The sequence below is a fragment of the Leucoraja erinacea genome, chromosome 23, assembly GCF_028641065.1.
Source record: "Leucoraja erinacea ecotype New England chromosome 23, Leri_hhj_1, whole genome shotgun sequence".
NCBI classification, from domain to species: Eukaryota; Metazoa; Chordata; class Chondrichthyes; order Rajiformes; family Rajidae; genus Leucoraja; species Leucoraja erinaceus.
This window is the reverse complement of record NC_073399.1, coordinates 24795352-24867440: the sequence shown is the minus strand read 5'-3', so window position 1 is coordinate 24867440 and position 72089 is coordinate 24795352. Positions and strand designations below refer to the sequence as shown.

Below are 72089 nucleotides of genomic sequence, written 5' to 3'. Positions count from 1 at the left end.
TATTCTGATTGGAGGCCTGTAAGCAGGGATTGTTGCTGGGCTGTCTGCTGATAATAGTGAGTTAGCCGGACAGTGTAGTGAGGAAGGCATTTGGCACATTTACCTTCATTGGGAAGGATATTGAGTACAACATTTGGGACATCATTATAACATAGAATAGTAAGATTAAACGAGAACTTACCAGTTTGAAGTGTGATCTGTATTTTATGAGGAGTTACGATGAGGGATTACGTGAAGAACCCGCTCAGCACGCATGCGCGGCATACTTCAAAGCAGAGGTGTGGAATCACAGATAGACACAGTTATTGAAGTAAACATAGTAAAGAAAAGGAGACATCAGTTTATCAGTTTGACCCATATTATTGAGGGTGGGAGCGGAGGGCACGTAATCCCTCATCGTAACTCCTCATAAAATACAGATCAAACTTCAAACTGGTAAGTTCTCGTTTAATCTTACTATTTTACTTCGGAGTCACGTGAGTGATTCCGTGAAGACTTCAAAGCTCTGTGATTTCAACCCGTGTAACAGTTATTACTTCATGCACTGCCGAAGTCTTTAACCATATAACCATATAACCATATAACAATTACAGCACGGAAACAGGCCATCTCGGCCCTACAAGTCCGAGCCGAACAACTTTTTTCCCTTAGTCCCACCTGCCTGCACTCATACCATAACCCTCCATTCCCTTCTCATCCATATGCCTATCCAATTTATTTTTAAATGATATCAACGAACCTGCCGCCACCACTTCCACTGGAAGCTCATTCCACACCGCTACCACTCTCTGAGTAAAGAAGTCCCCCCTCATGTTACCCCTAAACTTCTGTCCCTTAATTCTGAAGTCATGTCCTCTTGTTTGAATCTTCCCTATTCTCAAAGGAAAAAGCTTGTCCACATCAACTCTGTCTATCCCTCTCATCATTTTAAAGACCTCTATCAAGTCCCCCCTTAACCTTCTGCGCTCCAGAGAATAAAGACCTAACTTATTCAACCTATCTCTGTAACTTAATTGTTGAAACCCAGGCAACATTCTAGTAAATCTCCTCTGTACTCTCTCTATTTTGTTGACATCCTTCCTATAATTGGGCGACCAAAATTGTACACCATACTCCAGATTTGGTCTCACCAATGCCTTGTACAATTTCAACATTACATCCCAGCTTCTATACTCAATGCTCTGATTTATAAAGGCTAGCATACCAAAAGCTTTCTTTACCACCCTATCTATATGAGATTCCACCTTCAAGGAACTATGCACGGTTATTCCCAGATCCCTCTGTTCAACTGTATTCTTCAATTCCCTACCATTTACCATGTATTTTGATTTGTCCTGCCAAGGTGTAACACCTCACATTTATCAGCATTAAACTCCATCTGCCATCTTTCAGCCCATTTTTCCAAATGTCCTAAATCACTCTGTAGACTTTGGAAATCCTCTTCATTATCTGCACACTTCTGCATACTTACTAATCCAATTTACCATCCCTTCATCCAGATCATTGATGTACATGACAAACAACAAAGGACCCAACACAGATCCCTGAGGCACCCCACTAGTCACCTGCCTCCAACCCGACAAACAGCCATCCACCATTACCCTCTGGCTTCTCCCATTCAGCCACTGTTGAATCCATCTTGCTATTCCTGCATTTATACCCAACCGTTTAACCTTCTTAACCAACCTTCCATGAGGAACCTTGTCAAAGGCCTTATTAAAGTCCATATAGACAACATCCACTGCTTTACCCTCATCAATTTCCCTAGTAACCTCTTCAAAAAATTCAAGAAGATTAGTCAAACATGACCTTCCAGGCACAAATCCATGTTGACTGCTCCTAGTCAGACCCTGTTTATCCAGATGCTTATATATATTATCTCTAAGTATCTTTTCCATTAATTTGCCCACCACTGAAGTCAAACTAACAGGTCTATAATTGCTAGGTTTACTCTTAGAACCCTTTTTAAACAATGGAACAACATGCGCAGTACGCCAATCCTCGGGGACTATTCCCGTTTCTAATGACATTTGAAATATTTCTGTCATAGCCCCGGCTATTTCTACACTAACTTCCCTAAATGTCCTAGGGAATATCCTGTCAGGACCTGGAGACTTATCCACTTTTATATTTTTCAAAAGTGTCAGTACTTCTTTTACTTTGAAACTCATAGTATCCATAGCTACTCTACTCGTTTCCCTTACCTCACATAATTCAATATCCTTCTCCTTGGTGAATACCGAAGAAAAATGCTGATAAGTGTGAGGTGCTACATCTTGGCAGGACAAATCAAAATAGGACGTACATGATAAATGGTAGGGAATTGAAGAATGTAGGAGAACAGAGGGATCTGGGAATAACTGTGCACAGTTCCCTGAAAGTGGAATCTCATGTAGATAGGGTGGTAAAGAAAGCTTTTGGTGTGCTGGCCTTTATAAATCAGAGCATTGAGTATAGAAGTTGGGATGTAATGTTAAAATTGTACAAGGCATTGGTGAGGCCAATTCTGGAGTATGGGGTACAATTTTGGTCGCATAATTATAGAAAGGATGTCAACAAAATAGAGAGAGTACAGAGGAGATTTACTAGAATGTTGCCTGGGTTTCAACAACTAAGTTACAGAGAAAGATTGAACAAGTTATGGCTTTATTCTTTGTAACACAGAAGGTTAAGGGGGGACTTGATAGAGGTCTTTAAAATGATGAGAGGGATAGACAGAGTTGACGTGGATAAGATTTTCCCACTGAGAGGAGGGAAGATGCAAACAAGGGGACATGACTTGAGAATTAAGGGACAGAAGTTTAGGGGTAACATGAGGGGGAACTTCTTTTACTCTGAGTGTGGTGGCTGTGTGGAATGAGCTTCCAGTGAAGGTGGTGGAGGCAGGTTCGTTTTTATCATTTAAAAATAAATTGGATAGTTATATGGACGGGAAAGGAATGGAGGGTTATGGTCTGAGCGCAGGTATATGGGACTAGGGGAGAATACGTGTTCGGCACGGACTAGAAGGGTCGAGATGGCCTGTTTCCGTGCTGTAATTGTTATATGGTTATTATATGGTTAAAATAAATTGTTCAATATCTCCCCCATCTCTTTTGGCTCTGCAGATAGCTGCCCACTCTGTCTCTCCAATGGACCAATTTTATCCCTCGTTATCCTTTTGCTATTAATATAGCTGTAGAAACCCTTTGGATTTACTTTCACCTTACTTGCCAAAGCAACCTCATATCTTCTTTTAGCTTTTCTAATTTATTTCTTAAGATTCTTTTTACATTCCTTATACTCCACAAGCACCTCATTTACTTCATGCTGCCTATAATTATTGTAGATCTCCCTCTTTTTCCGAACAAGATGTCCAATTTCCCTTGAAAACCAGGGCTCTTTCCAATTTTTACTGTTTCCTTTCAACCGAACAGGAACATAAAGATTCTGTACTCTTAAAATTTCCCCTTTAAATGTCCTCCATTTCTCTTCTACATCTTTCCCATAAAACAAAATGTCCCAGTTCACTCCTTTTAAATCATTTCGCATCTCATCAAAGTTAGCCTTTCTCCAATCAAAAATCTCAACCCTAGGTCCAGTTCTGACCTTCTCCATAATTATATTGAAACTAATGGTATTGTGATCACTGGACCCGAAGTGCTCCCCAACGCATACCTCCGCCACCTGCCCCGTCTCATTTCCTAACAGGAGGTCACGCACTGCCCCTCCTCTAGTAGGTACCTCTATGTATTGCTGCAAAAAACTATCCTGCACACATTTTACAAACTCCAAACCATCCAGCCCATTTACAGAATGTGTTTCCCAGTCTATGTGTGGAAAGTTGAAATCTCCCACAATCACTACCTTGTGCCTACTACTAATATCTGCTATATCCTTACATATTTGCTCTTCCAATTCTCGTTCCCCATTTGGCGGTCTATAATAAACCCCTATAAGTGTTGCTACCCCTTTCCCACTTCTCAGTTCCACCCAAATAGCCTCCCTAGATGAGCCCTCCAATCTTCCCTGACTAACAATGCAACACCTCCACCTCTTGCCCCTCCAATTCTATCACACCTGAAGCAACGAAATCCTGGAAAATTTAGTTTCCAATCACAGCCCTCCTGCCACCATGTTTCACTGATCGCCACAACATCATACTTCCAGGTGTCTATCCAGACTCTAAGCTCATCCACCTTTCTTACAATGCTCCTAGCATTAAAATATGCACATTTAGGAAACCCCCCGTCTCTTCTTCTCTGTTTATTTCCTTTTTTTTCTTTCTCCTCTTGTGTCCGAGTGCTTCCCTTTTCTGCTTCCTGCCTCCCATTCTGTCTACTAGCTTTCTCTATTTGAGTCCCTCGCCCCAACCATTCTATTTTAAAGTCTCCCCAGTGGCCTTTGCAAATTTCCCCGCCAGGATATTGGTCCCCCTCGGGTTCAAGTGCAACCCATTCTTTCTGTACAGGTCCCACCTTCCCCAAAAGAAGTCCCAATGATCCAGAAACTTGAATCCCTGCCCTGCACCATTCCTACTCTCACTGTCGCGTGGTACAGGCAGTAATCCTGTGATTGTTACCTTTTTGGTCCTTTTCCTTAACTCTCCTCCCAATTCCCTAAATCCTCCCTTCAGGACCTCTTCCTTTTTTTTACCTATGTCATTTGTACCTATATGTACTACGACCTCAGGCTCCTCTCCATCTGATTTCAGGATATCTTGGATGCGTTGAGACACGTCCGAGACCTTGGCACCAGGGAGGCAGACCACCATCCTGTTCTCCCGACTGCGTCCACAGAAACGCCTATCCGACCCCCTAACAATAGAGTCCCCAATTACTATTGCCCTCTTCTTTTTTTCCCTACCTTTCGGAGCAACAGGGCCGGTCTCTGTGCTGGAGGCCCGTCCGCTGTCGCTACCCCCGGGTAGGCTGTCACCCCCATCCGTACTCAAACAGGAGTACTTATTTGCAAGGTGTACCGACATTGGAGTACTCCCTCGTTCCTGCCTCTGCCCCTTGCCCTTCCTTAGCGTGACACACATGTCTCTCTCCCGCGGTTTTGAAGTGACCACCTCCTTATAACTCCCCTCTATGACCTCCTCACTCTCCCTGACCAGACAGAGGTCATCGAGCTGCTGCTCCAGGATGCTAATACGGTCCCTTAGGAGCCCCATCTCTCTGCACCTGGTGCAGATGTGGACGTCTGGAGGTCCATCCGACACCATGACCTCCCACATCTGACATCCAGAACAGTACACTGCTCTGACTGTCTTTCTCTCGCATTACCCTGGATCCGACACCAGTATAATACAATAGAAACTGCTGGGAGAAATCAGCAGGTATCTGACTCACAAACAGCTGCTCCCTCTTGCCCTTTAAACTGCACCTTTATTATATAAACAAAAAGCACTGTACCTTTAGCCCACTGCACCCTTAGCTCACTGTACCTTTACTAAAGCACTGTACCTTTAACCAGAAAGCAGAAATGCTAACCTGAGGTTGCACCCAATCAGCTGCTTCCTCTAGTCTGCTTCCGCCAATCAGCAGCTTCCACCAGAACCCTCCCTATGGAGTGTGGAACGTTACGGAGTTTGGTAAGCCCTGACCCTCCTCCACTCGCTCCAATGGTCCCGGGCCTCTGTGAAAACAAGCCCCGCGCCCGATTTAAGTACTCACCGCCCTGACCCTCCTCCACTCTCCAACGGTCCTGGGCCTCTGTGAAAACAAGCCCCGCGTCCGATTTAAGTACTCACCGCCCTGACCCTCCTCCACTCGCTCCAACGGTCCCGGGCCTTTGAGGGAGGAAGTGTGTTATCGTAATCAACCAATGAATCTGTTTGTAGAAAAACACAATGGTATTTTTTATCAATAACAACAAATAAATTAAATTGCTCCCTTGGGCTTAAATTAAATATTTGCAGTCCGTAAAATCTTTCCTGCAAATAAAACAGGTTTTGCCAACGGCTTATTATAAAATTTCTGAACGGTCTTTCCCCCGACCATCCTGCTGTAGCCAGGATGTGGTCTATAGGCACGTCCATTCTTTTAGCCGTCGACGTGGATGCTGCCCTGGTGGAATAAAATTTGTACATGTTAGTGTTTATCACAGCAGTTTATAGCACCTGCTTGAGCCATCTCGCAATGGTTTGGCTCGTCACCCGACCATAAGGTGTTTTATGACTGACCCACAAGGCTTTTCATCTCCCTCGAATATTTTGGTTGTGTCTATGTAGGATAGTAGGTGGGTCATGGCACATAACCGTGGTTCTGGCGGGTAAGCCCGGATTTCCACGACTGGATTAGGTGTTCCTGGTCTGCTCTGTTTGATCAGTCCCTGGATAACGACAGAGATCTGGTCTGGAGCTGTGAGCATGCTGTCAAGTCGCAATAGGTGTAGTGACTGGACCCTCTGTGCAGATACAAGTGCCATCAACATGAGTGTTTTGAGCATATATTGTTCCAGGTTGAGGGATCTGGCTGGTGGCCATCCACTGAGGTATATCAGGACCACACTGACATCCCATGTATGGGTGTACCTTGGTCTAGGGGGTTAGAGTTGTAAATACCCTTCATTAGTTTGACCACCAGCGGGTGGGACCCCATGGCCTGTTGTCCTGGAGCTGGTTTTAAATAGACAGGCAGGGCACTTCTAGCTGTGTTGATGGCTTTGTAGCTGAGTCCTTCATCGTGGTGAAGGTTCGCCAGGAATTCCAGTACGTTGGTAACTGTAGCGGTTGAGTAGGTGGTCCCTGTATCCAAGCAGTACTTCTCCCATTTCTTGATGCTGGACAAGTGCTGTTTTTTAGTGGATGTTCGGAGGGATGCTGACATGGTGTTGACGGTTTGTTCTGCTAATCCCAGTCCCAGAAGTGGTTTGTGCAGAATCTGCAACCCAGGAGTTTGATTTTTTTCCATGGCACGGGTGGCTTGTGCCCGACACTGGGTGTTAATAACTCTGGGTCACTGGGGAATACCATCGGAGTTTCAACAACCATGTCATGGAGTTTTGGGAACCATGGCTGCGTAGGCCAGTCGGGTACTATCAAATACATGAAGCAGAGTCCATTTGTATTGTGCGTAGTCCCCAACTGATGAGGCAGAAGGGACGAAATGCATAGAAATTTTTTTCCAATCCAGCGCGGACGCATCTACCGCTGCTGCCTCAGGGTCTGGTTCCCAAGCGACATACATAGGTACCTGGTGATTTAGCCTTGATGCAAATAAATCGATATCTGTCGTGCCATATTGCTTGATAACTTTTGCAAATTTCTTGGTGTTTAACATCCATTTGATGTTGTCATTAAATTTACGTGGCTTGGTGTCTGCCACTATATTTAGCTTACCTGGCAGGTAAGTTACTGATAGCCCAATATGTCTTTCGACACATCATTGCCAAATTGTGTTGACCAACTTGTCGCATACCGATTTTATGCCGCCCATATGGTTAATGTAGGCCACCACCGTAGTATTATCTATTTGTAACCGTACATGCAAGTGATGCATATTTGTGCATATGCTTTTAAACCATAAAAGTCACCCAACATCTGTAGATAATTAATGCCCAGTGTAAGTGGTAACGATGACTCTGGGTTAGTCCATCTACTACATGTTAGTGATGATAGTAGGTTGAAATTATGCCAAACGTTTTTTGCCTACCACTGTAGTTATGATATTGCTTCAGTGGGTAACTTCATGACACGATCATAATGACCTGTATGTCGTTTTGGTGCCTGTACCTTTGCTCTTTGTAGGTTTTGACAGTGCAAAGGTCCGAATTGTGTAGCCGGAAATGCTGCCACCATTTTCCCAATTACTCTGTTACTTGTCTAATAGTTGGGAGTACGTAAACCATTAAATTGTTGCATGATTGTGCCAATTCAACTGTTTTGTCTCTTGGCAATGTTACAGTCACGTAGACTGAATTAATTGTGAAGCCCAAGTAGTCCATGATTGTGGATGGCTTCAACTTAGATTTATCTGGATGTAAGACAATCCCAGGGTTTCGAATAACTGTTTGGTAGCTGATACAGCTAACATAGTCAATTCCATGGTCTTGCCTATTTTTTTAAAATATCATCAAGATATGCCATGACAATATGTTTTTGTCTTGTGAATATTGCCAGAGGTGGTTTTAGTATCGTGGTGAATAATCTTGGGCTGATGTGACCCATTGGGTAACGCTTTAAATTGCCATTGCTGCCCCATCCAGGTAAATTTCAGGTATCTGCGATGATCCTTGTGAATGGTACTAAATAGTAAACATCTTTAAGATCAATGCTTGCCATGAAGTATCCTTTGGAAATTAGTTGTTTGGCAGTAACAACCGTTTCCATTTTGAAATGTATATACTTAACAAACATATTTAGTGAAGTTAAGTCAATGATGATGCGACATCCACCATCTTTTTGGGTTTAGTGACGAATATTTGATACGAATTCCAAGGGTTCATGTTTCCCATGATACCCTTTGTAATTAGTCTCACCAATTCAGCTTGTCCCTCTCGTTTCTTTAACGGAGAGGGAAAATACCCTCTGGGGTAAATGTTGAACTGGTGGCAATTTTTCTAGTATGAATTGTATTTTGTATCCACTAAAGCCATTGAGTATATACTGATCACTCGTGATAAACTCCCGTGCTTCTTAAAACAGGTGTAATTTACCCCCCTGTTAGTATTAAGCCCCTATTTTCTATACGTTGGTAGGAACCAGACCCACCTACCTCCATGGTTATGGGTATTGTTCTGTTTCCTGCCGGTCCAACGAGTCTTGCACGTTGTCTGACGTGGCGGTGATGTTGGGGGTTGGGCCCGCATTTTCCATGGGGCCTGCTCTGGGCCCTGGCCTGCATTTTCCATGGGGCCTGCTCTGGAGGTAGATCCTCCTGGTGGACGCATTAGAGGTACTGCTGCCTGGTTTATGTGTGGTGCTCATTCCAGACTCTGCCCTCTTGCGCCGATATTTTGGACACTTCGTCCAGTTTTTTAGGCTTGGTTTGGTAACTTAGCCAGACAGCAGGATCTGTGGTTGTGAGGTCGGCGTTTTTACAGTCCTGTAAATTTTTTGAGTTGAGGGCAGGTTGTATAACTTCCTGAGAAGTTGCGGAGCACTGCGAACAGTAGGGTCAGGTGTTTTGCCATGCTACCCTGACCCTCTGGAAAGAGCATGTGAAAATGATAACCGACGTCAGGGATATCAAATTCATTTTAAGATATTTGGGTTTTTAAAAGCGATGCTCAATGTACCCCCCAATAACGGTGGGCACTTTGAGTAAATGCAATTTAGGGGAGGCGTGATGAAATCCAACACCTCATGACTACCTGTCTTGGAGAGGTTTTTTGAAAAGAACAGGTAGTAAGCTGGCCGTCAGTTGAGACTGAAAAGCCATCTCGCTAGTGGTGGAGCCACATAGCGGCCACACCCAGCAGCTCTTCCTGATCCTGTACCTCAAGCATACTCCCAATGTTGTTCAGCCAGTGACCCCTCTTCTTGACCAGCCCAGCTCTGGTTCCCATCAATCCCTCGACAAGGGAGATGGCCAGTGCTGTTAGGCACTGGAGTGGGAGTGTTAGCTCCCTTCGCGGACTTGCCCCTGCTCCTGAGGCAAGTCTTGCTGGAGTTTTTAGCTCCATGACCTTCCTCTGGCTTGGAGAAACAGACACTCTTGTTTCTTGTTTGAAGTGCTGATCCCATCTTCCGTGTCTGTCTCCAGCCTGAGGTTGGTCCTGACCTTGCTGTTAGAGGGCGGCATTTCAGCGGTTCTCGGGCGGCGAGTCTCCTTGTCGGGAGTCTGCAGGGGTGCGGGCCAGTTTTTAAATTTCCCTCCAGTCCGCTGCTGTTGGTCAGACAGCTGTTTAGCGGACTGGGCATCAGCGCAGCACCCGTGTCTGTGGACCGCAGCGTGTGCGGTCCCGTTGCCGCCTCTCCCCCTTCCACTGTCGGCTCCTCCCTGGAGTCGAACGGGGGCCGCTTCCCTCTGCTGCTTTGCTCCCCCTGGAGCAAAAACAAACGCAAAGCCCGACTTTACTCTGAAGGTAAGTTCCTTTCCTTCAGGCTCGTAGCGGGAGCGCCTGACTCCCGCCTGCCGCTGTTGCACTGCTGGCGTTAATGCCGCGCATGCATGCTGAGCAGGTTCTTCACGGAATCACTCACGTGACTCCCAAGTAAAATGTAGCACAGTACAGCACAGGAACAGACCCTTTGGCCTGCAATGTTTGCACCAAACATGATGCCAAGTTTAGTTTAGTTTAGTTTAGAGATACAGCACGGAAACAGGCCCTCATGCCCTCCGAGTCCGCATGGACCAGTGAACCCTGCTCACTAGTATTATCCTACACACACTAGGGCCAATTTTACAATTTTTATTGAAGCCAATTAACCGACAAACCAGTATGTCTTTGGAGTGTGGGAGGAAACCAGAGATCCCAGAGAAAACCCATGCATGTCATGGGGAGTATGTACAGACAGCACCCATAGTCAGGATTGAACCTGGGTCTCTGGTGCCATAAGGAAGCAGCTCTACCGCTGCACCGCTGTGTCACTCCTCAGTTTCTGATTTACCATTCCAGTCACCTCAGAGCTGTTTGCTCTTCTAGATTATCCAGATTGTTTTTTTAAAGAGCAGTTAGTTAAACAGAGCGCATCAGCTGGTACATGATCCATATCCTTCTATTCCTTGCATTCCCATGTGCCTATCTATAAGCCTCTTAAAGATCAGTTGATAAGGCTGTTGCAGCTGTATATCAATGGCGAGACCACATTTGGCGTACTGTGTTCAGTTTTAGTCATCCAGCTTTAAGAAAAGATGTGATTACAGATTAGGTTGGAAAAGGTACAAAACATTCACAGAATGTTACCTGGGCTTGCATGCATGAGATATATTTTGTTGGGACAGGGGAGACTAAAAATTGGAACAGTAAACATCTGTGGGAAGTAATCCCAATGGATTATATTGCCCTCCTGCTGGAGTTCAGACTTGAGACCCTTGTGTACTTTTTCATTGAAAGTTCCTGTAATAAGTTCCTCACTAAACTGCCCTCAGTTATTAGATGACATGTGTGATAATTAAAATGTTAGTAAAAATCAATGAGAATCAATATGTTAACAACCTGGACTGGACCGATGTGTCTGCCTAACCCTCGTGACCCGTGCAAAGCATTTAATTCAAAAATAAAAGCACATTTCCTTCAATAAATAACACCTGACATAAATCAGAGGAAAACAGAACGCCTCGCAGTTGCTGGAGAAATGCATTCTGCATACAATTCAAGATACTTTCACAGAGAGATGAACCTGATCGAGGATCTAGGCTGACTCTATTGATTTATTTGGTCGCGGTTGGAATAAAAGTGAATTATAAATCATACCAAGTCTTAATTCCATTTCATTATGTGTGATTGATAACCATTACAAATGACTTTGTACACCTCTCACTGAGCTGCCATACCCCTGTAATATGTGTCCTGAAGATTAACCTTAATGTCCATTCGCATTGCTTTCGGAGAGATGATAGGATGAATGGATAACCTCACATCTGGCAGAGCAACAGGCCATAGATGTAAACCAAAGGCATGAAAGGCATAGGTAGAGTGGATGTGGAAAGGATGTTTGCAATGGTGGGAGAGTCTCGGACCAGAGGTCATAGCCTCAGAATTCAAGGGCGCTCTTCTAGAAAGGTGAGGAGGAATTTCTTTAGTCAGAGGGTAGTTAATCTGTGGGACTCATTGCCACAGAGGGCTGTGGAGGCCAAGTCAGTGGATTTTTTTAAAGCAGATATAGACAAATTCTTGATTAGAATGTGTGTCAGGGGTTATGGGGAGAAGGTAGGAAAATGGGATTAGGAGGCGGAGATCAGCCATGATTGAATGTCGGAGTAGTGCAGGTACAAGGGGATGGAATAAATGGAGCAAGGTGTGTAGAGGGAATGGGGCGGTGCCAGAATCAACATGGGAGGGAAAGAGCTGAAGATGAAAGGAAGGAGTTCGAGGTGGGGAAATGATGGGGAGGATATATTGAAGGGTGTGTGTGAAGGGTAAGGAATGGAGATGACAAGTGGGGACGGGGTTGGAGGTGACAGGGAGGAGTTTGGGGAGGAGTTGACAGGTAGGATGTTTGGAGCTGACAAGGACTGGCTAAGATGGAGGTGATCGGCAGGAGGAAGGGCAAGAGGTGTTAGGGAGGGAAGAGATGGTGGTGATGGGGAGGTAATGTGCCAGGTCTTCATTTTCAAAAGCCCTTTTCTTCATTCAACCAAAAGATGTGCTGGTGCAGAAAAGGTGAAGTCGAGACGGCAGGTTGGTTTCCAAAGAACCTTATTATGAAAGTAAGGTGAAAACAACGATGATCTTGAGACAGTTAAATACAGCGCTACTACCACAACGGTGGTTAACAGAATGAATGGGCTTGCCCAGAAAAGCGTGCAAAACAAAGCCCCTCCCCACAGTCACGTGTCCAAGTTGGCCAACCGCGGGTTCGACTACCCACAGGCACCAGCAGGTGCTGCTACAGGACCCCTCTCCAGAACCCGAGGTACGGAATCGAGCAACGACCCTGACGCAATGACCAGAACGCGTGGTCAGCGAAGGCGGGGCGGGCGTAACATGGGGGACCGGCGAAACAAGGCCAGGATAAGGCAACGGGGCGGAAATAACAGGGTCGGGGGAAACAGGCATACTCAGTGTGGGTGGAACGGCCAGTGGACGACCTCTACGTCGTGGCGATGCAACAACCACCTCCCACGTCCACAGTGAACGTGGCGACACTGGATCGCAGCACCCGGAATGGCCCCTCGTAAACTTGCTGCAATGGTGAGCGGGGAGCGTCCCTGTGAATAAAAACATAAGCACATTTTTGCAACTCCGCCGGCACATGCACCGCAGACAAACCGTGCCGGGAAGTGGGAACAGGGCCTCACCCGCTCCCGGAGGCTAGCCAACAACACCGGGGCTGATGCCACCTGGCCACGGGCGATCCCCGGGCACCCGCAGGGCCGAACCATACACTAGCTCGGCAGAGGAAGCAGCCAAATCTTACTCAGGGTTGGTGCGGATGCCGAGGTGGACCCAAGGCAGCTGGTCCACCCAGTCGGGGCCCGTGAGCCGAGCCTTCAGCGCCGATTTGAGGTGCTGGTGGAACCGTTCGACCAGCCCGTTGGTTTGCGAGTGGTAGGCGGTCGTATGATGCAAACGGGCGCCGCAGAGCTGGGCCAGGGTAGACCACAAGGAAGAGTTGAACTGGGCCCCCTGGTCAGTGGAAATGTCGGACAGCACCCCGAACCGGGCAATCCAGTGGGTCGCCAGAGCCCGAGCGCAAGCCACGGCGGAGGTATCTGCGAGCGTGATCGCGTCCGGCCACCACGTGAAATGGTCCACTATGGTGAGTAGGAGCGTAGCGCCGCGGGACTGCTGCAACGGGCCCACCAGGTCGACATGCACATGCAGGAACCGGCTCGCGGGAACCTTGAACTTCTGCACTGGGGGACGCACGTGCCGCTGGGCCTTGGAGGTTTGGCAAGGGACACAGGTGCGAGCCCAGGCAGCCACCGGTTTACGGAGTCCATGCCAAACGAACTTGGCCACCACCAGCGCGGACGTCGCCCGTATGGACGGGTGAGCCAGGCCGTGGTCAGCGTCAAAAACCTGGCGTAGCCAACTGACAGGGACAATGGGACGGGCTCAACCCGTAGAGACGTCACACAGAACCATGGTGCCCACCGCTCCACAGGTCACTTCAGCCAGCTGAAGGCTAGAAACAGCGGTGCGGTAGACCTCCACGCCTGCGTCCGCACGCTGCTCCGCTGCCAGCTCGTCGTAGTCGACGCCGTGGTCGAGGGTCGAAACGGACGGAATGGCGGGGCGGGTCAAGGCGTTAGCAACGATGTTCAGTTTACCCGCGATGTGACGGATGTGAATTCCGAAATATAGGCAAGGTGCCGCTACTGACGGGCAGACCTTGCACAGGGCAAAAGTGAGGGGCTTGTGGTCTGTGAAAGTGGCAAACGCCCGGCCCTCGAGAAAATATCGGAAATGATTGTCCCTGTCAGTTGGCTACGCCAGGTTTTCGACGCTGACCACGGCCTGGCTCACCCGTCCATACGGGCGACGTCCGCGCTGGTGGTGGCCAAGTTCGTTTATTGAATTATGTGAGGTAATATTGAATTATGTGAGGTAAGGGAAACTAGTAGAGTAGCTATGGATACTATGAGGTTCAAAGTAAAAGAAGTACTGACACTTTTGAAAAATATAAAAGTGGATAAGTCTCCAGGTCCTGACAGGATATTCCCTAGGACATTGAGGGAAGTTAGTGTAGAAATAGCCAGGGCTATGACAGAAATATTTCAAATTTCATTAGAAACGGGAATAGTCCCCGAGGATTGGCGTACTGCGCATGTTGTTCCATTGTTTAAAAAGGGTTCTAAGAGTGAACCTAGCAATTATAGACCTGTTAGTTTGACTTCAGTGGTGGGAAAATTCATGGAAAAGATACTTAGAGATAATATATATAAGCATCTGGATAAACAGGGTCTGATTAGGAACAGTCAACATGGATTTGTGCCTGGAAGGTCACGTTTGACTAATCTTCTTGAATTTTTTGAAGAGGTTACTAGGGAAATTGACGAGGGTAAAGCAGTGGATGTTGTCTATATAGACTTTAGTAAGGCCTTTGACAAGGTTCCTCATGGAAGGTTGGTTAAGAAGGTTCAACTGTTGGGTATAAATGCAGGAATAGTAAGATGGATTCAACAGTGGCTGAATGGGAGAAGCCAGAGGGTAATGGTGGATGGCTGTTTATCGGGTTGGAGGCAGGTGACTAGTGGGGTGCCTCAGGGATCTGTGTTGGGTCCTTTGTTGTTTGTCATGTACATCAATGATCTGGATGAAGGTGTGGTAAATTGGATTAGTAAGTATGCAGATGATACCAAGATAGGGGGTGTTGTGGATAATGAAAATGATTTCCAACGTCTACAGAGTGATTTAGGCCATTTGGAAAAATGGGCTGAAAGATGGCAGATGGAGTTTAATGCTGATAAATGTGAGGTGCTACACCTTGGCAGGACAAATCAAAATAGGACGTACATGGTAAATGGTAGGGCATTGAAGAATTCAGTTGAACAGAGGGATCTGGGTATAACCATGCATAGTTCCTTGAAGGCGGAATCTCATATAGATAGGGTGGTAAAGAAAGCGTTTGGTATGCTAGCCTTTATAAATCAGAGCATTGAGTATAGAAGCTGGGATGTAATGTTAAAATTGTACAAGGCATTGGTGAGACCAAATCTGGAGTATGGTGTATAATTTTGGTCGCCCTATTATAGGAAGGATGTCAACAAAATAGAGAGAGTACAGAGGAGATTTACTAGAATGTTGCCTGGGTTTCAACAACTAAGTTACAGAGATAGGTTGAATAAGTTAGGTCTTTATTCTCTGGAGCGCAGAAGGTTAAGGGGGGACTTGATAGAGGTCTTTAAAATGATGAGAGGGATAGACAGAGTTGATGTGGACAAGCTTTTCCCTTTGAGAATAGAGAAGATTCAAACAAGAGGACACAACTTCAGAATTAAGGGACAGAAGTTTAGGGGTAACATGAGGGGGAACTTCTTTACTCAGAGAGTGGTAGCGGTGTGGAATGAGCTTCCAGTGGAAGTGGTGGAGGCAGGTTCATTGGTATCATTTAAAAATAAATTGGATAGGTATATGGATGAGAAGGGAATGGAGGGTTATGGTATGAGTGCAGGCAGGTGGGACTAAGGGAAAAAAGTTTTCGGCACGGACTTGTAGGGCCGAGATGGCCTGTTTCCGTGCTGTAATTGTTATATGGTTATATAGTTATATGGTATGAAGATTGAGTTGATCAGAAGAGATGCTCTTTGGGGTTATTCTTTGGTTGACCATTGAGAGGTTCCTGCAGTTCCTCCTTCAGCTCTGATGCAGTATTGGCACCTTAGAGTCAGGCTCAAAATCACAAGATGTCAGGTTAATAAGGGGCTACCCAGAAGTAACCTTGAATCAGAGAAGATAGACATAAAAAGCTGGATTAACTCAGCGGGACAGGCAGCATTTCTGGAGAGAAGGAATTTCCCTCTTACACTACTCGAATCAGAGTAGGTTCCAGTCTGAACCTGGGCCACATGCTCTTCAACGTCTGAGATTCCGAGTCTTGCGACACTGAATTCAGATTTTACATGTCAGATAAATTGGGAGAGCAATCACCCTGTTTCTGAAGGAGGTCTGAAGAAGTGTCCCGACCCGAAACGTCACCTATTCATTTTCTCAGAAATGATGCCCGACTTGCTGAATTACTTTTGTGTTTGTCTTTGGTATAAACCAGCATCTGCAGTTCTTTTTTATAACCGCTGCTTCCGTGGGAAAGGAGATGCTGGCTAATTAAAGGGCCTGTCCCACTTTCACGACCTAATTCACAACCTTTTTTACTCGTGGACAATTTTCGTCGGGCTAGAAAAACGCCCTGACCTACTTGATGCCACGAGTACCCACGACTAGCATCACGGTCCACCATAAGACCTCCCACGACCTCGTGACGACCATGCTGCGAGTATGAGTCAAGGGCAAACTCGGCAGAGGTCGTGAATTAGGTTTGCAAAGGAGAACTGCCCCCCCCCCCCCCCCCCCCCCCCCCCGTTTACTGAAGCGGTCCCAGAGAGCCAGGGAGATCTCTTTTCCTTCCATCTAATGGTACCACACGGCAATCCAATGCCAAGGCAGAGAGCACGTTCCTTGGACTCTTCCAACGATCTCGTTTGGAAGAGTCTTTAAAATGATGAGAGGGATAGACAGAGTTGATGTGGACAAGCTTTTCCCTTTGAGAATAGGGAAGATTCAAACAAGAGGACATGACTTCAGAATTAAGGGACAGAAGTTTAGGGGTAATATGAGGGGGAACTTCTTTACGCAGAGAGTGGTGGCGGTGTGGAATGAGCTCCCAGTGGAAGTGGTGGAGGCAGGTTCATTGGTATCATTTAAAAATAAATTGGATAGGCATATGGATGAGAAGGGAATGGAGGGTTATGGTACGAGTGCAGGCAGGTGGGACTAAGGGGAAAAAAATTTGTTCGGCATGGACTTGTAGGGCCGAGATGGCCTGTTTCCGTGCTGTAATTGTTATATGGTTATATGGTTATATGGTTATACTTCCGCCCAGTTGCACTTACCCCCATCATCACCAAGTGCTTCGAGAGGCTGGTCCTGGCACACCTCAAAAGCTGCCTACCCCCCACACTGGATCCCTATCAGTTTGCCTACCGCAAGAACAGGAGTACGGAGGATGCCATCTCAACGGCACTTCACTCCGCCCTCTCCCACCTTGACAACAGAGACACTTATGTAAGAATGCTGTTCATCGATTACAGCTCAGCATTCAACACCATTATTCCATCAAAACTGATCACCAAACTCGGTAACCTGGGCATCGACCCCTCCCTCTGCAACTGGATACTGGACTTTCTAACCAACAGACCCCAGTCTGTGAGGTTAGACAAGCACACCTCTTCAACCCTCACCCTGAACACCGGCGTTCCTCAGGGCTGTGTGCTGAGCCCCCTCCTCTACTCCCTCTTCACCTATGACTGCACACCTGTACATGGTACTAACACCATCATCAAGTATGCAGATGATACAACGGTGATTGGCCTCATCAGCAACAACGATGAGCTGGCCTACAGGGAGGAGGTCCAGCACTTAGCAGCATGGTGCGCTGACAACAACCTGGCCCTTAACTCCAAGAAGACCAAGGAGCTCATTGTAGACTTCAGGAAGTCCAGAGGCGGCACGCACACCCCCATCCACATTAACGGGACGGAGGTGGAACGTGTTTCTAGCTTCAGGTTCCTGGGAGTCAACATCTCCGATGACCTCTCTTGGACCCACAATACCTCTACTCTGATCAAGAAGGCTCATCAGCGTCTCTTCTTCCTGAGGAGACTGAAGAAGGTCCATCTGTCTCCTCAGATCCTGGTGAACTTCTACCGCTGCACCATCGAGAGCATCCTTACCAACTGCATCACAGTATGGTATGGCAACTGCTCTGTCTCCGACCGGAAGGCATTGCAGAGGGTGGTGAAAATTGCCCAACGCATCACCGGTTCCACGCTCCCCTCCATTGAGTCTGTCCAAAGCAAGCGCTGTCTGCGGAGGGCGCTCAGCATCGCCAAGGACTGCTCTCACCCCAACCATGGACTGTTTACCCTCCTACCATCCGGGAGGCGCTACAGGTCTCTCCGTTGCCGAACCAGCAGGTCGAGGAACAGCTTCTTTCCGGCCGCTGTCACTCTACTAAACAACGTACCTCGGTGACTGCCAATCACCCCCCCCCCCCCCCCCCCCCCCCCCGGACACTTATTATTATTATTTTTTTTTAATTCAAATCGTTGCTATGTCGCTCTTCAAGGGAGATGCTAAATGCATTTCGTTGTCTCTGTACTGTACACTGACAATGACAATTAAAATTGAATCTGAATCTGAATCTGAATCTGAAATGTCTTATGGCGAGATGCGATGCCAGAAGCTCGCGATTGAAAGCGCTGTAGTCGCATTCGGGAGCGCGCAGCTGGCGACTGAAAAAGGCCAGCGACCATCTACGAGCTGCTCTAGAATGCCACCCACAGCAGCATCCGAGGCGTTTACGGTGAGTGCAGTGGGAACGGAAGCGCGCGGGAATGCAGGGGTGGAGATGGAGGCAGATAGGATAGTGCCATTTGGAGGCTTTTAAATAGACTCATGGAAACACAGTGGATAGAGGGACATGGATCATGTACAGGCAGATGAGATCAGTTTAACTAGACATCACGTGTGGCACAAACATTGTGGGCCGAAGGGCCTCTTCCTGTGCTGTACTGTATTGCACTGTTCTATGATGATAATGACAAGGAGATCTAGGTCTATGTGGGGCACATTCCCTTGGGCAAGTGAGGAGGTGGGGCCATCACAGGCTTACCCCAGTGGCTCAGTCTTGGCCTTGAAAAGGGAGCATTGGCAATCTTGGGCTTGGCCTCGAAGAAGAGACACTGGAGTTTCAGGTTTTGTCCCAGCGGCTCAGTCATGCCCTTGCTTGAGTTGCTAGGACAAGCTAAAGACCACCAGCACCTTCTCTTGAGGTTAGAATGAGCTGCTGGGATAAGCCCAAAATCGGCAAGCGTAAGACCATCAGCACCCCCCCACTGGCTTGAGTGCCAAGACATGTTCGAGACCACCAACGCCACCTCACCTCCCCACAGACGATGAGCGACTGTGTCCCCACGTGGACTTAGAACTGTCCCTAATCATCCCTTCATTTTTATCTGTAGATAAATCTCTTCACATGAGTGTATCCTACTACTAGTGTGTCGGTGTAGACATTAGCAGCTAATCGGCATTTACTGGAAACTAGTATCAAACAACTGCAGGTCTCTCAAGGTTGTTGAACAGTCAACTCTTGTGTGACAACATACAGGCCACTCAAACATCTACCAACAACTTTGTTTGAGTAATGGCTCCACTGCTGCTTTGTGCCAGTGCAGGCATACGGCCCAGGGACGTGGATGGGTGCGTAGGCATGGCCCAGGGGCTTCTCTCTAAGCTTATGAAGCAGCATGACATGGAAGTATATTTAAATACATTCAAATTAGCCGATGAGAGACGAGGGACTAGAAGGGTCGAGATGTCCTGTTTCCGTGCTGTAATTGTTATATGGTTATATGGTTATATGGTGGGAGCGGCAGAATTGGATGCACATCTTAGCTCCGTATCTTAGTGAGGAAGCCCTGCTGGCTTATTTTTTGCTACCCCATGTGGTGGCTGCTGACTACGACACCATCAAGACAGAAGTATTGCACCATCTCAGCCTCTCCCCAATGTTTGCGACACAGCTCATAAGTGGACATCCCACCTTAACAAACCACCCGAGCTGTGCTGGCCCAACTAAGGAGATTCACCACTCGCTGGATCCAGCCCCTCCGACATACACTGAAGGAAGTAGTGGACCATGTAGAGATGGAGGTTATCCATGGAGCCTGCCGGCTCAGGGTCAGTGTGCAGTGGCACAACAAGCTCCCTGGACATATGTTGACTGCACCGAGCAAGCCCAAGCCATATGAGCCATGGCTCGGTGTCCCTGCATGTCCAAACGCCCTACTCTACCCTGGAGGTGGGACCCCAACCCAGATAATAATAAAGCTTTATTGCAGACACAGGTCCATATAACACATCATACAGTATAAGGAGATACAAAAAATACGTTAAAAATTGCATATTAGCCTATAAGATATACAAACTATTGCACCAATGCCATCTTAGCCTAGTCTATAGCAGCTTTTCAGAGGGCTGACTAGGGCTTCAATTATGTGGTTCTCTGACTTGTCCAGGCGACACATAAAACTAAACATCAGCTGTCTTAAGAGTGCCTCACAGGTTGGCACTCTAGTGGACACAAATAATTGACTGGCACTATGCCACCTAGGGACACGCAGCAGCAACCTCATTGCATCATTGTATGCTACCTTGAGCCTCTGCATACTCTTTTTCTTATAGTTAGACCACAATTGAGCAGTATATAACGGCATAATATAGGTTCTGAACAAGGAACACTTCACAGAGTCAGAGCACATAGAAAACTTCCTTATAAGTATGTTAGCTTGAAAATAAATTTTACAGCGCTGTCGGTAGAGGTCTTTGTCATCCGTCCAGTCATCGGATATGACATGACCTAGGTATTTAATTTCTTCACACATAGTTAGAGGACTGTCTGACAAATATAAAGATAGACGGTAAACAGAAGGAAGAGCATAAACACTCGCTATAGCCAGGGTTCAGGGACTACACCGGGGTTGAGCTCATGCCCACAAACCTAGGGGTCCCTTCAACACTCGAGGGGCAAGACTGCTGGGACAAGCCTGAGATTGCTAGTATCTAATCTTCAAGGCCACGATTGAACTGCTGGGACAGGCTGGGATGTCCAGTGCCTCCTCTTTGGGGCTAAGACTGAGTTGCCAGGACAAGCCTATGACTGCCAATCCGTCTGCTTTTAGGCCAAGAGTGAGCTGCTGGGGCAAGCCTGAGACCGCCAGCGCCACCCCACCTGCCCACAGAAAATGGGGGCCTGTGCTCCCACATGGACTCTGAATTGTTCGTCTAGCATCTCCACATTCACCCTTCTCCTCTTCTCTCTCATGTATCCCTCATTGCAAATGAGTGGCCTCCAAATTCAAAGCAGATGTAATTTAAACTGTGCCTGAGGTCAAATACTCAAAGTAAATTATGCAAATGTGTATATAAGGATTAATCCATGCTTCTCCCAGAGTGGTTGCAAACAAAGTTTTAAGTGCACCTTGAAGAAGTTTAAAAAAAAAGTTGAAATGCAAGGAAATACTCTGTTTAGTAGTTTTTGGCCCACTGTACTGAACAATCGTTTGCAAGACAAGGCATATGAAGGTTGGCTGTTGGTAACAGGGCAGGTTATCAGCCTATGATCCAGGTGAGCCCAAAAAAACCCTGGCATGGAAGATATTTGCATCTCCAGCCTTCTCTCTAAACCTGTTGCCACTTGGGCAGCCCTGCGGGCTGGGCTGTTCATTCCTGTGCACAGATCCTGAGCATCTATATTCACTTAGTCTTGACTGCAAAAAACATATACATTGCCGACAAGTTGATGAATTGCTGCTTGGACAGGCAACCATCTGTTGCCATAGCAATAGGACCATGTGATATCATTTGACATGCTTCATAGACTTAATGACCAGAGGAAAACAAGGTAAAGCACATGCCTTTTTTTTTTAAAACAATGATAAAAGAAGCAGGCCATTGTTAGCAGTGAGCTGGGTGAAGATGAGTTACAGACAAGTCAACAAGATGACTTTGAAACTGGTAGAATGATTTGGATGGGGAGGGATGGAGAGAGACGGGATGCAAGGTTTCTTGAAAAGAGAGATATCAATATTCATACTGCTGGGTTGTAGACTGCCCACAAATCTTGATTAATTCACAAAAGGACACAAAGTACTGGAGTACCTCAGCAGATCAGGCAGCATCTCTGGGGAAGATGGATAGCTGACATTTCTGGTCGTGATGCTTCAGATTGTTGCATCACAGAGAAAAGTTCAGCCTAACGTGTTGCATCTTTCTGTGAAGGAGCATATCGATTGGTGGCACGTCCTTGCTCTTTCCCTCAGTGCTGTTAATCTTTCTGTGCTGGCAGCAGGAGTGTCAAGGGAACAAGGGAAGAGCACTCCTCCTCTGCTCAAGCGTCATTGGAGACTGAGACGATGGCATCTCACGTAACCTGTGACGGGCTCCAGAATGGGGAAGGGAAGACCAAGACCATACTCGTTCAGCCCCACCTAATTTCCAAAATTAAAAATAAAGGACGCTCCCCCTTTTCTGGATTATCATATCAGTCACCTCCCTAATCCTCTTTGGAATGACTCTATGGCTGGAGTCAATGATTCTGACTTGGATGGGATGAGACACCACAGGCAAATTCATGGCTGAAATCCACCGTGGTGACGACCATGCCAAAACTGAGCCAATGGAGACATTGATCTTCAGAGTGGATGGGAAAGGAGTGTGGATCCGTCAGGAGTCTCCAGCCATAAGCTCCATGAGTGTGGTAACCTCTGATTACTTTCAGAGACTGGACAATCATGGAGTCATATAGCATGGAAACAGTACCACCGGCCCAACTTGTCCATGCTGACCAAAATGCCCTATCTAAGCTAGACCCATATGGAGTCATACAGCTTCTAAGTCCGCTTTTTTCTGGAACAAAGGTGGTTCAGAGTAGACACGATTGAGGTGCGTCAATTAATGAGCAGCTCGGGTAGACTGCAGGAAACATTTCCTCATATCAGAGTTAGATAAAACTAGAGGATATAGATTTAGGCTAAACAGTAAGAGACTTGAGAGGAGCGCTGAGGGGGACCTTTTTCACTCAGGGAATTACCTGAGAGTGGTGGAAGATGCAGACTTACTGACAGCAATTGTCTAGATTAGTACTTGAATTTCCTAGGCATAAAAGGCTACGTCGGGTGGTGGAAGCTAGAATGAATACAGATGGGTACCCTCTGTTCAGTGTCAATGTGGAGGTCCTAATGACCTGTTTCAACACTGTATGGTTCTGTGCCTCCTTCTTCATGGTCACCTGGTCTAAAACTCTTACCCAAAGTACTATTAGCTGGAGATGCACGGTGGCACTGGTTGAGGGTGATTCCCTAGTGGTGATATAGGAGTGGCGTTGTACTCCTAGATCACCTGTAGGAAAGGCACTAAAGTGCTATAGCGCAGGCATTGCCAAAAACCTCAGAGCATCCAAATGTAGAAAATGCCCCATTTCTGCGTTGCATTCCACACTGGAAGTAATCAATCCTCATATATGTAGCTCTGAATAAAGTAACATTATGCAATTGAATTCGTTGACACTGCCAGACCTGTAGTATTTCAATCACTTTCTGTTTTTATTCTTCCGAGGACAGTAAAGGTTCAAAGTTTTCCTGGATTTCCTGGATTCTTCATTGCTGTCAGTGAATCTACGTCTTCCACCACTCTCGGGTAATTATTCTCTGAGTAATAAAGGTCCCCCTCAGAGCTCGTCTCAAGATGACTATTGGACATTTGATCAAGAAGAGAATAATTGAGAAATAATTTTCAAATGTCATTAGAAACGGGAATAGTGCCGGAGGCAAAACGGTTATAATGGGTGACTTCAATCTACATATAGATTGGGTGAATCAAATTGGCAGGGGTGCTGAGGAAGAGGATTTCTTGGAATGTATGCGGGATAGTTATCTAAATCAACATGTAGAGGAACCAACGAGAGAGCAGGCTATTTTAGACTGGGTATTGAGTAATGAGGAAGGGTTAGTTAGCAATCTTGTTGTACGTGCCCCCTTGGACAAGAGTGACCATAATATGGTTGAGTTCTTCATTAGGATGGAGAGTGACATTGTTAATTCAGAAACAATGGTTCTGAACTTAAAGAAAGGTAACTTTGAGGGTATGAGACGTGCATTGGCCAAGATTGACTGGCAATTAATTCTAAAAGGGTTGACGGTGGATATGCAATGGAAGACATTTAAAGACTGCATGGATGAACTACAAAAATTGTTCATCCCAGTTTGGCAAAAGAATAAATCAGGGAAGGTAGTACATCCGTGGATAACAAGGGAAATCAGGAATAGTATCAAAGCGGATGATGCGTACAAATTAGCCAGAAAAAGCAGCATACTTGGACTGGGAGAAATTCAAAGACCAGCAGAGGAGGACAAAGGGCTTAATTAGGAAAGGAAAAATAGATTATGAAAGAAAACTGGCAGGGAACATAAAAACTGACTGCAAAAGTTTTTATAGATATGTGAAAAGAAAGAGGTTAGTTAAAACAAATGTAGGTCCCTTGCAGTCAGAAACAGGGGAGTTGATCATGGGGAACAAGGATATGGCGGACCAATTGAATAACTACTTTGGTTCCGTCTTCACTAAGGAAGACATAAATAATTTGCCGGAAATAGCAGGGGACCGCGGGTCAAAGGAGTTGGAGGAATTGAGTGAAATCCAGGTTAGCCGGGAAGTGGTGTTGGGTAAATTGAATGGATTAAAGGCCGATAAATCCCCAGGGCCAGATAGGCTGCATCCCAGAGTACTTAAGGAAGTAGCTCCAGAAATAGTGGATGCATTAGTAATAATCTTTCAAAACTCTTTAGATTCTGGAGTAGTTCCTGAAGATTGGCGGGTAGGAAACGTAACCCCACTTTTTAAGAAGGGAGGGAGAGAGAAAATGGGGAATTACAGACCAGTTAGTCTAACATCGGTAGTGGGGAAACTGCTAGAGTCAGTTATTAAAGATGGGATAGCAGCACATTTGGAAAGTGGTGAAATCATTGGACAAAGTCAGCATGGATTTACGAAAGGTAAATCATGTCTGACGAATCTTATAGAATTTTTCGGGGATGTAACTAGTAGCGTGGATAGGGGAGAACCAGTGGATGTGGTGTATCTGGACTTCCAGAAGGCTTTCGATAAGGTCCCACATAAGAAATTAGTATACAAACTTAAAGCACAAGGCATTGGGGGTTCAGTATTGATGTGGATAGAGAACTGGCTGGCAAACAGGAAGCAAAGAGTAGGAGTAAACGGATCCTTTTCACAATGGCAGGCAGTGACTAGTGGGGTACCCCAAGGCTCAGTACTGGGACCCCAGCTATTTACAATATATATTAATGATCTGGATGAGGGAATTGAAGGCAATATCTCCAAGTTTGCGGATGACACTAAGCTGGGGGGCAGTGTTAGCTGTGAGGAGGATGCTAGGAGACTGCAGGGTGACTTGGATAGGCTGGGTGAGTGGGCAAATGTTTGGCAGATGCAGTATAATGTGGATAAATGTGAGGTTATCCATTTTGGTGGCAAAAACAGGAAAGCAGACTATTATCTAAATGGTGGCCGATTGGGAAAGGGGGAGATGCAGCGAGACCTGGGTGTCATGGTACACCAGCCATTGAAGGTAGGCATGCAGGTGCAGCAGGCAGTAAAGAAAGCGAATGGTATGTTAGCTTTCATTGCAAAAGGATTTGAGTATAGGAGCAGAGAGGTTCTACTGCAGTTGTACAGGGTCTTGGTGAGACCACACCTGGAGTATTGCGTACAGTTTTGGTCTCCAAATCTGAGGAAGGACATTATTGCCATAGAGGGAGTGCAGAGACGGTTCACCAGACTGATTCCTGGGATGTCAGGACTGTCTTATGAAGAAAGACTGGATAGACTTGGTTTATACTCTCTAGAATTTAGAAGATTGAGAGGGGATCTTATAGAAACTTACAAAATTCTTAAGGGGTTGGACAGGCTAGATGCAGGAAGATTGTTCCCGATGTTAGGGAAGTCCAGGACAAGGGGTCACAGCTTAAGGATAAAGGGGAAATCCTTTAAAACCGAGATGAGAAGAACTTTTTTCACGCAGAGAGTGGTGAATCTCTGGAACTCTCTGCCACAGAGGGTAGTTGAGGCCACTTCATTGGCTATATTTAAGAGGGAGTTAGATGTGGCCCTTGTGGCTAAGGGGATCAGGGGGTATGGAGAGAAGGCAGGTACGGGATACTGAGTTGGATGATCAGCCATGATCATATTGAATGGCGGTGCAGGCTCGAAGGGCCGAATGGCCTACTCCTGCACCTAATTTCTATGTTTCTATGTTTCTATGTTTCTAGGATTGGCGTACTGCGCATGTTGTTCCATTGTTTAAAAAAGGGTCTAAGAGTAAACCTAGCAATTATAGACCTGTTAGTTTGACGTCAGTGGTGGGCAAATTAATGGAAAGAATACTTAGAGATAATATATATAAGCATCTGGATAAACAGGGTCTGATTAGGAACAGTCAACATGGATTTGTGCCTGGAAGGTCATGTTTAACTAACCTTCTTGAATTTTTTGAAGATGTTACTCGGGAAATTGATGAGGGTAAAGCAGTGGATGTTGTGTATATGGACTTCAGTAAGGCCTTTGACAAGGTTCCTCATGGAAGGTTGGTTAAGAAGGTTCAATGGTTGGGTATTAATGGTGGAGTAGCAAGATGGATTCAACAGTGGCTGAATGGGAGATGCCAGAGAGTAATGGTGGATGGTTGTTTGTCAGGTTGGAGGCCAGTGACGAGTGGGGTGCCACAGGGATCTGTGTTGGGTCCACTGTTGTTTGTCATGTACATCAATGATCTGGATGATGGTGTGGTAAATTGGATTAGTAAGTATGCAGATGATACTAATATAGGTGGGGTTGCGGGTAATGAAGTAGAGTTTCAAAGTCTACAGAGAGATTTATGCCAGTTGGAAGAGTGGGCTGAAAGATGGCAGATGGAGTTTAATGCTGATAAGTGTGAGGTGCTACATCTTGGCAGGACAAATCAAAATAGGACGTACATGGTAAATGGTAGGGAATTGAAGAATGTAGGTGAACAGAGGGATCTGGGAATAACTGTGCACAGTTCCCTGAAAGTGGAATCTCATGTAGATAGGGTGGTAAAGAAAGCTTTTGGTGTGCTGGCCTTTATAAATCAGAGCATTGAGTATAGAAGTTGGGATGTAATGTTAAAATTGTACAAGGCATTGGTGAGGCCAATTCTGGAGTATGGTGTACAATTTTGGTCGCATAATTATAGGAAGGATGTCAACAAAATAGAGAGAGTACAGAGGAGATTTACTAGAATGTTGCCTGGGTTTCAGCAACTAAGTTACAGAGAAAGGTTGAACAAGTTAGGGCTTTATTCTTTGGAGCGCAGAAGGTTAAGGGGGGACTTGATAGAGGTTTTTAAAATGATGAGAGGGATAGACAGATTTGACGTGGAAAAGCTTTTCCCACTGAGAGTAGGGAAGATTCAAACAAGGGGACATGACTTGAGAATTAAGGGACTGATGTTTAGGGGTAACATGAGGGGTACTTCTTTACTCAGAGAGTGGTAGCTGTGTGGAATGAGCTTCCAGTGAAGGTGGTGGAGGCAGGTTCGTTTTTATCATTTAAAAATAAATTGGATAGTTATATGGATGGGAAGGGAATGGAGGGTTATGGTCTGAGTGCAGATATATATGGGACTAGGGGAAATTATGTGTTGGACACGGACTAGAAGGGTCGAAATGGCCTGTTTCCGTGCTGTAATTGTTATATGGTTATATGGTTATAATTCTCTTCAGTATATATCATCGGTCTGAGAAAGGATCATGAACTGAAACGTTACTGATCCACATCCTCCAGAGATGCTGCCTGACCCGCTGAGTTTCTCCAGCACTTTGTATTTTACTTAAGATTCCAATATCTGCAATTCCTTGTGTCTCTAATTTTGTTATTTATTGTCATTCTAACAATAGGCATTTGGTATCCCTGTACAAAATCTCCTTTCTCCCTTGGGATTAAGTCCCTTGTAAAATTATTATGCGTAGGGCCTTCTCAAATGCTTTCAGGCGTGCAGCTGTGCAGAATTTATTTCTGTTTTTTTTTCCACTAATGTGCATTGCTTCAGATCATTTCAATGAACATCAGACCCCTTCTGGAATCCTGTACCATCTTTAATGCAGCAGCAAACTCCTCTTCAGGAGATAAACGTTGCCTGGAAATTGAATTTCACCGGTTTATGGTGTGTTGAAACATTTTGGTGTTCATCAAATCATATAATAAATCACAAAATTGGCCGATGTTCAGTGTGACACGCAGGAAGAAGTGGTAAACCAGGGCTTATGTGATTCCTGGTGGCACCTCTTCTGTATTAGTGCAATTAAAAAAGATTTGGCAGCTCAGTAGTTTGAGGCATAGCCCTTGGCAGCCACAGCAGCTGCACTCTGCTTGTGGAGAAAATGCATGCAACAAGGGGGGACCAGTTCTTCCCCCTGGTCAATGAGGCACATGGCGGGAGGGTGGAGATGATAGAAGCCTGGAAATCTGGATGCTGGATGCTCCAGTGATACATTTGATAAACGTTCCTCTGAGATGCAACAATCTGAAGAAGCACAGATACGCTCGCACAGTTCGAGGGGGGCAGCACAATGGTGCAGCGGTAGAGTAGCTGCCTTACAGCGCCAGAGACCCGGGTTCGATTCTGACTATGGGTACTGTCTGTATGGAGTTTGTACGTTCTCCCTGTGACTGGATCGTTTTTCCCCAGATGCTCTGGTTTCCTCCCCCATTCCAAAGAGGTGCAGGTTTGTAGGTTATTGGTTTCTGTAAATTGTTGCTGGTGTTTTTCCGGGTAGGGAAATCAAGAACTAGAGGGCCAAACACAGGCAAATGGGACTAGCTTAAAATAACATCTTAGACAGCATAGACAAGTTGGGCCAAAGGGCCTCTTTCCATGCTGTACAACTAACTCTATGACTCTACCTTTGGAAAAGGGCTGTGACCATCTACCCTGTCCAACCACAAAAAATGTTTATAAACCCATCCATGTCATGTCCTCCAGTGATAGCAATCACAGCAGATCCAGTGCTACCACATCCCTTCAATTGTGTCCTGATCAGATCATGAAATTCCAAGTGTGGCTTAACAAATATCTAATGATAGCACTGTCTAATATCATACAACAGCTACGACATGATATCCCAACTCTTATTCACAACTGCCCTGCCTTTAACAGTTAGATTCCTTGGCTGCTGGATCTATCACATTGGAAAAGAGTAGAAGATTGATCTCTACTCTATATAGTTTCGTAGAATGAGTTGCTAGGCCTATAGGGAGGTCGTGGGCCTATAGGGAGGTCGTGGGCCTATAGGGCCTATAGGGAGAGGTTGTGCAGGCTTGGACCTTATTTCTTGGAGCGTAGGAGGATGAGGAGTGATTTTTCAGAGGTGTATAAGATCATGAGGGGAATCGATAGAGTAAATGCACATCGGACTGGAGGGCCACGTTTCCACACTTTATGAGTATATAACTCCAATGCTCTTCACCTGCTTGGTTACGTGCAGTGGAAACTCTCAAGAAACTAAACACCAATGGTGATGGTGTTCATGGGAGTGTTCTGCTCAGTGTTGGTCATCCTGAAATAGGAAAGATGTCATCAAGTTGGAAAGAGTGCTGAGAAGAAGTACAAGAATGTTGCCAGGACTTGAGGGCCTGAGTTATATTGAGAGGTTGAGAGCAGCCCTGAGCTTTATTCCTTGGAGTGCAAGAGGCTGGGAGGTGTCATTATAGTGTTGGATAAAATCATGAGGGAAATAGGAGGATGAATGCGCAGTCATTTTCCCGTGGTAATGGTTATGGTTGATTTTTGCATTGTGTACTGAGGTACAGTGAAAATCTTTTGTTTGCATGAAATCCTTGCATGTCATACATAGGTACAACAGATGCAAACAGTGCAAAGAGAAAAATGCCAGAGTGCAGAAAAGTGGATAAGTCTCCAGGTCCTGACAGGATATTCCCTAGGACATTGAGGGAAGTTAGTGTAGAAATAGCCAGGGCTATGACAGAAATATTTCAAATGTCATTAGAAACGGGAATAGTCCCCGAGGATTGGCATACTGCGCATGTTGTTCCATTGTTTAAAAAGGGTTCTAAGAGTAAACCTAGCAATTATAGACCTGTTAGTTTGACTTCAGTGGTGGGCAAATTAATGGAAAAGATACTTAGAGATAATATATATAAGCATCTGGATAAACAGGGTCAGATTAGGAACAGTCAACATGGATTTGTGCCTGGAAGGTCATGTTTGACTAGTCTTCTTGAATTTTTTGAAGAGGTTACTAGGGAAATTGACAAGGGTAAAGCAGTGGATGTTGTCTATATGGACTTTAGTAAGGCCTTTGACAAGGTTCCTCATGGAAGGTTGGTTAAGAAGGTTCAACTGTTGGGTATAAGTGCAGGAATAGCAAGATGGATTCAACAGTGGCTGAATGGGAGAAGCCAGAGGGTAATGGCGGATGGCTGTTTGTCGGGTTGGAGGCAGGTGACTAGTGGGGTGCCTCAGGGATCTGTGTTGGGTCCTTTGTTGTTTGTCATGTACATCAATGATCTGGATGAAGGTGTGGTAAATTGGATTAGTAAGTATGCAGATGATACCAAGATAGGGGGTGTTGTGGATAATGAAGAGGATTTCCAAAGTCTACAGAGTGATTTAGGCCATTTGGAAAAATGGGCTGAAAGATGGCAGATGGAGTTTAATGCTGATAAATGTGAGGTGCTACACCTTGGCAGGACAAATCAAAATAGGACGTACATGGTAAATGGTAGGGAATTGAAGAATACAGTTGAACAGTGGGATCTGGGTATAACCGTGCATAGTTCCTTGAAGGTGGAATCTCATATAGATGGGGTGGTAAAGAAAGCTTTTGGTATGCTAGCCTTTATAAATCAGAGCATTGAGTATAGAAGCTGGGATGTAATGTTAAAATTGTACAAGGCATTGATGAGACCAAATCTGGAGTATGGTGTACAATTCTGGTCGCCCAATTATAGGAAGGATGTCAACAAAATAGAGAGAGTACAGAGGAGATTTACTAGAATGTTGCCTGGGTTTCAACAACTAAGTTACAGAGATAGGTTGAATAAGTTAGGTCTTTATTCTCTGGAGCGCAGAAGGTTGAGGGGGGACTTGATAGAGGTCTTTAAAATGATGAGAGGGATAGACAGAGTTGATGTGGACAAGCTTTTCCCTTTGAGAATAGGGAGGATTCAAACAAGAGGACATGACTTCAGAGTTAAGGGACAGAAATTTAGGGGTAAATGAGGGGGAACTTCTTTACTCAGAGAGTGGTAGCGGTGTGGAATGAGCTTCCAGTGGAAGTGGTGGAGGCAGGTTCATTGGTATCATTTAAAAATAAATTGGATAGGCATATGGATGAGAAGGGAATGGAGGGTTATGGTATGAGTGTAGGCAGGTGGGTCTAAGGGGAAAAAAAATTTGTTCGGCACGGACTTGTAGGGCCGAGATGGCCTGTTTCCGTGCTGTAATTGTTATATGGTTATATGGTTATAAGCTGGGATGTAATGTTAAAATTGTACAAGGCATTGGTGAGACCAAATCTGGAGTATGTTGTACAATTTTCGTCGCCCAATTATAGGAAGGATGTCAACAAAATAGATAGAGTACAGAGGAGATTTACTAGAATGTTGCCTGGGTTTCAACAACTAAGTTACAGGGATAGGTTGAATAAGTTAGGTCTTTATTCTCTGGAGCGCAGAAGGTTAAGGGGGGACTTGATAGAGGTCTTTAAAATGATGAGAGGGATAGACAGAGTTGATGTGGACAAGCTTTTCCCTTTGAGAATAGGGAAGATTCAAAGAAGAGGACATTACTTCAGAATTAAGGGACAGAAGTTTAGGGGTAACATGAGGGGGAACTTCTTTACTAAGAGAGTGGTAGCGGTGTGGAATGAGCTTCCAGTGGAAATGGTGGAGGCAGGTTCGTTGGTATCATTTAAAAATAAATTGGATAGGCATATGGATGAGAAGGGAATGGAGGGTTATGGTATGAGTGCAGGCAGGTGGGACTAAGGGAAAAAAAGTTGTTCGGCACGGACTTGTAGGGCCGAGATGGCCTGTTTCCGTGCTGTATTGTTATATGGTTATATGGTTATAATGATACGGCATTATAGCATCACAGTTAAAGACAAAAAGTCCAGCATCAGCAATGAAGATAGGTTTGAAGGTTGGGACCATTCAGTAACCTGATAACTGAGAGGAAAAAGCTGTTCCTGTGTCTGGTGGTATGTACGTACTTTTAAGCTTTTGTATATTCTGCCTGATGGGGGAGGGGAGAAAAGGGAATGACCATGGTGAAAAATGTCCACAATTATGTTGGCTGGTTTCCCGAGGCATGGCGTCTGGTATGTTTGATGGACTGGACTACATCCACAAAGTTCTACAATTTATTACATCGTGGGACGATCTGATCCCAAACCTAGTTGGGATGCAACTCGATTGTATGCTCGCTCGGTTCATCTGCAGAGGTTAGTGACAGTTGGTGGGGACGTGCCGAACCTCCCTAGTTTTTGAGGAAATAGGAAGTATGCTTTTTTGGCCGTAGCCTCAATGTAGTTAGTCCAGGATAGATTATTGGTGATATTTACATTTAGGAGCTAGAGGGCATTGTTTCAATTTAAAACTATTTAATTGGGAGCCTAAGAGAATCTTTGTCACACAAAGGATGGTGAGTAAATGGTATGGGCTACCAGAAGTAGCTGAGGCAGGTACAACAGCATTTGGGCTTAAACGTAAGCAAATTGGATGAGCTTAGATGGGCATCTCAGTCTGCATTGATGAGTTGGGCCAAAGGGCCTGTTTCCATGCTGTATGACTCTATGACCATCCAGGACAAAGCATCTTCTTTCATGACATGTTGCCAAAACATTAATTCCCTCCACTACTTGTGCAGAGTGACTGTTGAGTATATTGTCTATAGAATGCAATGCAGGCTGTGGCCCCATAGCAGAAGCGTCCACGTCGCGGGGCTGGAAACTGGAAGTATCCTGTGCTAATTCTGCTACCACCATCATCTATTGCAACAAGTGATGGCTTCTACTGATTGTCTTCGGAAGCTTGCGTCCTTTTCAGGACGGACGATAACAGCGAGGTCGACATTTGTAACAAGATGGACACAAAAAGGAGAAGGAATGCAGGCTGTTACCTGGGATACTCCGACAGTTGTCTCACAAACCCATGACCTCTCCTACCAAAAGAGGCATGAATAGAAGTGAGATGAAAACACCATTGTCTGCATATTCCTCTTAAATTTTCACGGCAGTCTTACTTGAAAAAATATATCACGTTCCGTCATTATCTCTGGGTCTAAATCCTGGAATGCCCTACCCAATAACATGATGGAAGCACCTTCATGAGAAGGACTGCAGCAGTTCAAGGAGGTGGCTCTCCAACACAATCTCAATGACTGCTTGGATTGGGCAATAAAATCCAGCTTGAAAAATTAATATTAAAAAGAGTAGCAGAGTTTTGGATGAGCACAAATTTACGTTGAGTGGGAAAGGGAACAATTTTTTTAATTAAAAAGGTAAAACGAAGGGTTTACCAGTGTGTAGGGACAGCAACATTATGATTGTTATTGGACTAGTAATTCGGAGAGAAGATTTGTGTTCCAGAGCAATGAAATCAAACCATGGAAACAAGGAATATCTAGCATTACTGAGGTTGGCCATGAAGCTTTGAAAATGTCACTAAAGAACCATAAGGCTCAAGGGAAGGAATGTGCAATCCTTTTCTCCTCTAGCCCACAAGTCAAACTCAAATTATAGCAATTTGGTTGTTTTTAAAAAAGCTTCTGGAATTTTTCTAGCATGTTACCACATGTGGAGGTGAACTTCCCTCACAAAGACCTTGCCTCCAACTTCAAAGGGAAATTAAGGAGGTGAAGTAAACCTGCCAATGAATTGAAGGGAATAGAATCTGACGGGAAGGTCATCAGTGAACTCGCTACATTGAGAGAGAGAAAGAGAGAGAGTGATATTCTTAATGAAGATAAGTCTATTCAAACTAGAAGAGAGGTGTGATGATTTTGAAGATCAATAGTTTTCAGGAGAAATACCCACATGTTGTGGTCCAGAGGCTAACAGCTGGGAATTTAAATGTGGAAGGGTAGAGTGGTGAGGGAGATGTTTTACTGGAGTGGACATAGACTGATGTGGGTCTGCTGAGGGAACGCGGGGAAGGGAGAGATGGGGTTGGTAACGGTTAGAGGACAAACAGGGAAGTGATCTCGCTAAGTTGCTCAAGCTTTTACTGATCATGATGCTCTTATTTGTTATGGTCCCAGAGGGATCAGTAAGGCCACGCGCCATAAAAGTAAAGTTGCTTTATCAATCTGCTGGAGTTAACTGCTGCCGGAACCAAAAGGATGCGGAGAGCAGGTTACATTAACCTTGAAAGTGATTGATCGGTGAACAAATGAAATAGCAAACGGGTGCTTACAGGGAATCATTTTCTCTTGTGTGGCAATCAAGAATGAGAGAATACAAGTTAAACTTAGAGAAAAAGCCTTTCAGTGGTTGAGAGACTTTTTCCCATAAAAGGAGGTGAAAACCTGGTACTGTTGGGAATCAGCTGGTGATTTCAGGATTGAGGTCTGCTGATCATCTTCAGATAAGGTTACAAGAAATGTGAAGCATGTTGTCCATGGCTGAATTGAATTGCAGAGCAGGCAAGATGGGATGAATTGGCTTCTTCTCTCAACATTCCAAAATTCATTGGGAATATCAACCCCACTATTGTTCTATTTGTCTCGGGTTAGTTTTTGTGCAAACAAGTTCTTGGAGTTCATCATTTCAAAGAAATGTGCATGACTTCATGATGTGCAGTAGCATACTCCACAGAGTAGCTCATTCAACTTTAATGTCTATGTTCAAACTTTATTTTGAACAGCACGTATACATTTGATACTAAAAGAGGAATTTGCCCTCATTGTCCTCAGCTAATAAGAATTTAATTGTTCTATCTGGGCCATATGACAATAAAACACTCTTGACTTGACTCTTGAGATTGTTTGTCTCTCGACTAGAGAGACATATAACATCAGTGTGTCACCAACAACTAATATATTTCCATCTCCAAAAATCTGTCAATGTTGTTAATGATGTAAGTATCTGATATATTGTTCACCCTCACAATTCTATCATGCAATGTGCTTATTTCTGCTGCCTCTGATCCATCATGAGCTGTTGATGTCGCAAACTATCTGTATTTCGGTCACAAAGTGTAATCCCTCCCCATGTCTATCATGCAGCCTACTTCCACTAGTTACATAATATCCTCTGGTCCCTCTAATTTGGTCATGCCCTTCAGAATGGGTCGGGCATTCATACTTGGTCTGCCTTAATGTTAACACCAGGTCCGCCAATCCTTACTGCTTCCTCTGTGCAGGGATGATTAGGATGATCATCCCATGAACAAATCATTAAAAACAATGATTGCCAGTACATAGTTGTGTACATGTTTCACTTTGCTTGAATATTGGAAGTAAACACAAGACACAACTGCTCTTATATAGCACATGCAGTGAATGTGATTGCACCCTCCATCTTCTCTCAGCTGTTACCTTCTCTTCAAATTCTCTCATGTGCTTTGCGCTCAATCTTGGGTGATTTGTTGCATCAAAGAAGCTTGAGCAGGCGGTTGTTTTATTTTAATTTTAATCAAATTATAAAGTAAGTCTTACAGGAAGACAAATTGCATTGCAACCATTGAATCGATCGTATGGCTCACAGAAGAGCTCAGGAAACATTTTAGCTAAGAGCTAAAACTCTGCACACTAAAAGAATGCATTGCTGTCACAAACCACAAACAGTTAAACGACACACCATTCACTGAGGAACGAAACTCTGAAGAATTTTGAATAGAAACACACCCATTGCACTAAAATTCAAACACATGGTTTGGCAACTGAATAGCCCACACTACATCTTGGAGACTGGGTCAATGGAGGGAGGTCCTTGATACTATATATGGGAGTGTTGCACTGTCTACAAGAAGCAATAAGTGCATTTCTAAAGTGAAAAGGTGGACATTGACAGTCTAGGTTGTTTTGCACTTCTGCCAGTCATTAGAAGAATGCAGGGCATCAGTTAACTAAGATTCCCAGTTCAAATATAGTCTTTGTAAATAGGCTTATTACTGATTCCACCCTCTGGTCTTCTTTGGAAGTTTTCTATCAAAAATTATTCCTTTCAAGATTCTCATTAAATATCGAGCAGCATCCATTGATCCTCGTCCCCGCCATGCCTTTCACCAATGGCTAAGGTCAAATTGAATGATGGCAATAATGAAGGAGTGAAGAGTGGATTGTAGTCCTGCCACACCTTCCCCCCCCCAACACACCACTTCTCCAACACCTCCCACCCACCCACCCACCCTAAGGTCACATGAACCAAACTTCACTGGACTGCTCCGAACCCCAACTCCTTCTTGCAGAGTTCCAAATCGAGTAACACACGAGAATCTTTGTAGAGTTATTACAGGTGCAGAATACGTCACGTAAAGCTCTGTGATGCCCTTTTCATAGCCCTATGTTTTCAGTTTTTTAATTAATAAAAAAACTATGACAATTCATTGTAAAAGTTTGTTAAATATGTGGTAAATAGTTAAATAGAACGTATTGCACACACGTTAACATTAGAAACATTTATCTTGTAAGCACAGTGAAGATTGTAATCTGTAAGAAACCCTAATCTAAATTTTTTGTTTTTTTTGCACATGTGGATGGGTAAAGGACAGGGTGTGGGGTAGGGGGGGTTGAGAGTGCAGAGGAGGGGGTTGGGCTGGATGTTTTTAGGGAACAGCATCTCAGACCAGAAGTGAAAGAGCATAGCAGGAGCCTCACAACTATACACATAATAGATAACACTTCATAATTGCTCCAAAAGGTTCAGTGGCCAGTTGATCAAATGGTTGCCACAGATAACCTCTTGCCTGAATGCTAAGTTTGGACACTTGAACTCCGTCAGGTGCAAATAGCTTTTTACTCATGCCAGCATTTTTTTAAGGTTGTTAAACTCAATTCCTACCCAATAGAAAAAATTAAGACTTCCAGGAATCCAACTAATTTTCTCAGCTTCTGTTACATTTCATGTTTGAGACACACAATGCCATTACTTCAATTGGTGGAAGGACTGTGTGATTGGAAGATACTGACTGGCAATGCCAACTAATCCCAATGGTACTTTGTCAGTTGCCTGCAAATGAATGGTTGGACTCCACCACTAGAACAGCACATTAATACAATCAAGATAGAAAGAGATCCCAGACCACCAATGAGCAATCTTCCATTTTACATTCCTGCTTCAATTTAATTTGTTGAGTGTTTACAACTGGGTAGGTGGGGTTAATATCACCCGCAGTCTTTGACCTTCATTGAGAGGATTAGATAAATCTCACTCCTTTAATTTTCTAGATAACTCGCACCTCTCCCACAGGAACATTACGCTGCTACCTGAATGCTCAGCATGCCTCAAGTTTGAAATCACCTCGCAGAGTTGGTTTTCTTATAAGTGCAGTAAATCTACGGAAGGATTGTAATCTGCACAACATGGTAATCAGTGGGAAGAAACTAGTGTTTCTTTGTTATATAGATGGGGCTGGGGTTTGGGTTGGGAGTTAAAGACAACAGAATATTTGCCAAAAGATCAATCAAAATCAACATAGTCATAGAGCACAGAAACTGACCGTTGACCCAACAAGTTGTTGCTGATCATCAACCACCCATTTACACTAATCCTGCATTAATCATAGTTTTTATTCTCCCCACATTCCCATCAACTCCATCCAGATTCTACAACCCAGCTGTATACTCTGGGGCAATTTACTGAAGCCAACTACTCTGCCAAAATGTGCATGTTTGGGTTCTGGAAGGAAGCTGGAGCAACCGGAGAAAAGCTACGAATCACAAGAAGTATGTGCAAACACCACATAGACAGCATTGCAAGTCAGGTTGAAGCTCTACTGGACAGTGTGCCACTGTGCTACTTCAGAGATAGGAACAGATCATAATCTCCAAAAAACATTCACTGGCCGGTTGATCGATTGTCCTTTCAAATGGTTGCTGCAGGTTACTCCGATGGGAGACATTGAGAGGGATTGCAACCTGGCTTTGTTCAACCTCCAGCGGCTCTTCAGAGAAACTCCCCACAAACCTGTGGAGAAGCTGGCACTGACGCTGGAACTCACACCTGATGCCACCATTACCTAAACCTTACTGCTTCGGATGTGCTAAAGCAGAAATCAACACACTGAGGTATGCATCATTTCCATTCAGGCCTTACATGCGACTCAAAAATAAAATGGATATATTAATCCACCTTCTCAAGCACGCACTCACTCAAAGGACAGGTACAGAACATATACCACAGAAACACGCCACTTGGTCCAACTCATCCATGCCGAGATGCAAGGGATTGTTGAGAGGTGGGGAAGGCATGCTTTGGATGTTGGTGCTCTCACTTATAACATTTTGTTTTAATTATAAAAGAATATCTCTCAGCACTGAGCTTGTTGCACCAAACTAACTCATCACTGGACCTATCTAATTCTAGCAATGATCTAAACGCCACTTGGTTTGGTGAATGAATATTAACTCCACAGTGTTGTAAAGTTAGTCTACTACTGGTTCTTCAGTAAGATGTTCAGAGCAAGTTGTCAGCTCACATGATAGCAGTGCATGGGAAGGAGGGCCAAAGCTTCCAGGTACAAAACAAGTTTAAATTGAAATTTAAAAAATCAGAACCAAAATTAGTGTGTTTGGATGTGGGAAGTCACATTCACAATAGTGAAAGGCGAGTGTTATTAAAGATGACTTGTGCAGAGTGATCACTCCTTCTGGTGAACACTACCAAGCCCTTAGGAGGAAAGCCATTTGAACAGCAACAGCTGTCATACCTATGGACAATGCCCTTGACATTTGCTTGTAATATATAATTGAAAAATAGGATTCTTCCACAGAAACTGATCCTAATCGGTTGAGATCCTTGCAACAGCCTTGCCCTGTTTCTTTGGACCCATGTGCTAGTTCATCCCTTGATGTCACCCACTGTGTCTCATCCTTCATCCTACCTGACCCAAAGACACAAAGCAACGTAAGTCACAACTGGTGAGAATGAGCTGAGGGTGAAGACTTTGTAAACCAATGGCTGAATCAAAGCCCAATTGGAGTTTGAGCCCTCGCCGATAGATCACTTTGACTCCCAAAGTAACAAATAATAATTTTCGCAGTAAGGATAAGTTTGTTACTCTGTAAAACAATCCTGTCACACTCAAAACCACCCACATCCTGGACATTTCAGTGTAAGCTAGACGCAGATCTCAATAGGTGTTGTGACCAGAATCCTGGTGTTGCTGCTCTCTCTTGATGCCCTCTCGTAGCTGCTGTTTGAAGAGAGGGAGCTGGATGTTGTCATGGATGTGAAGCGCGATGATGGAGTCTCCATAGAGATGGTGTTCTTTGCAACACTGCACACAGGGGACAGGCTCTGTTGCTTCATCCTGGCCACTAGATCTTCTTCGGAGGAAGAGCTTGCGTCACCAATGCTGTTGCCACAATCTGTGTCCAGCATCCACCGATAACTCAGGTATCTGAATATCTCCTTGACTGAGCATCTTCTCTCTGGTTCTATGGGCAGAAGTTTCCGGAACATACGGAGAGCATCGTCAGTGAACCTCCTCCATTGTGACGGTATGTTGGATCCTCGACGCTTTTGCCATCTTACAAACTCATCGTAGAAAGAGTCTGAGAGCAGGGCTTTCTCCCAGGGGAAGTTTCCTGTGAGCATGCAGAAGAGTAGCACCCCAAAAGCCCAGACATCAATGCTGTATTCCACGGAGAAGCCCTCATGTTTGGAAGCATCGCAGAGTTCCGGGGCAGTATAAGGGATGGTACCACTCACTCGCTTGACAGGAGTACCAGCCCGACGAGTCATTCCAAAATCTGACAGTTTAACCTTGCGGCACTCCTTGTCAAAGATAAGGATGTTCTCGGGCTTGATGTCACGGTGTACCAGCTTCCTGCTGTGAAGGTAGTCGAGAGCTAAGGCAACTTGGTGCACACAGCGCTTGGCAATCTGTTCAGGAAGACCAACCTTTGAGAGAATAATGGAAGGCAGGTTACATTTGTTACTGGACTCTTCATTGTGAATTGGGCCACAACTCCCTCTCATTCAACTATGTACCCAGGAACATTGACTTATAGGAACAAAGAATGAACACTCTGATAAGTAACCCCAACCCGAGGCCAACAAAATAAAGGTCCTTGGAGAGATATATACAGGGTGGAGGCTGTCACCTTCACACTAAATCCTCATCAATCCAGTTTTTATTCTCCCACATACTCATCAATTCCCCACAGATTTGACCACTCATCTACACACTAGGGGCAATATATAACAGCCAATTAACCTACCAACCTGCACTTTGGGGCATGGGAAGAAACTAGAGCACCTGGAGGAAACACATGTGGTCACAGTCTAAATGTGCAAACAGACTGGACCCGAAGTTGGGATTGAACCCAGGTCTTGGGTACTGTGCGCAGTAGCTCTACTTGCCACGCCACAGGGCTTTCCTAAATAAATTAAAACAGACTGACCCTTGACAAAGTGCTTGAAGACGAATCATAATGGATGAAGGATCTTTGTTCCAGAAATTGAGACACTAGACTTTTCCCCAAGCCTGGTATTTGGATAAAAGTCAAAATATTTTTAGTTAGATTCCAGAGCCAGGAACGATGTGAAATTCAACAATTATAGTATTGGTGACTTCATAGAGTCATAATGTGTGGAAACAAGCCCTTCGGCCCAACTTGCCCACACTGACCGACATGGGGTGGACACAATAGATAGACACAAACTACTGGAGTAATAGCGGGTCAGGCGGCATCTCTGAAGAAAAAGGATGGGTGGCTTTTCGGGTCAGGACCCTTCTTCAAACCCATTCAAACACACTAGTCTTACGTGCCTGCGTGTGGCCCATATCCATCTACACCTATCCCATCCATGTACCTGTCTGAATGTTTTTTAGACTTTGTGATAGTACTTGCCTCAACTACCTTCTCTGACAGCTCATTCTATATAGCTTCTACCCTTTGTGTAAAACAGTTGCCCCTCAAGTTCCTATTAAATCTTTCCCCCTCACCTTAAACCTATGTCCTCTGGTTTTTGATTCCACTACTCTGGGTAAATGTACTGTACATTTATTCTATCTATTCCTTTCATGATCTTATATACCACTAAGATCACCCATCATTTTTCTGCGCTCCAAAGAATAAAGTCCTAACCTACTCAACCTCTCCCTATAACAGGTCTTCAAGCCCTGGCAACATCCTCGTAAATCTTCACTGCACCTTTTCCAACTTAACAATATCTTTCCTATAACACGGACAAAGGTCGACTGTTCCTGTATGAGTTGACGTGATGTTCGGGCGAAGTCCGCGGGAAGTTCGCGCTAGGCATACGCTATCAAGACACTGCGTACGGCGTCGAGACGGTGCATACGGCCCGTCGAAGTGCTGCGTTCGGCCTCAATGTGGCTGCGGGCCGGCAGGCCGTTGCCGTGCGGAATTTTTGAACAGTATCAGTTTTTCGTAGCCCTGCACGATGTCGGGACCAGCTCCGCACAATACGGCTCCGGCGATCGTAGTGGGACCGGCACCGCGAGGCCGTACGGCTCAAGCGATCACGTTAGGTCGCGCTTGCCGCATGCAGTCGCATACTCGTGGGACAGGCCCTTAAGACTTTAATAAAAGGAATGGGTAACAATTCAACTATTTTTGACTGTGACAATAAATTGTTTTTATACAAAGATTCTCCACTTTCTCTTAATTATGATTATCCATGTTCACATCTTACCTTTTTTTTGGCTTTTATTTCACAGTAACCATAAAAAAAAGCAATATGGAACATCCAAACATAACCATATAACATATCACACATATAACAATTTACAGCACGGAAACAGGCCATCTCGACCCTTCTAGTCCGTGCCGAACACATATTCTCCCCTAGTCCCATATACCTGCGCTCAGACCATAACCTTTCATTCCCTTCCCGTCCATATAACTATCCAATTTATTTTTAAATGATAAAAACGAACCTGCCTCCACCACCTTCACTGGAAGCTCATTTCACACAGCCACTACTCTCTGAGTAAAGAAGTTCCCCCTCATGTTACCCCTAAACCTCAGTCCCTTAATTCTCAAGTCATGTCCCCTTGTTTGAATCTTCCCTACTCTCAGTGGGAAAAGCTTTTCCACGTCAACTCTGTCTATCCCTCTCATCATTTTAAAAACCTCTATCAAGTCCCCCCTTAACCTTCTGCGCTCCAAAGAATAAAGCCCTAACTTGTTCAACCTTTCTCTGTAACTTAGTTGCTGAAACCCAGGCAACATTCTAGTAAATCTCCTCTGTACTCTCTCTATTTTGTTGACATACTTCCTATAATTAGGTGACCAAAATTGTACACCATACTCCAGAATTGGCCTCACCAATGCCTTGTACAATTTTAACATTACATCCCAACTTTTATACTCAATGCTCTGATTTATAAAGGCCAGCACACCAAAAGCTTTCTTTACCACCCTATCTACATGAGATTCCACTTTCAGGGAACTGTGCACAGTTATTCCCAGATCCCTCTGTTCACCTACATTCTTCAATTCCCTACCATTTACCATGTACGTCCTATTTTGATTTGTCCTGCCAAGATGTAGCACCTCACACTTATCAGCATTAAACTCCATCTGCCATCTTTCAGCCCACTCTTCCAACTGGCATAAATCTCTCTGTAGACTTTGAAACTCTACTTCATTACCCGCAACCCCACCTATCTTAGTATCATCTGCATACTTACTAATCCAATTTACCACACCATCATCCAGATCATTGATGTACATGACAAACAACAGTGGACCCAACACAGATCCCTGTGGCACCCCACTCGTCACTGGCCTCCAACCTGACAAACAACCATCCACCAAAAAGTGAGCATAAATGAAAATATTGCCTTTGGCATCCGGGAAGCACTGTAGCCCCCATCCACTCTCGGCCACACCTCCACAGATGCTACCTGACCTGCTGCGTTTCTCCGACAGTTTGCTTAGAAACAATTGAGCCTTGTGTATGGAAGGCAACAGGATAATGGCAAATGATCAAAGGACTAAAGAACACTATAGAGTAGAAGGTAAGACACAACATGAACTTGCTTGTATACCTGGGGTGGAATTATGTCAAACAGATCCCCTGCGGTTGCGTATTCCTGGGCAAACACATAATACTCATCAGTTTCAAAGGCTATTCCAAACATGTCAATGATGAAAGGTGAAGCTGACAGATAAAGTGAGATGCTGTACTCTCTGAGGAAACTCTTCAGTTTGGTGGTTTTCTTCCTCAGGAACTTCAATGCCATTTTGGTACCTGTAGCAAGAAAGAAAATATTCATCATTCACCTGGTGTGCAACTTAGGGCTCATGGGCCCAATTATAATTTTTTAGTGGATCTGTTGATTTTTTTTCAACCATTGGTGGTAGTGGGAGATAAACCTAACGTTTAATACTTCAGGATGTTATAAAAGTCAGTCTTTGAAAAAAATTCATAAAGATTGCGGCTTGCACCAAATGTAGAATAAGCTGTGAGGGCAGTGCAACACTTAATAATCACTAGAAACATATTTATCCTGCATGAACTGCAGTCTTCTGAGGTATAGCTGCAGCATTCCCAATACAATAAGCCTATTTTGCATTGCCCTAAGACAATGCAGGTATATTGTGTTGCCCGAATACAACATTCGATCTGTACTTAAGGATTTCAAAGGAAGTGGCTGCAGTGGACCTATTGGTTAAAATGTTTCAAACTCACTAAATTCAGGGAGGCTATCAGAAGACTGGACAGGAGACAATGTGACTTCCCTATTAAAAAGGACGGAAAACACATGGTAAGAAACTGCAGGCCGGTTAGTTTAACCTCCATTATTGGTTACATGTTTGAGTCAATAATCAAGGATGAAATAACTATTCATTTTGGAAAAATTAACATAATCAAAGCTGGTCAGTGGCATTATGAAAGTAGAATCATACTTGACAGATTTGTTCGGAATCTTGAAGATGTGATGGGTTCAGTTCGCAGAGGAGAACCTGTAGATGTAGTGTATTTAGATTTCTACAAGGGACTTGACAAGGTGGATATAAGAAGCCGGTGCATAAATTAAGAGCCCAAGATATTGGAAGAAGCGTGTTAGTATGGATTGAAAACTGTCCATTACATTGAAAACCAAGTCATTGAGTCTTACAGCATGGAAACCATCCCTTTGGCCCAACTTGTCCACGCCGACCAACATGCACCATCTACATTAGTTCAACCTGCCTATGTTTGACCCATAATCCTAAACCTATCTTATCCATGTACCCAAATGTCTTTTAAACATCTTGATAGTACCTGCCTCACTACCCCCTCTGGCAGCTCGTTCCAGAGCAAGTGGGGTATATTGCAATACCCCAATAACATGGAGAAATTGTGCTCATCCAGTCATTAAAAAATTGTGCATTCTGGACATAAAGGCACTGTATAAAAGCATATATGTATTGCCTAAGGCACAATGCATGCCCAATCCAACTGAATGAAGTCTGCGCCATTATACATGGTATAGAATCAGGAAGTCTTATTTCGCATTTCTAGTAATCCTGCAGCACTCCACTGATGCTTAAAGCAAACTAAGTGCCTGAGAAATGCAGGGTGAGAACACCTGCTCAAATTCAGAAATGTCTTGAAAATGTTTTGTGCGTGATGAATTTGTTTGACATGCAGTGAGGGGCAGTTGTTATGTGGGCTGGCAGGAGTGTCAGACATCACCTCCCTGGTTACTCAATGAGATTGACCCAAATGTGGGTTTAAATCCAAAGACAGTCAAGCTGGAAAGGGTGTAGAGAAGATTTACAAGGATATTGCCAGGACTAGAGGGCCTAAGCTATGGGGAGTGGTTGAGCAGGTTAGGACTCTATTTCTTGTAGCGCAGGAGGATGATGGGTTTTCTTAAGATAATGAGAGGAATAGACAGGGTAAATGCACAGACTTTGACCCAGAGCTGGGGAATCAAGGACATAGTTTTAAGGTGAGGGGGGAGGGGGGGAAATTTATTAAGAACACAAGGAGCAACCTTGTTTTCACACAAGGGGTAGTAGGTTTATGGAATGAGCGAGGAGGTCGTTGATACAGATACTATCACAATGTTCAAGAAACATTTGGGCAGGTACATGGGGAGATAAGGTTTGTAGGGATATAGGCCAAACGCAACCAGGTTGATAATAGGACATGTTTATCAGTCGACATGTGAGTGAAAGGCCTGTTTCTATGCTTTTTCACTCTATTGGTAAATTTTATTTTAATTTAGCTTAGTTTAAAGTTACAGTACGGAAACAGGCCCTTTGGCCCACCAAGTCCTTGCCGATCAGCGATTCCTGCACATTAACATTATCCTACACACACTAGGGACAATTTTTACATTTACCAAATCAATTAACCGACAAACCTGTACGCCTTTGGAGTGTGGGAGGAAACCGAAGATCTTAAAGAAAAGCCACGTGGTCACGGGGAGAATGTACAGACAGCACCCGTAGTTGGGATCAAACCCGGGACTCTGGCCCTATCTGGGTTAAATAATTAACAATGAAGTAGGGGTAAAAGGATCCTGGTATGCTTAGCTTGTTTCAAAGTTGCTTGGGTCAGAAGTCCATAATTCCAGCAATCAAAAATGAATCCCCAAGTTCTTCTGCAGTTGTATAGGGCTCTGGTGAGATCACATCTGGAGTATTGTGTACAGTTTTGGTCTCCTAATTTGAGGAAGGACATCCTTGTGATTGAAGCAGATTGATCCCTGGGATGGCGGGACTGTCATATGAGGAAAGATTAAAAAGACGGCTTGTATTCACTGGAGTTTAGAAGGATGAGGGGAAGCATATAAAATTATAAAAGGACTGGACAAGCTAGATGCAGGAAAAACGTTCCCAATGTAGGGTGAGTCCAGAACCAGGGGCCACAGTCTTAGAATAAAGGGGGGGGGGGGGTCATTTAAGACTGAGGTGAGAAAAAACGTTTTCACCCAGAGAGGTGAATTTATGGAATTCCCTGCCACCGAGGGCATTGGAGGCCAAGTCACTGGATGGATTTAAGAGAGAGTTAGATAGAGCTCTAGGGGCTAGTGAAGTCAAGGGATATGGGGAGAAGGCAGGCATGAGTTATTGATAGGCGATGATCAGCCATGATCACAATGAATGACGGTGCTGGCTCGAACGGCCGAATGGCCTCCTCCTGCACCCATTTTCTATGTTTCTATGTTTCTAAGACTTTGTAAAGCTGTTCTCAGGAGAAAAACCATAGTAATTACAAAAATATTTATTTCCTCATTCTCAACGATAATTAAGAAAATTAGGACTTCAAAGAATTGAAGAAAGCATGTTTAACTGGCTGGGGCATTTGGATCTGGGTGGTGACTTCCCAGATCATACTCTCCATCATTCCTCTGTGTTAAAGAGCTGGAAGACGTTTCTGCCAGTGTGAAACACGAGTGTTTAGTTTAGTTTAGTGTTGAGATACCTCGCAGAAACAAGCCCTTCGGATCACTGAGTCCTCACCAACCAGCGTTTCCTGCACATTAACACTTACCTACACTAGTGCCATCTATTATAAAATTTCAATTCCATCTGCTGGTGAACCTTCAATCTGATTTATATCTTATTAGTTTAGTGTAGAGATACAGCGTGGAAAAGTGTTGTTTACACCCAGACTAGAAACTGGAAAGTGGAGCAAGAGACAAATTGCTGGATGGCTCAGTGGGTCACGCAGCATCCGAGGGGAGAAATGTGCAGTCAAATGTTTTGGGTTGAGACCCTTCCTGTTGCAAGGATTTTGTGCTAATTTCTCTGAACAAGAAGGTTGTAGGCTACTGCATTTTTACATATTACAGTGACCCAAAAATACTTCATGCTTCAAAGGGCTTTGGGGATATGTTGAGAAGAGAAATAAATGCAAGCTATTTATTTTCCATATCGGGTTCCGAATTTCTCTCTGATGATGTTTAAATGTGACAGACAAATTCTGCAGCACTGCAGAAACAAATGCTCCCATACAAAGAATGCACACGCATGTGGTATAGGGCACAAGAACAAAGACAAACTGGGCTGGTGCATGGAATTAATAGTCCTATTGTCAGGCACATATTTAGCTTCCTATTAAATTCCTATTGCAGAGCTCAGAATTGATGGATATATCTCCACCCAAGGTGTGGCCCCATGGCATTTCTAATTCTGGAACTGTTGGTTGTGTTAACACGTCAACGATCGCATCATGAACAGGTTTGTGCTGTTACCACAAGGGCTGAACCTAATGCAGTTACACCTGTAGGTGAACACACCCAGGGTATGGACAATATACTGCTCTCAAAATAACTAACTCAACCACACAAACAGAGATGATATTCCCAAGATGAGCCATACAATTGCACGGCACTTTCCTGTGTGTGTGGGCCCTTCACAACAGGCCCCAAGCTTAGGGCCTGGTTTTACATAGATAAATGGAGCAAAATAAACAATATTCAATGTGCTTTACAATTAGTGACGAATGATTTGAGTAAGGCCATGGCTATGATGTGAGAAAAATACTTACTAATTTGTACACATGTTCTCACAAATAGTACTTAAATAAACCATTCTGTGTGGTACTCTCATTATGCTATGTTTCACCTTCTGTATTGGTGAACACCAGCTGGGACTTGAAGACTTTGGTAATTTATGAAAATGGTCAAGCTATTAGGATTGGTCAAGAACTCGAGTTCACTTAAATTCACGGCTGAACGTGTGAATAAATTCAGAGCCAGAGTGAGTGCATCCATATCTAGGTTCCCAAGCCTGGGTGAAAGGGAGAAGATCAAACATAGGTTGGAATGAGGATACTAGGCCCTCAGCAAAGTGCAGGTGCCCCACCATGAGTCAGAGTGGCTGTACACAAGCCTACACTTAGGTAGGCCTACTCATTATGTGGACGCACATTCAAGCATTTCAGCAAGAGTCCAGGGTTTTCTTTGGTGTGCACCATCATACATCAGAGAACTGTGGAATGCCAATGAATGAACGTGTGTGAAACATTTCCTGGTGATGGAGTCACAGAGCATGGAAACAGCCCCTGCAGCCCAACTTGTCCATGCTGAGCAGGACTCCCATTTGGCCATAATTGACACATATCCCACTGAGGCTTTCCTATCCACGTGCCGGCCCAAATTCCCTTAAAGCTGTTCATGTACAACATGTCCTCTGAAAGCTTGTTCCATATACCCACCACCATCTATGTGAAAAAGCTGCTGCTCAATTTCCTATTAAATCATTCCCCTATCTCCTTAAATCTATGCTTGATTGATTGTTGATGTCTAAATCCTGTTGAAAAGACTGAGTGCATTCACCATGTCCATGTCATTCATGATTTTATAGATCTCTATAAGATCACTGGCAAATCTCCTACATTCCAAGGAGTAAACTCCCAGTCTGCCTAATCTCTCCCTATAACTCAGTCCCTCGAGTCCTGACAATATGCTTGTAGATCATTTCTGAACTCTTTCCAGCTTAATGGCATATTTTCTGCAGCTTAGTGAACATAATTGAACAAATTGAACAAAGCTAGCCTGTTTGCTAGGGGGGGGGGGATATGTTGAAGCACGAATAACTGAGGATAGAAATATTGGGTGGATTCTGGTGGGGAAAACTAGTAATTAAGTTGATTGATAAGTTGATAACAAGCCTTGATGCTTGTTATCAAAAGGTGGTTTCAGTACAGTCCCAAGCTACTGATTGCAGTGAAGAAGGACCATCTGCAATTGGTACATACCTCTGACTTTATGGATAACCAAGTCCACCTTGCCATAGGTGCCTTTTCCCAGCTCCCTAATCACCTCGTAGTACTTATTCACCTCCAGCCTTTCCAGGTTCTGAGCTGTGAGCAACTGAAGCTCCTCCAGAACATCACTGGTTCCACGTGTCATCAATGAAGAGTTCATGGTTGCAGTCGGACCAAAGTCAGCTCTGGCACTGCCTTCAGATCCTTCTCCCTGTGGGAAGATAAAACTTGGTGAAAACCTGTCATTATCCCCAGGCTAAATTCTTACATTCTATTAAAGCAGAAAATGAAGACTAAATCAGATCTGAGCAATAACCTAATCTGTGCTGATCTCAATTCACGGTGTTTCTCTTGCAGCCTCTTGAACTCCAAGGAATAAAGTCTAAGCTTGCCCAACCTCTGCCTATAACTCATCCTCTCAGGTCCTGACAATTTCCAATCCAAAAAACAACCTTCCATCACTACTCTCTGCTACTTACCATGATGCAAATTCTGTATCCAGTTAGCTAGCTCAACTTGGATGCGATCTAACCAGAATAGCCCAGTATGCAAACCTTCTTCAAAAACACAATCAACTTGACATGAGACATGACCTCCTGCCTTTCCAAACTCATGTATATCTTATCCCCCAGACTCCTCTCCAGGAACTTTCCTGCCACAGATGTTAGGCTTACTGGTCTATACTTCAATTTTTTTCTTTGCAGTTCGTCTTAAATGGAGATATATCAGCCACCCTCCAGTATTCCGGCACCTCACACATGTCTATCAATGATTCACAAACCTCAATCAGGTCTCCTGCAATTCTTTTCTCACTTCCCACAGTGTCCTTGAATATATCTAATCATGCATAGGCGATTTATCTACCTTATAACCAGATAACCATATAACAATTACAGCACGGAAACAGGCCATCTCGACCCTTCTAGTCCATGCCGAACACGTATTCTCCCCTAGTCCCATACACCTGCGTTCAGACCATAACCCTCCATACCTTTACCGTCCATATAACTATCCAATTTATTTTTAAATGATAAAAACGAACCTGCCTCCACCACCTTCACTGGAAGCTCATTCCACACAGCCACCACTCTCTGAGTAAAGAAGTTCCCCCTCATGTTACCCCTAAACGTCTGTCCCCTAATTCTCAAGTCATGTCCCCTTGTTTGAATCTTCCCTACTCTCAGTGGGAAAAGCTTATCCACGTCAACTCTGTCTATCCCTCTCATCATTTTAAAGACCTCTATCAAGTCCCCCCTTAACCTTCTGCGCTCCAAAGAATAAAGCCCTAACTTGTTCAACCTTTCTCTGTAACTTAGTTGCTGAAACCCAGGCAACATTCTAATAAATCTCCTCTGTACTCGCTCTATTTTGTTGACGTCCTTCCTATAATTAGGCGACCACAATTGTACACCATACTCCAAAATTGGCCTCACCAATGCCTTGTACAATTTTAACATTACATCCCAACTTCTATACTCAATGCTCTGATTTATAAAGGCCAGCACACCAAAAGCTTTCTTTACCACCCTATATACATGAGATTTCACTTTCAGGGAACTGTGCACAGTTATTCCCAGATCCCTCTGTTCACCTGCATTCTTCAATTCCCTACCATTTACCATGTACGTCCTATTTTGATTTGTCCTGCCAAGATGTTGCACCTCACACTTATCAGCATTAAACTCCATCTGCCATCTTTCAGCCCACTCTTCCAACTGGCATAAGTCTCTCTGTAGACTTTGAAACTCTACTTCATTATCCGCAACCCCACCTATCTTAGTATCATCTGCATACTTACTAATCCAATTTACCACACCATCATCCAGATCATTGATGTACATGACAAACAACAGTGGACCCAACACAGATCCCTGTGGCACCCCACTAGTCACTGGCCTCCAACCTGTCAAACAACCATCCACCATTACTCTCTGGCATCTCCCATTCAGCCACTGTTGAATCCATCTTGCTACTCCTCCATTAATCCCCAACCATTGAACCTTCTTAACCAACCTTCCGTGAGGAACCTTGTTTAAGGCCTTACTGAAGTCCATATAGACAACATCCACTGCTTTACCCTCGTCAATTTCCCTAGTAACCTCTTCAAAAAATTCAAGAAGATTAGTCAAACATGACCAAGGTGTAACACCTCACATTTATCAGCATTAAACTCCATCTGCCATCTTTCAGCCCATTTTTCCAAATGTCCTAAATCACTCTGTAGACTTTGGAAATCCTCTTCATTATCTGCACACTTCTGCATACTTACTAATCCAATTTACCATCCCTTCATCCAGATCATTGATGTACATGACAAACAACAAAGGACCCAACACAGATCCCTGAGGCACCCCACTAGTCACCTGCCTCCAACCCGACAAACAGCCATCCACCATTACCCTCTGGCTTCTCCCATTCAGCCACTGTTGAATCCATCTTGCTATTCCTGCATTTATACCCAATCGTTTAACCATCTTAACCAACCTTCCATGAGGAACCTTGTCAAAGGCCTTATTAAAGTCCATATAGACAACATCCACTGCTTTACCCTCGTCAATTTCCCTAGTAACCTCTTCAAAAAATTCAAGAAGATTAGTCAAACATGACCTTCCAGGCACAAATCCATGTTGACTATTCCTAATCAGACCATGTTTATCCAGATGCTTATATATATTATCTCTAAGTATCCTTTCCATGAATTTGCCCACCACTGACGTCAAACGAACAGGTCTATAATTGCTAGGTTTACTCTTAGACCCCTTTTTAAACAATGGAACAACATGCGCAGTACACCAATCCTCCGGCACTATTCCCGTTTCTAATGACATTTGAAATATTTCTGTCATAGCCCCTGCTATTTCTACACTAACTTCCCTCAATGTCCTAGGGAATATCCTGTCCGGACCTGGAGACTTATCCACTTTTATATTTCTCAAAAGTGTCAGTACTTCCTCTTCTTTGAATCTCATGGTTTCCATAGCTACTCTACTTGTTTCCCTTACCTCACATAATTCAATATCCTTCTCCTTGGTGAATACCGAAGAAAATAAATTGTTCAATATCTCCCCCATCTCTTTTGGCTCTGCAGATAGCTGTCCACTCTGATTCTCTAATGGACCAACTTTATCCCTCGTTATCCTTTTGCTATTAATATAGCTGTAGAAACCCTTAGGATTTACTTTCACCTTACTTGCCAAAGCAACCTCATATCTTCTTTTAGCTTTTCTTATTTCTTTCTTGAGATTCTTTTTGCATTCTTTATACTCCTCAAGCACCTCATTTACTCCATGCTGCCTATAATTATTGTAGATCTCTCTCTTTTTCCGAACCAAGTGTCCAATTTCCCTTGAAAACCATGGCTCTTTCCAATTCTTACTATTTCCTTTCAACCGAACAGGGACATAAAGATTCTGTACTCTTAAAATGTCACCTTTAAATGTCCTCCATTTCTCTTCCACATCTTTCCCATAAAACAAACTGTCCCAACTCCTTTTAAATCCTTTCGCATCTTATCAAAGTTAGCCTTTCTCCAATCAAACATCTCAACCTTAGGTCCAGTTCTGACCCTCTCCATAATTATATTGAAACTAATGGTATTGTGATCACTGGTCCCGAACTGTTCCCCAACGCATACCCAACTGTTCCCCAACGCATTCCCCAACCCAAAGCCACCTGACCCATCTCATTTCCTAACAGGAGGTCCAGCACTGCCCCTTCTCTAGTAGGTACTTCATACGTCTTAGGATGCCCTGCACCTCCTCGACTGTAATATGGACAGTCGTCAACTACAGCACAGTAGCGCAGCTGGTAGAGTTGCTGCCTCATAGTTCCAGAGTGCCAAGTTCGAATCTGGCCACAGGTGCAATCTGTGCAGAGTTTACACTTTCTCCTTATGACTGCATGGCTTTCCTCTAGGTGCTCCGATTTCCTCCCACATCCCAAAGATGTGTGGGTTTATAGGATAATTGGAAACTGTAAATTTGCCCCTGATGTGCAGGGAGTGGTTGCAAAAGTGGGATAACATAGAACTAGTGTGAATGATTGATCGATGGTTGGCTTGAACCTGGTGGGCCGAACTCGGTCGAACTTGGCGTATCAATCAGTCACATCTCGATTAACTGTCCCAAGCTCCCTAATCTTTCATTGTGGAAAAAACAGGAGACATATTATTGTGGTCCATGCCAATCTCTTGTGGCTTCACACACAGATAACCATTTTGGTTTCTGAGGGGCCATACTCTCTCTCTAGTTACCCCCTTTCCATCAATGTATATATAAAGTCTTTGGATTCCCCTTAACCTTTTCTGAGAGTGCCATCCCATGTCCCCTTTTTGCTCTCTTAATTAACTTTTCCATATGTTTCTCAATCTCCTCTACTCCTCCAGATTAACACAATCCCCGCTGCCTGCACCTGATCCTTGTCTCCCCTTTTTTCCTCACCACAGCCTCAATTTCTCTCATCATCTAGGATTCCTTACTCGACCTGTCTTGTCCCCCACTCTGATAGGGACATGCATACCTTGAAATATAACTGTAACCATTTTAAAAGCATCCCACTTTCTGGACATCACTTTGCTGCAAACAACATTCTCTTATCAATTTTTGCATGTTCCTGCCCCTAATACCATCAAAGTTGACAGTGCCTCAATTTAGGAATTTAGCTTGTGGACCAGCACTGTTTTAAAGCTAATGGAACTATGATCGCTGGTCCCCAAAAGCTCCCCAGTCACTTTAGTCACTTGCCCTGCCCAATTCCCTAAAAGTAGGTCGAGCTGTGCCCTCTCCCTTGTCAGGGCCTCTACATGTTGTCTGAGGTAACATTCCTGAATACATTTGACAGATTCCATCTCTTCTAAGCCCTGAGCACTCAGACTGTCCTAGTCTACATCAGGAAAGTTATAATCCCCCACTATGACAACCCTATCACAGCATGTTTGTCCTATAGCACAATCCCAACAAGGTGATCATCCCCTTATTAATTTCTCTGCTCCAACCATATAGCCTCCTTCAACAATGTAATCTCGGACTACTGCCACAATATTCTCCTTAATCAATAAAGCAACTTACCTTGCTCTTTTAGCCCCATCTCTATCTCAACGAATGTACCTGTACCCTAGGGCCTAGACCATTAAGCTGCCAGTCCTGTTCCTCACTTGGCCAAATTTCCGCGAGCATTGCCACTTTCATTTCACTGCACATCTCGTATGTGTATGTGACAAATAAACTTGACTTGACTTGACTTGACTTGATATATCTATCCAGGCCATGAGTTCATCTATCTTATCGGTGAGGTCTCTAGCATTGAAATAGCGCAATTGAATCCAACCGTCTTTCTTCCATCTCTGTCATGCCCCTGCATATACAATCTACTGAATTTACTGTCACTTCCTTCTGTAGCACTAGCAAACCTGCTTGCCAGGATATCAGTTCCCCTCCAGTTCAGGTGCAACCCGCCCCTCTTGACCAGGTCATTTCTGCCCCAGACATTATGCCTGGAGAGCAAAAAGGGTCCAAAAATCTGATTCCTGGCACATTGCACAACTCATCAGCCAGGCACTCACATGAGCTATATTCATATTCCTATCCTCTGTGTATCATTAGATTGCATACATGTGGAAACTGGTCTTTACAGGGTATCAATACACAGATCAAACGAGTTATCACTTGAACTAAAATTGAAATTATGAGTAGGTTGGGCAGCATCTGTGGAGAGCAAGAATGAATGTTTCAGTGTTATTTGGATCAAACGTTGCTAGGCAGTTTAACAAATAGAATAAAAGGTTGCTTTCTGTCCAATATGCAACAGTAGCTTGGTAAAGCAACTCCTCTGATTAACTCCATTATGGTCACACCTTTTAATTAGCCCAGTGATACAGGGATTTGTGAGGTAGAACTCCTACCTCACAAATCCCACTAAGTTTGCACTTTGAGGCACAGCACATTGCCAAGAGGAGCTTTTCTACCCTGTTTGTATTTTGAAGAGAAACATCTCATTGAATAATGGGGTCTAGAAGTAGAAACAAGGAACTGCAGAAGCTAGTTTACCATGGATAGACACTAAATTCTGGAATAACTCAGCTGGTCATTCAGCATCCCTGGAGAACATGAATAGTTGGCTTTTCAGGTGAGAACCCTTCCTCAGACTGAAGAAGGCCCCGATCTGAGTAATGGGATCAGTGAAATAAATAATAGCATTCATCCTGAACTCTGTATTCTAAGAGATTTGCAAGTCATGAACTACATTTGGATTGGAGCTATTAATGTAGCACATGATTAACACTGTTCAAGTTCCCTCAAATGCTCCATAATTCACTGCTCAAGTTGTCCATTGCAGGAGCAAATGACAACATTGGCCATGAGATTAATGTGGTAAAAAAAGCTCTTCTTGGCAAGGAGCAGTGCCTGAAAGTAAACTTAGTGGGCAAACCCTACCTCTTAAACCACTGTATCTCTAGGCAAATTAAAAAAGTGTGTAGATGGAGTGATCAGAGGAAACACTCTTTGGGGTAATTTTATCGATTGAACATTGTGAGGTTCCTGCAGTGCCTCCTCCAGCTCCATGGTGGAGTATTAGCATCTTGGAGTCTGGCTCAAAATCACAAGATGTACCGTCCAGAAAGCTTCTCAGGTCAATAAGGGAGCTACAGAGAAGAAATATTGAATCAGAGAAGGTTCCATAAAGAAGCTTGTTCGCAAAGACGCCACCAAGTCTGAAACTGGGCCACACATCTTTCAACATCTGAGGTTCCGAGTCTAGCCACAACATCTCAGCCAGGCATTCACCCGAGTTATCCTCCTATTCCTACCCTCAGTAGATGGTCATACTGGGGCAATTTGATCACTACTCTATGATTATGCAGGACATCAATACACAGATCAAACTAGTTATCACTGGAACAAAATCTGAAATACTGAGTAGGTTGGGCAGCATCTGTGGAGAGAGACAATTAATGTTTCAGTGCCATTTGGATCAAGCATTGCAAGGCAGCTTTCAAATTGAATAAAATATTGCCTGCTGTCCAATGTACAAATAATAGGTTTGTAAAACATCTCTTCTGATCAACTGCATCGTGTTCATACCTTTTAATGAGCCGAGAGATGCAGGGATCTATGAGGTAGGATTTGCCCAATAACTTTGCACTTTCAGGCACAGCACATTGCCTAGAGAAGCTTTCTGTTTTACTTCACTGCTGTAGCTGAGCAGAAACACCTAATTGAATATTGCAAACTTAGTGGGCAAATCCTACCTCTTAAACCCCTGTATCTCTAGACTAATTAAAAAGGTATTAAAAGGTTACAGCAGTGCTTTGGCAGGATAGATTGGAGGGCTTTGGCAGGATAGATTGGAGGGCTCATCTAGGGAGGCTATTTGGGTGGAATTGAGAAGTGGGAAAGGTGTAGCAACACTTATAGGGGTGTATTATAGACCGCCAAACGGGGAATGAGAATTGGAAGAGCAAATATGTAAGGAGATAGCAGATATTAGTAGTAAGCACAAGGTAGTGATTGTGGGAGATTTCAACTTTCCACACATAGACTGGGAAACACATTCTGTAAATGGGCTGGATGGGTTGGAGTTTGTAAAATATGTGCAGGATAGTTTTTTGCAGCAATACATAGAGGTGCCTACTAGAGGAGGGGCAGTGCTGGACCTCCTGTTAGGAAATGAGACGGGACAGGTGGCGGAGGTATGCGTTGGGGAGCACTTCGGGTCCAGTGATCACAATACCATTAGTTTCAATATAATTATGGAGAGGGTCAGAACTGGACCTAGGGTTGAGATTTTTGTTTGGAGAAAGGCTAACTTTGATGAGATGCGAGATGATTTAAAAGGAGTGAACTGGAACATTTTGTTTTATGGGAAAGATGTAGAAGAGAAATGGAGGACATTTAAAGGGGAAATTTTAAGAGTACAGTATCTTTATGTTCCTGTTCGGTTGAAAGGAAACAGTAAAAATTGGAAAGAGCCCTGGTTTTCAAGGGAAATTGGACATCTTGTTCGGAAAAAGAGGGAGATCTACAATAATTATAGGCAGCATGAAGTAAATGAGGTGCTTGAGGAGTATAAGGAATGTAAAAAGAATCTTAAGAAAGAAATTAGAAAAGCTAAAAGAAGATACGAGGTTGCTTTGGCAAGTAAGGTGAAAGTAAATCCAAAGGGTTTCTACAGCTATATTAATAGCAAAAGGATAACGAGGGATAAAATTGGTCCATTGGAGAGACAGAGTGGACAGCTATCTGCAGAGCCAAAAGAGATGGGGGAGATATTGAACAATATTTTTTCTTCGGTATTCACCAAGGAGAAGGATATTGAATTATGTGAGGTAAGGGAAACAAGTAGAGTAGCTATGGATACTATGAGGTTCAAAGTAAAAGAAGTACTGACACTTTTGAAAAATATAAAAGTGGATAAGTCTCCAGGTCATAGAAACATAGAAACATAGAAATTAGGTGCAGGAGTAGGCCATTCGGCCCTTCGAGCCTGCACCGCCATTCAATATGATCATGGCTGATCATCCAACTCAGTATCCCGTACCTGCCTTCTCTCCATACCCCCTGATCCCCTTAGCCACAAGGGCCACATCTAACTCCCTCTTAAATATAGCCAATGAACTGGCCTCAACTACCCTCTGTGGCAGAGAGTTCCAGAGATTCACCACTCTCTGCGTGAAAAAAGTTCTTCTCATCTCGGTTTTAAAGGATTTCCCCTTATCCTTAAGCTGTGACCCCTTGTCCTGGACTTCCCCAACATCGGGAGCAATCTTCCTGCATCTAGCCTGTCCAACCCCTTAAGAATTTTGTAAGTTTCTATAAGATCCCCTCTCAATCTCCTAAATTCTAGAGAGTATAAACCAAGTCTATCCAGTCTTTCTTCATAAGACAGTCCTGACATCCCAGGAATCAGTCTGGTGCACCGTCTCTGCACTCCCTCTATGGCAATAATGTCCTTCCTCAGATTTGGAGACCAAAACTGTACGCAATACTCCAGGTGTGGTCTCACCAAGACCCTGTACAACTGCAGTAGAACCTCTCTGCTCCTATACTCAAATCCTTTTGCAATGAAAGCTAACATACCATTCGCTTTCTTTACTGCCTGCTGCACCTGCATGCCTACCTTCAATGACTGGTGTACCATGACACCCAGGTCTCGCTGCATCTCCCCCTTTCCCAATCGGCCACCATTTAGATAATAGTCTGCTTCCCTGTTTTTGCCACCAAAATGGATAACCTCACATTTATCCACATTATACTGCATCTGCCAAACATTTGCCCACTCACCCAGCCTATCCAGGTCCTGACAGTATTAGGTCCTGACAGGATATTCCCTAGGACATTGAGGGAAGTTAGTGTAGAAATAGCCGGGGCTATGACAGAAATATTTCAAATTTCATTAGAAACGGGAATAATCCCCGAGGATTGGCGTACTGCGCATGTTGTTCCATTGTTTAAAAAGGGTTCTAAGAGTGAACCTAGCAATTATAGACCTGTTAGTTTGACTTCAGTGGTGGGAAAATTAATGGAAAAGATACTTAGAGATAATATATATAAGCATCTGGATAAACAGGGTCTGATTAGGAACAGTCAACATGGATTTGTGCCTGGAAGGTCACGTTTGACTAATCTTCTTGAATTTTTTGAAGAGGTTACTAGGGAAATTGATGAGGGTAAAGCAGTGGATGTTGTCTATATAGACTTTAGTAAGGTCTTTGACAAGGTTCCTCATGGAAGGTTGGTTAAGAAGGTTCAACTGTTGGGTATAAATACAGGAATAGTAAGATGGATTCAACAGTGGCTGAATGGGAGAAGCCAGAGGGTAATGGTGGATGGCTGTTTATCGGGTTGGAGGCAGGTGACTAGTGGGGTGCCTCAGGGATCTGTGGTGGGTCCTTTGTTGTTTGTCATGTACATCAATGATCTGGATGAAGGTGTGGTAAATTGGATTAGTAAGTATGCAGATGATACCAAGATAGGGGGTGTTGTGGATAATGAAAATTATTTCCAACGTCTACAGAGTGATTTAGGCCATTTGGAAAAATGGGCTGAAAGATGGCAGATGGAGTTTAATGCTGATAAATGTGAGGTGCTACACCTTGGCAGGACAAATCAAAATAGGACGTACATGGTAAATGGTAGGGCATTGAAGAATTCAGTTGAACAGAGGGATCTGGGTATAACCATGCATAGTTCCTTGAAGGTGGAATCTCATATAGATAGGGTGGTAAAGAAAGCGTTTGGTATGCTAGCCTTTATAAATCAGAGCATTGAGTATAGAAGCTGGGATGTAATGTTAAAATTGTACAAGGCATTGGTGAGACCAAATCTGGAGTATGGTGTATAATTTTGGTCGCCCTATTATAGGAAGCATGTCAACAAAATAGAGAGAGTACAGAGGAGATTTACTAGAATGTTGCCTGGGTTTCAACAACTAAGTTACAGAGATAGGTTGAATAAGTTAGGTCTTTATTCTCTGGAGCGCAGAAGGTTAAGGGGGGACTTGATAGAGGTCTTTAAAATGATGAGAGGGATAGACAGAGTTGATGTGGACAAGCTTTTCCCTTTGAGAATAGAGAAGATTCAAACAAGAGGACACAACTTCAGAATTAAGGGACAGAAGTTTAGGGGTAACATGAGGGGGAACTTCTTTACTCAGAGAGTGGTAGCGGTGTGGAATGAGCTTCCAGTGGAAGTGGTGGAGGCAGGTTCATTGGTATCATTTAAAAATAAATTGGATAGGTATATGGATGAGAAGGGAATGGAGGGTTATGGTATGAGTGCAGGCAGGTGGGACTAAGGGAAAAAAGTTTTCGGCACGGACTTGTAGGGCCGAGATGGCCTGTTTCCGTGCTGTAATTGTTATATGGTTATATAGTTATATGGTATGAAGATTGAGTTGATCAGAAGAGATGCTCTTTGGGGTTATTCTTTGGTTGACAATTGAGAGGTTCCTGCAGTTCCTCCTTCAGCTCTGATGCAGTATTGGCACCTTAGAGTCAGGCTCAAAATCACAAGATGTCAGGTTAATAAGGGGCTACCCAGAAGTAACCTTGAATCAGAGAAGATAGACATAAAAAGCTGGATTAACTCAGCGGGACAGGCAGCATTTCTGGAGAGAAGGAATTTCCCTCTTACACTACTCGAATCAGAGTAGGTTCCAGTCTGAACCTGGGCCACATGCTCTTCAACGTCTGAGATTCCGAGTCTTGCGACACTGAATTCAGATTTTACATGTCAGATAAATTGGGAGAGCAATCACCCTGTTTCTGAAGGAGGTCTGAAGAAGTGTCCCGACCCGAAACGTCACCTATTCATTTTCTCAGAAATGATGCCCGACTTGCTGAATTACTTTTGTGTTTGTCTTTGGTATAAACCAGCATCTGCAGTTCTTTTTTATAACCGCTGCTTCCGTGGGAAAGGAGATGCTGGCTAATTAAAGGGCCTGTCCCACTTTCACGACCTAATTCACGACCTTTTTTACTCGTGGACATTTTTCGTCGGGCTAGAAAAACGCCCTGACCTACTTGATGCCACGAGTACCCACGACTAGCATCACGGTCCACCATAAGACCTCCTACGACCTCGTGACGACCATGCTGCGAGTATGAGTCAAGGGCAAACTCGGCAGAGGTCGTGAATTAGGTTTGCAAAGGAGAACTGCCCCCCCCCCCCCCCCCGTTTACTGAAGCGGTCCCAGAGAGCCAGGGAGATCTCTTTTCCTTCCATCTAATGGTACCACACGGCAATCCAATGCCAAGGCAGAGAGCACGTTCCTTGGACTCTTCCAACGATCTCGTTTACAAAACACAGCGGATGGGGGAGAAGCATTATTTTTACACTCGCTACAGGCGGCCGACCACACAGTGTGTGCGTCTCCCCGCTCCCCCTCCGCTTTCATTCAAGAGACTGGCACCGAGCCGTGAGCACCGAGGTGGTCATTGTGAGATACTCGAACAGCTCATAGTCGATCAAACACACCGAAATACAAAACGTGAGTAGGGGTTGACCGAACTGTGAACACTGCCAGATGGAGGGACGTTGGTTGCTGTCCTCGCCTTTGCTCTCTTTCCCAGTGTGTCGCCCCCTCCCCTCCACTCCCTCGCCCGCATCAACCCACTACCTCTTACTTTAGCTATTTTCTTTCACGTATCCCTTTTTTCTTCCCGTTTCCGAACTTCGTTTCTCTCTCCCTCCCTCCCGCTCGGTGCGAATCCTTTCTCTTCTCCATCCGCCCCTCCTCCCTGCTTCAGTCGTCGCTAATGCTGCGTGACCTGCCTGCCTAATGCTCCACATCTCATCACATCAAGACATGGTGCCTTTAAGAACAATATAACCGCTGCTTGTAAATAAAGCGTCACCGCCAGCCCGCCCAAAAAGACACGACGAATATTAATCCCGTTGAGTGTCCTGTCTCCGCAGTCCTTGTTAATGAAGATTTTTGCCATAAAGGATTTTGCTGCCCAAGGGTACTTTAGTCAGAAAACATTCAAAGCCACAGAGGGAGGTCAGGAGACATTGAAAGACGGAGCTACTTTGTAAACTGGCGCAATCTAAATTGCATCGTTTAATCAAAACAACATAAGCAAACGGTGAAATATTAGAATGGGTGAAATATATTCGTGTTCATGACGCCTTAATTTAAAAGGTGATTCACACGTATTAATATTTGAGAACCATAGAATGACAAATGCAGAAGGCCATTAGAATGCCAATTGCACCTTTCTGAAAAAAATATCGGATTCGTCCCATCCCCTTGCAATTGTAAACATACACCCCATTCACTTAAAAGTTATTGTTGAATTTTCGTCCGCAGTCTTTCTGGTGGCGTATTCCAGGAATATAACACATCTGCGTTAAAAAAAACTCATCTCTTTTGCCAAATATTCAAACCAAAGAGATGTTTAAGAAACAATATCTTTGGCGATCATTGATTGAAAGGAAGGTTGTTTCACATTCATTAATATTACAACAAATATTTACAACGCGCAGAGAAGAGTGTCCGGGACGCAAACAAGACTAGATCAATAAACATGAACAAGATACAATGCTAGAGATTCAGGCCTGGGCGGGGGGCAGAGCCACAAAGACAATAGTATCAGGTACGTTTAGTAAAAACAAGAGGTGGGCTTCATTGCACACCTTGACAAGCAGATCAGGACATGCAGATATTGCTGCCGTAGCTAAAACACTGGAGTAAAGACTCCTGCTGTTGTCAACCGCGACCGTCACTACCAAGTAAACACACACTAAGTGAATAATTCGTTTGTACAGGTTTGAGCACCGGCCTTTTATTTAAAGCAACATCTACATCACGTCCGATACTGACAGATCTTTATAAGACATGTTTGTTTTAGGTAGATTATTATTGTTGACAATAAACAAAATAACCCCTTTTATTCCCTCTGAGAACCGTATTGACAATGCCTCTTTTGAAAGGGCATTTATTTATCTTTATTTATTTCAGATCACTCATTTATCTTTGTTCGTATCCTCCACCGTCAAATGCAAAACGAAAACATCGTTTTCGCAACATCTCCCAAGCGCAGCACAGTTGAAGTTTTTCTTTTGTCTATTAAAAGCCAATTAAAACCCTGTTTGAAGCTAACAGTTTCGAGAAGAGACTTCCATGGTGCGGCAGCGCAGCCGAGATAAATAACCAAGGAACAGGCACTGTCTTCAGCCCGGTTCCAGCGAAGCAGTCCGCTGCCGCAGATGTGCCAGCGGTTACCTTGCAGCTTCTCATTCCGCATTCCATGCAATGTTTTTAGAGTTATTTACTGTCATCTGTGCCTCCCTGCCCTTCCAGATAGGCAAGCTCCACGTACTTGTGTGCGTGTGCCGGCGAGTATAAATATATATATATATATATATATATAGCAACATTGCAATACATATATGCAATAAAAAAAATACTATATAGGGGGGGAAAGCGTGCAACTAATACAGTCTTTCCATTTTAATATCGCGTACGTCGGTCGGTGCACTGTTAATCCTTGCACCATTATTGCTATTATTTTTAGATTAACAAATAGATACGCTCTCTCATTCGTGACATGATCGTTTCCTGGCGATTATAATTATACACGATTTAATTCTATAACGGTGCAGTCGCGAAGCTCCTCACCTTCCTGCAGGGTTGTGTGGTCACAGTGCAGCCCAGATGCAGGGCAAAGGCAAGGACAGGGCAAAGCTGCGCCTGCTGCAGCCTCTGATGGTTGCATTGACTTTCCTCTTTGTTTGGGAGTGCCCTTGTTCTTCTTGCCTTTGATCTGCCTCCCCTCCCCTCCCCTTTGTGGCGGTGCTGTCTTTTTTTTTGTCTTTCCTTCGCTCCTGTCAGATGCGATGACTGACCATTGGAAATATTCAAGCTGCCCTACCCGCTCGCTCGCTGTGCGTTGTAACTTGGCTTCCCACCTCACGCCCGGCGCTGCCTCTGATGCTGCCGAGGGTTATTTAAAGGGACAGGGCAGGCGGCTGATAGCTGCACCGCCCATGGCCACCAGCACCCAATCACGGGCAGGCGGCCGCGCCCGTCACCAATCACAATCGCGACGTTGCCGCGCCCGCCAATGGAAAGTCAGCGGCGACCAAAGCCACCGCCAATGGCGATGGAGCAGAGCTGGATCAATGGGCAGCGGGGACCATGGAACGACTGGAATGCAGCAACAATCACCAGTCAGAGTACCCACGTCTGCCAGGCTTCACCCGCTCCTCCTCCACCACCACATACACCACACCAGCCGGCATGAAAGATTAGTGCAAAAGCAAAACACTGCGGATGTTGGAAATCCGAAACAAGAACAGAACGTCACAGGAGATCCTTTTTTCCGAAGAAGGGTCTCGACTTGAAACGTCATCCATTCTTTCTTTCCAGAGATCCTGCCCGTCTCGCTGAGTTACTCCAACATTTTGTGTCTCCCTTCCAATCCTTTTTTTCCCAGTGGTTATCAAACTGCACAACTCCTCCCCCTTCTGTCGTGAGGTAGACTAACCCCCCCCCCCACACACACAATGTTTGCAAATCCCCAATCCCGGACTTTCTACTCTACATTTTAATGTCACGTTTCATGGATCTTGTTGTGTTTTATGACTGTTGGCAGACCAGTTTCCCTCCTGGGATAAATAAAGTTCTCTCCTATCGTAAAATGCTGCAAACACCCAGCAGGCCAGGCAGCAGCCGCGAGGACAGAAACACACTCATCGTTACTTTTTTAAATATCTTTCATTCATGTGTTCTATATTTCTATCCATCATTGCCTATATCTCTTGCTCCCCTCTCCCCTGACTGTCCGTCTGAAGAAGGGTCTTGACCCGAAACGTTACCAATTCTTCTCCCCAGAGATGCTGCCTGTCCCGCTGAGCTACTCCAGCTTTTTGTGTCTATCTTCGGTTTAAACCAGCATCTGCAGTTCCTTCCTACGCATTACAAGTCGACCACCTTTCACCAGCAGATCACCGGCTGTCAGCCCAGCAGCACCACCAGAATGACAGAGAAGGAAACGTTTCATCGTTGCTTCACATCACAAGGAGAACACAAAATCCAGGAAAATCTATTTACTCCAGATTGCAATATTGAATTAAGTTTGAAATATGCTCCCAAGAAAACTCCCGGATTGTTTACATGCTCTAAAACATCAATTCAGGAGAGTGAATTTCCTGGGACAACCACGCAATGCATACAGATGGCACAGACTGCAAGAACTGCCATAGAATATGAATGAACCCTCTGGTTAAATTACAGCCTGGTATCTGTTATTTTATTTATCATGCAAACAACATAACACCATTTTAATTCTTTGTACACCTAGTCGAGTCAATATCACTGTTTGTATTGTATTATATCTGGTCAGCATTTTCTTTTAACTCGTTAGGCACTTGCATAGATAGGCAGTCATGTTTTAGACTATTACGTTGTCATCAAATTAGCAAATGAAAATTCCAACAATTATACAATTAAACTGCATATATGTGCAAAAATGCAGACCAATTTGCCACGGCTAACGTAGTTTGTTCTTAAATGCTCTGTAAATAGATTCATTGCCACAAAATGGAAAGCAAAATTCTTGCTATTACCAGCTGCAATATTATCCTGCAATCAAGGGACCAATTTATTTGTTTGGTTCAATATTTAGACCATAGATTGATAATCTGGAGTGTATATGAATATGATGAAAGCTTGCTGATTACATATAAAATGCAACATTAATTATTTCAGCGTTATGCGATTGAGTATGCGATTGCTCAGATTGAATTGGACAGATGCTTTTAAGATTGTGATGCTATTGGTGAGGTGTGCTGGGGAAAATGTTACAGGAAGTGTTAGGTGTAAGAGTTTATGCTCTATGTACGAGCACCCCTCACCCCATTGCACACCAAGGTATAGAGTCCCAGCCTGCTCAACCTCTCCCTATAGCTCAGACCCTCGAATCTTGGCATCATCCTCGTAAATCTTCTCAGTGCCCTTTCCAGCTTGACAGCATCTTTCCTGTAACATGATGCCCAGAACTGAGTACGAAACTCTAAATGTGGCCTCACCAACGTCTTATATACTGTACCTGCAACATGACATCCCAACTTTATACTCAATACTGATGAGGACCAATGTACCAATAGCCTTTAGGACCACATTCCACTCTTCAAGGATCTATGTATGTGCACACCTAGATCTCTCTGCTCTATAACACTCCCCAGATCCCTACAATTCACTGTGTGGGTCCTGCCCATGTTAGACTTTCCAAAATGCAACACCTCACATTTCTCTGTATTAAATTCCATCAACCATTCCTCAGACCACCTGCTGAGATCCTGCTGCAATTTTTGACATTCATCTTCACCATTTGCTTTACCACCCACTTTTGTATCATCTGCAAACTTGCTAAACTTGCCATGTAGATTCTCATCCAAATCATAGATGTAGATGACAAACAGTTATGGATCCAGCACTGAACCCTGAGGCACACCACCAGTCACAGGCCTCCAGTCCAAGAAGCAACTTTCCACCATCCCCCTCTGCTTCCTTCCACGATGGCAATTTTCTATCCATTCAGCTATCTCTCCTTGAATCACATGCAAATTAACCTTCCAGAGCGGCCTACCATGCGAAACCTTGTCGAATGCTTTGCTGAAATCCTCATATAAAACAGCTCTGCCCTCAGCAACCTTTTTGGTCACAACTTCAAAAAACTCAATCAGTGTTTGCTGTGTCCCCCCTCTCTTACCCTACTCCCTTGCAAGGTAGTCTCCCTTGGGTTCAAATACGAATTTGTTTTGAAAGTGCCGATGGATTCGATTTCCACCACGGATTTTGTAGATTTCAATGCGTTCACCGAAAGTAAAGAAGGATTGACCTGGTGCTAGCTGGCATGCACTAAAGGCTGAATACGTTCCTTTGTGCTGTAGCAATTCTATGATTTAATGGGAAGATTATTGGACTTTATGTGGAATTCATTGATGGAGCGTAGCAATGATATGGTACAATCTGTCACTCAGTAAGCCCTGAACTTACAGTTCATTCCAGATATAGGATTTTCATCATTCAAACATCTGAAATCTAGTGGTCCCTTTGCAAATACAAAAAACAGGCAGCATGATTTGGTGGTTTATAAACATAAGGTGTGCAATGCATTACTTTTTTAATCTGCTTTTTTCACCTGTCTGACAGGCTGCATACAGGCACTGAATTCCAGATCTACATCTATCTCTAAGTAAGAAACCTTGCCTCTTCCTCTCAAACATTTTGCATCTGTGTCCCCTGATCATTGAATAATTCACTAATGGAACAGCTTCCCTCTATTTACCTTGCCTCAACCTGTCAAGATCTTGTTCACCTGAAACCACATGTCTTTCAACCTTAGTCTAAGAAGAACAACCCCAGTTTCTTCAGCCGAAGTCCTGCATCCTTCGAAACTTGCCAGTACATTCTTTCTGCACCCTGAGAAGGACCTTTACATTCTTCCTGTGTGACGACCAAGTGTGACAACCAAACTTGGATGCAATACCACAATGATAGACTAACCAGCTTTCTGTACAAGTTCAATGGAACTTCCCTGCATTGGTATTTCTATGTGCCTCTCTATATGAATCACGGGATCCCAAATACTTGATTGACCACTCTCTAAACATGTCCTGCCACTTGCAAAGACTTTGCATACACAAGTGTCTCTTCTACTGCACATCTTTTGGCATGAAGTGAAACTTTTTAAAGTGTAAATGGCTATGTCCACTAGCAGTCTTGGTTAATCCTTCTCTTGGCTCACTCAAGTTTTGACCCTTCAGAATTTGGGAATGTGATCAGGTGGAATGGCCCTATCTATTTTCCGTGATGGAAAATTTTCAACTGGGTGAGAAGTTTTGTACATGGGTTAAACTCCTATATACTAACCCAACAGCTAGAATATTGACACATCAAATGTTATCACCCAAATTTAATTTGTCTAGAGGTTGTAGACAAGGATGCCCATTATCTCTGTTGTTATTCGCCTAGCTATTGAACCACTTGCAGAAAGTATTAGAGCCGTTCCAGAAATCTATGGGCATAATACTAAAGATACAGTTAATAAAATGTCTTTATACGCAGATGATGTATTACTATACATTACAAACCCAGAAACTAGCATTCCAAAATTGCTAAATCTTATAACTCAATTTGGCTCATTGGATATAGAATTAATTGGAACAAAAGTGAAATTATGCCAATAACGGAACTTAACCTACATATATTGCAACAATCTCCTTTTAAAATAGTCTATGAAAAATTTAAATATCTTGGAATTTATATGACAAAGACATTACTTCTTTATTTAAATTAATTTTTCCCCCTTTACTTAATAAACTGCATGAGAATATTCACTATTGGAAAACACTTCCCATCACAATGCTCGGTCGAATTAATGCCATAAAAATGAATTTCCTTCCACAATTACAGTACCTTTTTCAATCAATATGTCCCCAATTTTTTATTTTATAGTTGATTCTATTGTTACAAGTTTTATTTGGATTTATAAGAACCATAGAATAAGTAAAACACATTTATGTCAATCCAAGATGAATGGAGGATTAGTTTTACCAAATTTTTTATTTTATTTTTGGGCAGTTAATATTAAAAATATGACCTTCTGGTTGGAAGCTATAGATCAACAACCAGATTGGTTAAAGATGGAAAAGGAAGATTGTTTACCTTTTGAAATTGGCTTGATTTTGTTAGCTCCCACAAAACTGAATAAAAAACCATAGTGAAAATATATAGTGGTATACGAACTTGGAAACAATTAAAAATGACTTTAAAATTGGATAATTTATCACTCCTTCTCCACATTGTAAATAATCCTTCATTTAAACCTCTGTGTTGGATAAAGGTTTTGTACAATGAAAAAATTATGGAATTAAAAAGGTGGGACACCTTTACAGAAAAGTTATTTTTCTTTCATTTCAGGAGTTACAACAGAATTATGGACTACATTCAAATAATTTTTTTAGATGTTTACAACTTAGAGATTATGTTAAATCACATACACAAGAATATAGAACCAGAGAGCCGGAGATCCTTGATGAATGTTTGAATAAACATCCTAACACAGATAATTAATATCTCACATTTATAATATTCTTTTAGATAGTGAGGTCCCATCGACAGACCTATATAGACAAGCATGGGAAAATGAACTAGCTCAACCTATAATGAAAGATATATGGGATGAAAGTTTACAACATATACATCAATGCTCGTTAAATGCCAAACACTCTTTAATAAAATTGAAAATACTACATAGACTGCACTATTCTAAAACAATATTAAACAGAATTTTTCCAAATATGTCTCCTACCTGTGACAAATTTCAATATTTAAAAGCTAATTTAACTCATACTTTTGTAAACTGTACAAAAATTTAAAATTTCTGGACGGATATTTTTTAAATTATTTCTGAAGTTGTTAATATCATATAACCATATAACAATTACAGCACGGAAACAGGCCATCTCGACCCTTCTAGTCCGTGCCGAACACGTATTCTCCCCTAGTCCCATACACCTGCGTTCAGACCATAACCCTCCATACCTTTCCCGTCCATATAACTATCCAATTTATTTTTAAATGATAAAAACAAACCTGCCTCCACCACCTTCACTGGAAGCTCATTCCACACAGCCACCACTCTCTGAGTAAAGAAGTTCCCCCTCATGTTACCCCTAAACTTCTGTCCCTTAATTCGCAAGTCATGTCCCCTTGTTTGAATCTTCCCTACTCTCAGTGGGAAAAGCTTATCCAATTGGATCCTGATCCAAAACTAATAATATTAGGAATATCAGAACAAAGCTTAAAACTTACAACAAACCAAAGACATTTCCTTGATAATAGTATAATCATTGGGAAAAAATCAATACAGTATTAAAATTGGAAAAAGCCAACAACCCCCACAATTAAAATGTGGATTATGGAGATGTCTGAGACCTTACACTTGGAAAAAATTAGACTTGGCTTAATTGAAAAAACAGAATTATTTGCTAGAACATGGTCTCCATTTATTGATTTTCTGAAAGGGTAAATTGGTCCAGCACAGAAGCTTGACTGAAACTTGAATCCAGGATTGGATGAATAATTACACTTTATAATCTACGGACCTATCTCCAAAATTGTGTTATTGGTAATTTGTTTTATTTTTTAATTTTTTCTCCCTCCCTTCTTTCTATAGCTCTATCTTTCAAAAAATCTATTAAAAAAAATAAACAGAAGCTGTGTTAATATGTAATTGATAAACAAATTGTGTTTTGGTATGTATATGCTTCTAATTTTACTTCGGAGTCACGTGAGTGACTACGTGAAGAACCCACCCAGCGCGCAGGCGCGGCATTACGTCAGCAGTGCAACAGCGGCAGCAGCTGGAGCCAGGCTCTCCAGCGGCAGCATAAAGACAAGACCTCAGGTAAGTGCCTTTTTTGTGTTACAGAGTCGCTCAACGGTGGAGAATTATGGCCACCCGAAAGCGACCAGCCAGAAGGACTGCCTGCCCTACTCCACCCGAGGAGGGGTCCATAGCTGGGCGGCAGCCACTCGTAGCGGAGGAGCCATTTCAACGCTCCCGCTCACCCGACACCGAGCCGCCCCCTGTGCTGCCGATATCGACGCCCCGCACAGGGAGGAAGGCTACCCATAAAACAGACCGGCCGGTGTCCTCCGATTCGTCGGAGGAACGGGAACGCTCTCCACCGCCGAAACGGGGAGACGCCCGCATCAGCTGCATGAGGCAGCTCCTGGAACAGATGATTGATGAGGAGATGCAGGCTAGGCATCTCCCAGGAGGATGGGCTTTGGCCTCCTCCTTACCATCACCACACCCTTCTGTACCTTCTCTGTTCGAGGGCAGTAAGGGAGGCCAGGACTGGGCTGGCCTATCCCAAGGGCAGGCGGACGACAACATCAGTATGCCGGGCGTGCTAGAAGAAGAGCTACTGGGTGTAGTGGGTCGGTACGCAGCGCCCCCAACGACCGGGATGGTACTACCACCTAGACTGGCGGCCAGTGTCAATAGGCTTTCCAACAAGCCGCTGCAGGAAAAGGTCGTCCAGCAGGCCCTTGATACCTATACAGCGCCAGAGAATTGCGAGGCGCTGCGGGTGAAAACTGTCAACGGGCAAATATGGAACCAGCTGGGGCAGCAGATCAGGACTCAGGAGGTAAAAATGCAGCGGGTCCTGAAGCTCCACTCTGCAGCCATCACCGCCTTTGCTCGGTCCGTCGGGAACGAAGAGCTCTCCATACCCCAGCAGGATGCACTGGCGTTGATGTGCAACACCACGTACGAGCTCAACAGCCTACGGCGGGATAACATCAGGCCTGCCCTCAATCCGAAATACGCAGGCCTCTGCAAAGCTCCAGCGCCGGAACGGGAGGCGCTGCTATTTGGTGCAGACTTGGCCAAGAAACTCAAAGAGTTGGAAGAGGCGGCCAAACCTGTAGGCCTCATGAGGGCAGCGCCAGGACCGAGCAGGGTGAAGACACCCAGTTGGCAGCACGCCTCAGCATCCACCAGCAGGTACCGAGCTGGTGAAAGCCTGGTGACCGCCTCCCACTACCCCCAGAGCTCTTTTTTAGAGCGGGGCCCAGGGCGGAGCCGTGGGAAGATGCGCCGCCCCACCGCAGCACCAACACGGACAACCTTGGGCCAAACCTATCGGAAACGCCCCCACAAATAAACATGGAGGTAGGTGGGTCTGGTTCCTGCCAACATGCACAGACAAAGGGTGTTGTATTAACAGGAGGACGTTTGAGGTCCTTCAAGCCTGTTTGGTGCTCCCTTACTAACAATAAGTTTATACTCAACAGTATCAGTGGATACAAAATTGAATTCAAACCAGGCATAGAACCGCCAGTTCAGCACATGCCCCAAAGGGTATTCCTTCCCTCAGCAGTTGAGAAGGTAGAAGGACAAGCTGAACTAGATCGGCTCGTGGCTAAAGGCATCATAGAAATGACCACACACGAGCCGCACGAATTTGTATCAAATATTTTTCTCAAATCCAAGAAAGATGGTGGATGTCGCATTATTATTGATCTGACGTCACTTAATCAGTCTGTTGAGTATCAACATTTCAAAATGGAGACATTTGTCACTGCCAGACAACTGATCTCCAAGGGATACTACATGGCAAGCATAGATATCAAGGATGCTTACTATTTAGTACCCATTCATAAGGATTATTACAAATATCTGAAATTTATCTGGATGGGCCAGCTATGGCAGTACAGAGCCTTGCCCAATGGTTTAACGACAGCTCCCAGATTATTTACAAAAATTCTCAAAGTGGCCATGAAAAAATTGAGAGAACAAAAACATTTAGTCGTGGCCTATCTGGACGATGTTCTCATATTAGGGAGAACAAGGGAACTAGCTGTCGCAGGAGTTTTAGCCACTAAACAACTCCTTGAAACTTTGGGATTCATCCTACACCCAGATAAATCAATATTGGAGCCTACTACTAACATGGATTACCTAGGCTTCACTATTGACACTATCCATATGACTGTCACTCTGCCCAGAGACAAAAAAGTTTCACTCATCGAAGCTTGTAACCATTTAATTGCTATACCGCAACCAAGGATACGGCACGTAGCCAGGGTCATTGGCTCTATAGTAGCAGCATTCCCGGCTGCCCAACATGGGCCCTTGCATTATCAAAATTTGCAAAGAGCAAGGACTCATGCATTACGTCTCAATAGGGGGCATTATGACCGCAAAATGGAGTTACCCACTGAAGCCAGATCAGAACTTCAGTGGTGGGTCGATAATATTTGGCACAGTCACAGTCCTATCGCCGTCACCAA

At 44.0% G+C, this 72089-nt stretch overlaps 1 protein-coding gene across 2 annotated transcripts; it reads right to left on the bottom strand.

Annotated features, from left to right (window-relative positions):
- Nucleotides 1-35540: 35540 nt before the first annotated feature.
- LOC129708400 (serine/threonine-protein kinase SBK1-like) lies at nt 35541-63229 on the bottom strand. Of its 2 annotated transcripts, none has more exons than XM_055654119.1 (4): nt 63148-63229; nt 48768-48987; nt 43114-43316; nt 35541-39992 (listed from the first exon to the last, which is right to left on the bottom strand). In XM_055654119.1, the coding sequence occupies exons 2-4, from the start codon at nt 48934-48936 to the stop codon at nt 39207-39209; spliced, it is 1158 nt and encodes a 385-aa protein (XP_055510094.1). In that variant the 5' UTR covers nt 48937-48987; nt 63148-63229; the 3' UTR covers nt 35541-39206. The 2 variants fall into 2 exon arrangements, with proteins under 2 accessions (XP_055510094.1, XP_055510093.1); XM_055654118.1 differs by having other exon boundaries at nt 62895-63216.
- Between the last annotated feature and the right edge of the window lie 8860 nt (nt 63230-72089).

What these genes read in the sequence shown, in the direction of transcription:
- LOC129708400 (XM_055654119.1), bottom strand. Translation starts at nt 48,936, where the DNA reads ATGAACTCTTCATTGATGACACGTGGAACCAGTGATGTTCTGGAGGAG. An exon ending in GGTTATCCATAAAGTCAGAG is followed by an intron (nt 43,317 to 48,767) that starts GTATGTACCAAT and finishes TTCTTGCTACAG; the next exon opens with GTACCAAAATGGCATTGAAG. An exon ending in TTGACATAATTCCACCCCAG is followed by an intron (nt 39,993 to 43,113) that starts GTATACAAGCAA and finishes ATTCTCTCAAAG; the next exon opens with GTTGGTCTTCCTGAACAGAT.